The sequence below is a fragment of the Elaeis guineensis genome, chromosome 3, assembly GCF_000442705.2.
Source record: "Elaeis guineensis isolate ETL-2024a chromosome 3, EG11, whole genome shotgun sequence".
Classification (NCBI taxonomy): domain Eukaryota; kingdom Viridiplantae; phylum Streptophyta; class Magnoliopsida; order Arecales; family Arecaceae; genus Elaeis; species Elaeis guineensis.
The window spans coordinates 56,319,226-56,391,314 of NC_025995.2; positions in this window are offsets into that span (position 1 = coordinate 56,319,226).

Genomic DNA, 72,089 nt, shown 5'->3' on the forward strand with positions numbered 1-72,089 from the left:
AGTTCGATCTTAGAGGCAACAGTCCCTTCACCAAGGAACTCCTTTTCTAAGAAGTTGCCTTAAGGCTGACAAACACCTTTTGCTCATCAGCTAGGTAGAAATAATACCCTTTGGTCTCTTTTGGGTACCCTATGAAATTATACTTGTCAGACCTAGGTCTAAGCTTGTCCGTAATTAAACATTTAATATAAGTCGGACACCCCCAAATCCTAAGGTGCGAGAGTACTGGCTTACGTCCTATCCATAACTCATATGGCATTTTGGTTACAGACTTACTCGGTGTTGTGATCCAGGTGGTGTGCCCAAGGCCCAGGGGACCAAGGCTAAGGCCAAGGTCCATCATTCATGAGGGCTTCATGGAGGCTCTAGGGCTAGTTGGGCCCTAGGTTGAAAGGCTGTGGGCCTTTCGGGTTCTTGAGGTCTATGTTATGTGGGCCTCAAAAGACCAACTCTTTATGGGCCAGGTCTGGGCCCAGGCTAGGTGAGATTAGGTCGAGTCATGGGTGTACATGGGCTTGGGTTAACCTAATCTCCTATAGAGTTGGTCAAGGGAGTTTTGTGTTTGGGTCACTTGACCCTGTGTTTATATATTCATGTACTTGTATAGGTTTGATTAAGCCAAGAAAATACAGAACTCTTTCTCCCAAGTCTCTCTCTCTCTTCTCCCTCTCTCTCCAGCCATTCTCCATGCCCCAGGAGTAAGAAACCCTAGGGTTTCTTGCCGCCAGGTCCATAAAAGGAAAGAAAAGCAAGGAGGCACTAGCCCCTTCCCCCTTGCAGCTGCCGACTCTCTCTCTTCTCCCTCTCTTGCAGCCACCCAAACATCAGGTCCAGGATCTGAAATCTCTTGAGAAGAGGTTGGTACAAGTTTCTCTCAGATCTGGAGTTGATCTGAGGTCGTTTGAGGTGCGGGTGAGATCTCCATCAACAGATCTACAGGAAAGGCTACAGCAGGATAGATCTGCAAAGTCTGTCTCACTCTACCTTCTTCCCTATCTAAAATATTCCAATTCAAGATCTATGAATTGGAAGACCTCGATCCAGGCCTGATCTGGTTGGGTACTAGATCTTAGATTTTTTAGAGGTGATTTTAGAGGCATTCTTCATCTGGAGCAATCAGGCTGATTTCGTCAAGGGCCTTCAATCAAGTCCAGAAGTCTCCAGGTTTGTCCGTTGCTGGTTCTGCTGCACCCAAGGTCCGTGGGAGGAGCCAGAATCATACTCCAACAGTTGGTATCAGAGCCACAGTGGTGAGGAAGCAGTTCCAAGTGTGAGAAGTTGAAGATCCCAAGTGCTGAAAATTTTCAACAAGATACCATCAAGGTATATTCTACACTTCTTGATTTTATATTGCTTGTTTGGCTTGGATCCAGTCATAGGCAGCAATATGAAGGTCAAATTTGAGAAGTTTGATGGCAAGGAGAATTTTTTCGTGTGAAAAATCTGGGTGGAGGATCTTCTGGTGCAAGCAGATCTGATCAAGTTTTGGATGAGAAGCCTAAGGGAATGACAGATAGACAGTGGGCATCGTTGGAGAAGAAAGCATGCTCGGTGATCAGAGGATGTTTGGCGGATGCGGTGTTGTATTCGGTGCTAGAAGAAAAGATCCTGAAGCGCCTTTGGTCGAAGTTGCACACCATGTATATGGGGAAGAATATGTGCAACAAGCTGATGCTGAAGAAGAGATTGTACAGTCTTCAAATGCAGGAGGGATCTGATGTGATTGGCCACATTCAGAGGTTCGACCAGTTGTGCACGGAGTTAATGAATATCGGGGTGAAGCTGGATGAGGAGGACAAGTCCCTGTTGCTTTTGTGTTCGCTCCCAGGATCATATGACTCTTTGGTGACTACACTACTTTACGGCAAGGAGACTCTGGAATATGAGGACATGGTCTCGGTGCTGAGGTCTAATGAGCAGAGAAAAAAGTTGACAAGAGATCGGGCTCCCCAGGAGGGTTTGACAGTAGGGGAGAGGACAGGTAGAGGCAGAGGCAGAAGCAAGTCCAGGGGGCGGTCCAAGTCCAGGAAGGGAAAGAAAGAGGTGAAATGCTTCAAGTGCAACGAGTTCGGGCACTTCAAGCAAGAATGTCCACTATGGAAGAGCAAGAAGGGAGAAAGAAGTGGCTCAGAATTAGTGAGTGCAGTTGCTGGGCAGCAGGTGGAGGATGATCTATTTGTGGTATCAGATGGTCACAGGCATTACACAGAGGAGTGGACACTAGACTCTGCATGCTCATATCACTACACACCACACAGGTCTTGGTTTGCGACATACACCAAGACAGATGAGGGATCAGTGACTCTAGGCGACAATCATCCTTGCAAGGTGGCTGGGATAGGGACAGTCAGGGTGAGGATGTTTGATGGGATTGTGAGGACATTGACAAATGTAAAGCACATCCCGGAGCTGGAAAAGAATCTGGTGTCACTAGGCTATTGGAGCGCAGTGGATATAGCTTCAGCAGTAGGGCTAGAAGCAGAGTACTGAACATCTCCAATGAAGCTATGGTAGTGATGAGAGGCAGGAGGTTGGACAATAACCTCTATCGCATGGAGGGATCTGTGGTGACTGGAGAGTCTGATGTAGCAGCTACAGCACAGGACCAGCAGGGGGCTTATAGGATGTGGCACTACCGCCTAGGCCACATGGGAGACAAGGGGCTGAGGGAGTTGAGCAGGAGAGGACTCATCTCTAATTTGGAGGATGGTGCTACAGGGGAGATCTATGAGCCTTGCCAGATAGGAAAGCAGAAGAGAGTTCAGTTCAACATCAGTACAGCCCGCAGTGCAGCCCCTCTGGAGTTAGTACACACGGATGGGTGGGGACCAGCCCCAGTTTTAGCTAGGAATGGGGCCAGATACTTCATGACCCTGATTGATAATTTCTCAAAGAAACTCTGGATTTACTTCATGAGAGAAAAGTCAGAGGTCTTTACCAAGTTCAAGATCTGGAGAGCTAAGGTGGAGAAGGAGCAGGGGAGGAGCGTGAAGTGTCTGAGGTCAGACAATGGCGGAGAGTACACCAGCAGAGAGTTAAAGAACTACTGTGAGGAGTGTGGGATCAGGAGACACTTCTCAGTTAAGGAGACTCCACAGCAGAATGGGGTGGCCGAGAGGATGAACAGAATACTTTTGAAAAAGGCACGATGCATGAGGCTGTAGGTAGGGCTTTCAAAGGAGTTTTGGGTTGACACAGTTGACGCAGCGGGTTACTTGGTCAATCAGTCACCTCACACCAGGTTGGATGGCAGGCTTCCAGAGGAGGTGTGGTCTGGGAGGATAGTTGGGCTGGGCCATCTATGGGTATTTGGGTGCATGGCCTATGTGCACATTGGAGCTGGTGAGCGGAGCAAGCTAGACGTCAGATCACGCAAGGTGGTGTTTCTAGGCTATCCACGAGGAGTATAGGGATACAGGTTGTGGGATCCTTTGGAAAAGAAGGTCATCATTATTCGGGATGTGACTTTTGATGAGGAGTCAGTCCTACGAAGGTGAGCAGGCATGGAGGAGCAGCAGGAGCAGGAGGAGGTCCAGCAGGGCGCTGCTGGACAGCTAACCTCTTTGATTTTGCCTCTTGTAGGTACTACTGGAGGACATGACATTCAGGTGGAGCACCTACCTAAGGTGTCTCCACAGGTGGAGAGGACTTGGATGGATGATCGAGGCGAAGAGGTCCAGCAGGAGTGAGCTGGACCGAGGACTGATATCAGTGTTGCCCTACACAAGCCCAAGAGGACCATCAAGCAACCAGACCGATATGGCTTCGAGGAGATGCTGTCATATGCCCTGGTGACAGAGAATGAAGATCCATATATGTATCAGGAGGCTATTGAGAGCCAGGACAGAGAGCGGTGGGTCCAGCGATGTCCGAGGAGATGCAGTCTCTCCACCAGAACCAGACGTGGCGATTGGTGTAGTTGCCACAGGGGAAGAGGCCCATTGGCTGCAAATAGGTCTACAGTCGCAAGGAAGGGCCTTCAGAGCAGGGAGGTATCAGATTCAAGGTGAGGTTAGTGGCCAAGGGATACTCCCAGAAGGAAGGCATCGACTTCAGCGAGGTCTTTTCTCCCATCGTCAGACATACTTCCATTAGAGTGTTGTTGAGCATTATAGCAGCTCAGGATTTAGAGCTGGAGCAGATGGATGTCAAGATGGCATTCCTCCATGGGCATTTGGAGGAGAGGATTTACATGGAGCAGCCACCCAATTTCAGGGATCCAGGATCAGAGGGAAAGGTTTGTGTTATAGCCCAAAAAAAAAAAAAAAAAAACAGAGCAACCGGGAAGAAGACTCCCGGTAGAGTCTTCTTCTCCGGCGAATCCCGAGCAAATTAGGACTCCTAGGACCCCTCGGAGTCCTAGGGTGCTCTATAAGAAGACCCCCTCCCTCTTGAGACCGATCATTGGCCTCCTCCCTCTCTCTTTCTCTCCGTTCTTCTCGATCGAAGGCCGCGGACACCCTTTGATTTCTCGCCGTGATTGCCGCCGACGAGGTCTCCGGAGGCTGAGGTAAGTTTTCCTCTTCCTCCCCTCTTTCTTCTCCTTCCTCCCCGTGCATTTGTGCGCGGCTGCCGGCGACAAAAATCGCCGATTTCCGATCGGGAAAGGGACCTCTATTTTTGGGTCTCTTTTCCTTGAAGTTTCCGACGCCGGCGATCGGAATTGATCGCCGGCCACCCTCCTCCGTGACCGGGGGAGTGATTCCCGTCGGCCGCCGGCCTCCGCCGCGGCGGCCGTGGCCCGAATGGCCGGTCAAGGCCGAGGGGACGCCGGTCCCCTGTTCCGACGCGGGAAGAACCGAGAAGAAGAAGAAAAAGAAAAAGAAAAGAAAAGAAAAAGAAAAGAAAAAAAAAGAAAAAGAAAAGAAAAGAAAAAGAAAAGAAAAGAAGAAAAAGAAGAAAAAGGAAAGAAAAAGAAGAAAAAGAAAAAGAAGAAAAAAAAAAAAAAAGGAAAAGAAAAGAAAAGAAAATAATAATAATAATAATAATAAAATATATATATATATATATATATTTATATATATATATATATGAACAAATAAGTAATTAAGTAAGTAAATAAATAAATAAATAAATAAATAAAAAAGAGAAAAATTGAAATTGATGAGAGAGAGAGTTTCTCTCTCTTCTCTCTCTTCTTTTCAGTCTGAACTCTGACTTTCTCTCTCTGAAATTGGATTTTCTCTCTCTACTTTCTCTCTCTAGAATTTTCTCTCTCTAGGATATTTCTCTCTCTTGATGGATTCTTCTCTCTCTAAAGTTATTCCTCTAGGATTAGCATAGTAGGAGGTCTCATCTAATGATTTTGATCGAGTTTAGGAAAGAGTCGATTCTAAGTGAGGTTTTGAGTTGGGATTTGTTTAGATTTAATTTTGAATTAAAATTAATGTAAAAATATAATTTTGGATAATAGGCACGGAAGAATCTCCTAGAAGTTAGTCGATCCGTTCATTCAGTGCTCCGTGAAAGGTAAGTAATGAATCATCTTCTCGAGATATTCCATATTTATTCTGAAAATAAATAATTATTCTCTGAAATTATGCATGATTTATGGAATTATGTTTTGAAAGAAAAGTACTTTTGAAATGTTATGGTATATCGATTTATGCACATGTTTAGTGAAAGATTATGATATATATTGTGGTACTAAGTGTTTTGATATAGATCGGATTTATGCTCTCAGCCTAACTATGTTTCAGTGGGCCCCGCCAATGGGGATTATACATTGGTACTTTGTGGACCCTGCCAGTGGGGGTTGTGCGCTGGTATTTGTGGACCCTGCCAGTGGGGGTTGTGCGCTGGTATTTCTGGACCCTGCCAGTGGGGGTTGTGCGCTGGTATTATGTGGACCCCGCCAATGGGGGTTAAACGTTGGTCATAGTCAAAGCTGTTGAGTTTCGAGTGTTTTGAATCGAATCGGAAATATTATATGTGAATATTTGAAATTATTGGATTTGCATCAAATCAGCATGAAATATATTTTTATGTTTATTTGTAACATTATTCTTGAAAATTATATAATATCTGAAATATCTGGTTGAGATATTTGTTACTTACTGGGCTGTCTAGCTCATTACTTTTCTTTCTATTTTTCAGATTCAGACAATTAATTTCGAGCGTAGGAAGAAATATTGGGACAGAGCTTTTAGAGGCGAGATTTAGCATTGTCAACTTTATTGAACTTAGATCTATTGTTTTATTGTTAGCAAAAATTTTATTGGATGTAAGACATTTGATTTAATTACTTGAATTACAGTTGAATAATAATTATTTGAATTTATTCCGCTGTGATGCATTGATATCGTGATGAGATGCCTTGCATGCTTATGGAGAGAGTTCTTCATAAGTATGCGGCGGTTGTCATGACCCTCGATTCACAATCTCGGGTCGGGGGCGTGACAATTAATATGGTATCAGAGCATAAGTGGATAAATTATGACACATAGAATTTGACATAGTATGAGTGTAGGTGGGTAAATATTAGGAATATTGGGACGTTAAAGTATGAGCATCATAATAAACCCAGAGAAGAGTTTATGCGCTTACTCAACAGAATCCACAGGCTTCCAATACAATGATGACAGGTATGAAAAATTTCGAGGACGAAATTTCTTTTTAGGGGTGAAGAATGTTATAGCCCAAAAAAAAAAAAAAAAAAACAGAGCAACCGGGAAGAAGACTCCCGGTAGGAGTCTTCTTCTCCGGCGAATCCCGAGCAAATTAGGACTCCTAGGACCCCTCGGAGTCCTAGGGTGCTCTATAAGAAGACCCCCTCCCTCTTGAGACCGATCATTGGCCTCCTCCCTCTCTCTTTCTCTCCGTTCTTCTCGATCGAAGGCCGCGGACACCCTTTGATTTCTCGCCGTGATTGCCGCCGACGAGGTCTCCGGAGGCTGAGGTAAGTTTTCCTCTTCCTCCCCTCTTTCTTCTCCTTCCTCCCCGTGCATTTGTGCGCGGCTGCCGGCGACAAAAATCGCCGATTTCCGATCGGGAAAGGGACCTCTGTTTTTGGGTCTCTTTTCCTTGAAGTTTCCGGCGCCGGTGATCGGAATTGATCGCCGGCCACCCTCCTCCGTGACCGGGGGAGTGATTCCCGTCGGCCGCCGGCCTCCGCCGCGGCGGCCGTGGCCCGAATGGCCGGTCAAGGCCGAGGGGACGCCGGTCCCCTGTTCCGGCGGGGAAGAACCGAGAAGAAGAAGAAAAAGAAAAAGAAAAGAAAAGAAAAAGAAAAGAAAAAAAAAGAAAAAGAAAAGAAAAGAAAAAGAAAAGAAAAGAAGAAAAAGAAGAAAAAGGAAAGAAAAAGAAGAAAAAGAAAAAGAAGAAAAAAAAAAAAAAGGAAAAGAAAAGAAAAGAAAATAATAATAATAATAATAATAAAATATATATATATATATATATTTATATATATATATATATATATGAACAAATAAGTAATTAAGTAAGTAAATAAATAAATAAATAAATAAAAAAAAAGAGAAAAATTGAAATTGATGAGAGAGAGAGTTTCTCTCTCTTCTCTCTCTTCTTTTCAGTCTGAACTCTGACTTTCTCTCTCTGAAATTGGATTTTCTCTCTCTACTTTCTCTCTCTAGAATTTTCTCTCTCTAGGATATTTCTCTCTCTTGATGGATTCTTCTCTCTCTAAAGTTATTCCTCTAGGATTAGCATAGTAGGAGGTCTCATCTAATGATTTTGATCGAGTTTAGGAAAGAGTCGATTCTAAGTGAGGTTTTGAGTTGGGATTTGTTTAGATTTAATTTTGAATTAAAATTAATGTAAAAATATAATTTTGGATAATAGGCACGGAAGAATCTCCTAGAAGTTAGTCGATCCATTCATTCAGTGCTCCGTGAAAGGTAAGTAATGAATCATCTTCTCGAGATATTCCATATTTATTCTGAAAATAAATAATTATTCTCTGAAATTATGCATGATTTATGGAATTATGTTTTGAAAGAAAAGTGCTTTTGAAATGTTATGGTATATCGATTTATGCACATGTTTAGTGAAAGATTATGATATATATTGTGGTACTAAGTGTTTTGATATAGATCGGATTTATGCTCTCAGCCTAACTATGTTTCAGTGGGCCCCGCCAATGGGGATTATACGTTGGTACTTTGTGGACCCTGCCAGTGGGGGTTGTGCGCTGGTATTTGTGGACCCTGCCAGTGGGGGTTGTGCGCTGGTATTTCTGGACCCTGCCAGTGGGGGTTGTGCGCTGGTATTATGTGGACCCCGCCAATGGGGGTTAAACGTTGGTCATAGTCAAGGCTGTTGAGTTTCGAGTGTTTTGAATCGAATCGGAAATATTATATGTGAATATTTGAAATTATTGGATTTGCATCAAATCAGCATGAAATATATTTTTATGTTTATTTGTAACATTATTCTTGAAAATTATATAATATCTGAAATATCTGGTTGAGATATTTGTTACTTACTGGGCTGTCTAGCTCATTACTTTTCTTTCTATTTTTCAGATTCAGACAATTAATTTCGAGCGTAGGAAGAAATATTGGGACAGAGCTTTTAGAGGCGAGATTTAGCATTGTCAACTTTATTGAACTTAGATCTATTGTTTTATTGTTAGCAAAAATTTTATTGGATGTAAGACATTTGATTTAATTACTTGAATTACAGTTGAATAATAATTATTTGAATTTATTCCGCTGTGATGCATTGATATCGTGATGAGATGCCTTGCATGCTTATGGAGAGAGTTCTTCATAAGTATGCGGCGGTTGTCATGACCCTCGATTCACAATCTCGGGTCGGGGGCGTGACAGTTTGTTTGTTGCAGAAGTCACTGTACGGGCTGAAGTAGTCGTCGAGGTAGTGATACAAGCGGTTCGACTCCTATGTGCGCAGCATTGGACTTTTCAGGTGTGAGTTTGATCCCTGTGTTTATGTTCAGTCTCTTGAGGATGGTTCTAGGTTGTTCCTACTCTTGTATGTAGATGACATGCTTATAGCATGCAAGAGTAGGAAGGTTGTGCAGGATCTGAAGGCATCCTTATCTCGAGAGTTTGAGATGAGGGATTTGGGCCCTGCAAGGAAGATCCTAAGCATGGAGATTTTCAGAGACTGAGCCAAGAGGGTGCTGCATCTATCTCAGGGGGGCTACATACAGAAGGTCTTAGAGAGGTTTAGGATGAGGGAGCAAAGACGGCGGAGCTGCCACTTGCCGGTCACTTCAGACTCTCAAAGACCATGGCGCCACAGACTGAGGTGGAGGCTCAGGAGATGGAGAAGGTCCCTTATGCTTCAGGAGTTAGGAGCCTGATGTATGCGATGGTCTGTTGTAGGCTAGACATCGCTCATACAGTGAGTCAGGTTAGCAGGTTCATGAGCCTGGCAGGGAGCACTGGAGAGCTCTGAAGTGGATATTCAGATACCTGACGGGTTCAGTTGGAGTTGGCATCTGCTACAGACAATGAGGAGGTGCAGTGGGATACTCTGACATGTCCAGGGAGGCTCAGGGGCTGATTGGCGGTTATGTAGATGCAGACTTTGGTGGAGATGTGGATACCCGGAGGTCTACGACAGGCTTCTTTAGCCTGTATGGAGGTCCTATTTCTTGGAGATCGTGTCTGCAGTCTATCACGGCCCTATCCACTACAGAGGTGGAGTACATCGGGCTGACAGAAGTAGCTAAGGAGGCAATTTGGCTGAAGGGTTTGTTGATGGAGATGGGCCTTACTCAGGAGGCCATTAGAGTGCACTGTGATAGCCAGAGTGCACTTCTATTAGCACAGAACTCAGTCTATCATGCACGGATAAAGCACATCGACATTCGGTATCATCGGATTAGAGAGCTTGTGGAGGATGGTGAGGTGGAGCTGGTAAAGGTACACACCAAGGAGAATCCAGCTGATGCACTTACGAAGGAACTTCCACGGGACAGCTTTCAGAGATGTGTTGAGCTGATTCGGCTGATGGACAGAGTGGAGTTGGTTGAGGCCTTGGGACACCAAGGTGGAGATTGTTGTGATCCAGGTGGTGTGCCCAAGGCCCAGGGGACCAAGGCTAAAGCCAAGGTCGATCATTCATGAGGGCTTCAGGGAGGCTCTAGGGCTAGTTGGGCCCTAGGTTGAAAGGCTGTGGGCCTTTCGGGTTCTTGAGGTCTATGTTATGTGGGCCTCAAGGGACCAACTCTTTATGGGCCAGGTTTAGGCCCAGGATAGGTGAAATTAGGTCGAGTCATGGGTGACATGGGCTTGGGTTAACCTAATCTCCCTTAGAGTTGGTCAAGGGAGTTTTGGGTTTGGGTCACTTGACCCTGTGTTTATATATATACATGTACTTGTATAGGTTTGATTAAGCCAAGAAAATACAAAACTCTTTCTCCCAAGTCTCTCTCTCTCTTCTCCCTCTCTCTCCAGCCATTCTCCATGCCCCAGGAGTAAGAAACCCTAGGGTTTTTTGCCGCCAGGTCCATAAAAGGAAAGAAAAGCAAGGAGGCGCTAGCCCCTTCCCCCTTGTAGCTACCGACTCTCTCTCTTCTCCCTCTCTTGCAGCCACCCAAACATCAGATCTAGGACCTGAAATCTCTTGAGAAGAGGTTGGTACAAGTTTCTCTCAGATCTGGAGTTGATCTGAGGTCGTTTGAGGTGCGGGTGAAATCTCCATCAACAGATCTACAGGAAAGGCTGCAGCAGGACAGATCTGCAAGGTCTGTCTCCATCTACCTTCTTCCCTGTCTAGAATGCCCCGATTTGAGATCTATGAATTGAAATACCTCAGTCCAGGCCTAATCTGGTTGGGTACTAGATCTTGGATTTTTTAGAGGTGATTTCAGAGGCGTTCTTCATCTGGAACGAAAGGTTGACGAAGAAGACAGCAATCAGGCTGATTTCGTCAAGGTCCTTCAATCAAGTCCAGAAGTCTCCAGATTTGTTCGTTGCTAGTTCCGCTGCACCCAAGGTCTGTGGGAGGAGCCGAGATTGTGCTCCAATACTCAGAACCCTATTTAGAAGATAACAAGCTGATTCGAGCGCATATCCCCAGAGGGAGATCGACAGACCAGCAAATCCCATCATGGATCGGACCATATCTAACAAGGTCCGATTCCTCCTTTCAGACACACCATTATGCTGTGGTGTTCCAGGAGGAGTCCACTGAGAGAGAATCCATTCTCCCCAAGATATGTCAGAAAATCATTGGAAAGGTATTCACCTCCTCGATCAGATCGAAGAGTTTTAATACACTTTCCAGTTTGTTTTTCTACCTTATTTCGGAATAGTTTGAACATTTCAAATGACTCCGACTTATGCCTCATTAAGTAGACATACCCATACCTCGATAGGTCATTTGTGAAGGTTATGAAGTAGAAATATCCACCTCTTGCACTTGAGCTCATGGGTCCACATACATCAGAATGTACCAGACCAAGAGTTCACTAGCTCGCTCACCTTTTCCAATAAAAGGTGACTTGGTCATCTTCCCAAGAAGACATAACTCACAGGTTGGAAGTGATTCACAATCAGCAACTTCAAGAATTCCTTCTTGAGCCAACCTGTTTATCCTGTTCTTATTGATATGACCTAGCCTACAGTGCCAAAGGTAGACTTCTGACACATTATCTATTCTAGGATATTTACTGGAGGTTTGAACCACATTAACAGGTTGTGACAGTAAGTAAATTCTATTATCTAGTTGTCCAACAAACATTGTAACACCATTCAAAATGATATTGCAAACGTTTCATTTTATTAAAAATTGATAACCGTACATGGGCAAAAGGCCTACAGAAATAATATTTAATAAAAAGCTTGGACAATAGTGACATTCACTCAGAATTACATTACGAGAATTGATTACAAGATTCATGATTCCTAAAGCTAGAACTGGAACTTTGCTTCCATCTCCAATGTTCAGGAACCTCTCGCCATCATCAAATCTCCTACTAACCTGCAGACCCTGCATCGAATTGCAAATATGATAAGGGCTTCCGGTATCCAGTACCCAGGCAGTAGTATCACAAATGAAAAAGTTGCAAGATGTTATCATATAATTACCTTGCTTCTTCTTCGGTCTGTTTGGGTCCAGGGAGGCAATGTATAGAGGACAGTTCCTCTTCCAGTGCCTCTGCTTCTTGCAAAAGAAGCACTCCACCTGGCTCTGGTCGGGCTTACCCTTCTTGGTCTGACTCTGTGCTGACATCCCAGCATGCGGCTGCACCTTCTTGTTCTTCTTCTTCTTGTTCTTCTTCCCTTTCTTAAAGGGTCGACGACCAGAAGAAGACCCTCCCACAACATTCACCGACTCCTTATGGAGCTGGTGGTCCTTCTCAAAGTTCTGCAGCAACCCCAACAAGCCGTGGTAGTTCACTGCAGGCTTTATCATTCAAAAATGAGTAAGGAAGGGGAGGAAGGACTTGGGCAATGAATTAAGGATTGCATCCTTACCGAGCTGCTCATGCAGAGGAAAGCCCAATTTACTTAGGCGCTCAATCATTTCGATCATGTATAGTACATGATCGGTGACTGAGACCCCATCCCTCATTCGAGCATTGAAAATGGCACAACTAGTTTTGTACCTTTCAACGTCATCAGGCATGCCAAAGGAGTCGTTCAACATTTGAAGCATCTCCTATGGCTGGGCGTTCTCAAACCTGCGGCTGAACTCATCATTCATTGCCGCCAGCGTTATGCACCGAACAGTGGTGCGGTCATTGAGCCACTTCTGGTAAGTATCTCAGACCATCCCTCTAGCATTCGGGACTGGCTCCTCGGATGTCGGATCCGTTACTACATAAAGAATCCGCTCATGCTTAAGGATGATTTTTAATTTTCGATGCCAGCTATCGAAATTAGGTCCCATGAGCTTGTCATTATCTAATAATGACCGGAGTGATAGGGTAGTGGCCATAGCTGCATAAAGAAAAACCAGACCTCTATTAGTACATAAATTATTAATACTAAAGACTTGGACTTTAGTTTAAAGTTTCTCCCAATATTTTTACGAACTGGTAGCCTCAACCTCCAATTCGAAGAATTACTTTAATTCCTTAGTGGATACTAGAATCCACACAGACTACACACGAGCCCAACTTTGGTTGGTCAACCCATGTGCATCTATGGGTAGGTTCATAACCAGTTGTTTCTCTAAACAACTTCTAGTAATCAATTTTGCCCCAGAACCTAATCAGTAGGCTTTGGCCTCCACTGAAAAGATATGGTTAGGTCCAACCATTAACATGACTTGATTTGATGAATCGGACCAATAAATGATCAGGCCCAACTTTGGCCGGCCAACCTGACCACCATCAGAAAGACTCAAACCAAATTATCATACTATGAATGATAATTCCATTAGTCAATAAGCACCAGGCCTTTGGGCCTCCAATGATTATTAAACTAATGGACTCATTATCACTCACTTAATAGGAGGCTATGACTTAGTTATCACTATAACTTAATCATTTTAAAGACCTAATAATTTTGAGGATTTTATTAAAGAATAGAAGAGAAGAAATTAACCAGCCAATTTCAATCCTCCCACTGACTTCACCAAGTCAGATTAAAAGGATTTAATTAAAGCCGACATTAGGAGCACCTAAATCAGTCACATTGATTTACCTAATGACATGGGTGAGCCCTAATCACCAAGTGATCTAATCAAAATCTAACTCACCAGGTTGGCCAGGTAAGTGAGATCAGTGGTGGGGATATGCTATTAACTCGTCAGAGATCGAATCAATGCGAGTAGCTCCCACTTAAGAACCACTGGTCAAACTGCCGAACTTACCTTAGACACCAACTGGTTCATTAGTTCTAATTTTGATCAACTTAGTAAATAGGGTTCCACCACGTAGCCATGAATTAAGTCCATCTTGGTCTAGTTAAAGATATGGACCCATTCAACTACAACTATTGGAGTTGAGTCTAGAGTGTCCTTGACCTAATCTAATTCAACTTTTGATTAGATTTGATCAATTACTCTAATTTAGTCCATTTCTTTAAGCTAACCTTAGGTCTAACCCAATTATGGACCTAATCCATCTAACCCATTGACCCACATGTTTATGCAATTATCTTAGGTCTTAATTCACAATTCTAGACCAACTTGACAACACTTAATTCTTTTAATTAAGTATTTGGGCTGATGGGTCAGGATTTGGTATTTCGAAAATAATTTTTAAATTTGAAAGGTTTTATTTTCTGTTCATCAAATATGTTGACTCATTTCATAAATAGATCAGCACATTTCATAAATAGCAATCCTATTACTAATTACATAACAGAAAATAACTCAATCAAAATAAATCATGAATATTTCTTTAGATCTAATCTAACACATTCATGATAAATTTTACAATTGAACCTTTACAATTAAGTCCTTTCGCTACTTCATCTGCATGGGATATAATTGCAGCGGCACCTCTACCGCCATAGAAGACCCCATCGAATGGGAGGAGAGGGCTTTTAAACCCTACTTTTCTCCTATGACTGGACCGCCATGGCAACCAACCCAATTCGATTACTTGCTACTTGGATCATGTATATCTAAATATACCAATTTCAAAATTCAAATTTCAAATTTTAAATTTCAAATTTTAAATTTTTGAATTTCAAATTTCAAACAAATTTCAAATTTCAAAATTTTGAATTTCAAATTTTGAATTTCAAATTTTGAATTTTAAATTTTGAATTTTAAATTTGAAATTTCAATCAAATTTCAAATTTTAAATTTTGAATTTCAAATTTTTAAATTTCAAATTTTGAATTTCAAACTTTTGAATTTTGAATTTCGAACAACTTTCAAAATTCAAATTTTGAATTTTGAATTTCAAATTTCAAATTTAAACTTTTAGATTACAACTTAATCAACACATTTAAATTCATATATCATATCTTAGAACTGGCTCTGATACCATTTGAAGCGAAATTCAGTGTAGGGGTAAAATGGTAATTTTAAAATATTTTCAAAATTATGATTTTACAGTGAAAAATAATTAATCTAATTAATTAACATGTGTTTACCCTACACTAAGATCCAAATATGATATACAGCATGCATGTATTTAAATTTGAAATTCGAATTTGAACAATAAACACTTTACTGTAATGTGTTCAGAACACAATACCTTTGTGCGGGTAGTAAATCGCCACAATCTGATCACCATCGAGAGAGTCTGATCATCATAATTTAGCCACATAATATGTCTGGCCTCTGCGGATCATCCACACAAGGCTCCCGATCTGATCGACTCCTCACGGGTGCTAGCTCGTTATAGAGCCCTTTCGACAGCCGATGCTGATTGAACTCCTTCAATCGATGTCTGTCGATTCATCAAATACTCCAGATCATCAGCAGACATGCTTGAGAGGATGTTGAAGATCTCCTAAAATTTGGTGGGCTCACGACACTCGTAGCTCACCTTCTCACTTCCCGAACCCCAAGCTGAAACCCTAGGGAACTCACTGGAAACCCTGCACCCACTATTTTTTCTTTTCTTTCTTTTTTTCTTGGAAGGATATGGACTACCTACTTGTGCACAATGCTTCCTCACATCCCACTCTTTTTCTCCAAAAATTTCTACGCACGCCCCACCTTTCTCCTCCTTTTAAAACAACATCGAACATGTCTTATCCGTGTGAGAGGATAAAGATAAGTGGTTGCACATTTGAATTCAAATCAAATTTGAATTTAAATGCAAAACCAACTCATCCCTATCCACTTGGGTGTGAGAAGAGAAGGGGCGTGAGTTGATTTGTGCATGGAGAGTTTACACGAGAAGCACTTTCTCGTGTAAAATATGGGGCACACAAGATAAGAGCATGGCGCATGGATTAGTTGGTTGCTCATTCAAATTCAAACTTTCTTTTGAATTTGAATGGCCAACCAACTTATTTTTATCTAGATAATTGGCATACAAAGGTGGGCATGGGATGCCTTCCGTGTGGAGAAAATTCATGAGAAGTTGCTTCTCGTGAATTCAAATATGTGCAGAAGAAGTGAGGTGGCATAGGGAGAAAGGTCAAGGTGGTTTGAACCTAATTGAGCCAACCTAATCTAAATAGGTTAAGTACAATTAGACTAAATTAAATCCAACTTAATTAGGCTTAATTAGGCTCAATAAAATCCTAATCAAATCAGAAATTAACTAAGTCCAACTCCTGATCAAATCAGGGACCAAACCACTTCGACGATTAGGTCAACACTTAACCTAATCGGGTCAAACCCAACTGAATCCAATTCAATTGGACTTGATCCAAAAATAATTACTCAATCAAACTGAGTTAATTTGTGATCAAATCACTAATTAAACCTCTCATAAATATTGAGTCTAAATTCGATGGGCAATCGGGTATCAAAGTTCATCAATATGAAACCCTGATCGAAGAGTCCCAAACCAGTAGGATTCTTGACCCCGGTACCCAAAATGTGTGGACTTGTGATCAGAGAATCCTGATTCTCGATCACAGAGTTCCAGACATGTAGGACTCATAGTCCACTAATATTAGGACTCTTCATCAGCCATCAGATCAGATAGGAACCTCTAATGTGTGTGACCCCGCAGGTTCGAACCTAAGCCGGTAGCACAGAAACCAATTCCTGTACTAATCGAAGTGACCATCTAGCAATGATACCCGATGTTCGGATAGATTGAATAGTCACAATCGCAATAATCAGAACCTACATGAATATGGTTACTGTATAATTCATCCCTTTTGACCCCTGTGTTTAGGATGACTCAGGGTTAAACTGTCAACCCTCATTATTAGATCATCCGAGTCATGCTCAACTCAATCAGTCTTGTGACTCCTCACTATGACTACCCTGGCCAAGGTTTTGCTAAATTGAAACACAACTGTACACAGCTCCTGAACTGGAGTGGTCAATCCTATCTTGACACACGCACCGATAAGTCAAGTACTTGACTACACCTAGCAGCCTTCCATCACTGAATTAGAAATTCAGGTAGTCCAGTGCCTAAGTGTAGTGAGTTGCTTGCAAGTCACCGTGGCGGTCTCAGGTCGGAGGGATAGTTATACCCATATCCCATCGGAGCAAATCTTGACAGCAGAAATAGCTCCGGAGTTGGTCATGTTCAGTGCAGATGTACCCTTACATCTCATCTGTATGCCATACCAGTATCTCCACACTCCTTAATTAAGAGGACAACCAACCTATATGGCATACAACGACTTATGCTCGATAAATGTTGTTGTCCTTAGTAACCACATATCATTTGGTCGCGAACAGGTTAAAGGACTAAACGACAAATCCTCCTTTGTCGAGTCTAAATAGTCTCTTAGACTTCACCACAACACAGGAGTTCATTAGAAGATGACAATTTGTGATGAAAAATATCAAAATAACTTTTATTTATTTATGATTTATGTACTAATACAACAAAGAGCACAACCATCAACAGGCTGACGATTGGCTTTGGGACACTATTCCCAACAGGCCAGTCATCCTGTCTTCCCCGAAAAGGGGAATCCGAGGGTGAAGAGCTCTCAGTCTGATCATGATTCCATCCCCAGAGGATCCCTACCTCCATTCTATCAAAAGACCCTCGAGACTCGCAGTCGAGAGGACCTCCTGGATCAAAGGCTCTAGGAGATGACCAGCGGATCGAAGAGCTCCGCCACGCTCCCCCTGCGTATGGTGAGGACATCTGTACTGACCCTCCTTTCTCTCAAATGATCAGGCAAGAATCGATCCCGCTAAACTTCAAGCTCTCCCAATTCGAAAGCTACGACGGGACCTCGGATCCGGTTGACCACCTGGAGGCCTTCCGAACAATGATGCTACTCCATGGCACGCTAGACGCCATCCTGTACCGAGCTTTCCCATCTACCTTGAAGGGAGCAGCAAGGAACTGGTACTCGACGCTGAAGTCGGGTACTATCTTCTCCTTTGATCAGATGAGCCACCAGTTTGCGGCTCATTTTGTTAGCAGCCGACGTCCTCGGAGAGGTTCGGAGTCCCTTATCAACATCAAGCAGAAGAAGGGAGAATCCATCTGAACCTATGTCAACCAATTTAACGCCGCCATGTTGGAGGTCTAAAACTTGGACCAATCGGTTGTAATGGCCGCCCTAAAGAGTGATCCTCAAAAGAATGATCTTCTGTTCTCCCTGAAAAAGAAGTACCCCAGGGACTTCGCTGATTTGCTGGCTCGGGCCAAAGGATATGCCCGAGCAGAGGAAGCCTTCAAGTTGAAGGATGAGAAGGCCGTGAAGGAGCGACAGGCGGGCGGCTCCAGCAAGCCCACAGCTGAAAAAGGGCTAAGTGAAGCTCGACCACGTTCTCAAACTCCTCCCGGACACAGGCATACCCGAACTCGTAAGCAGAGGAGCCCGGACCGTAGAGTTCGACGGAGCTCTCCTCCAGGAAGATTTCATAGCTACACCCCTCTCAATGCTCCAAAAGCCCAAGTGCTGATGGAGGTTTGGGAGCAGCTGTCGAGGTCAGAAAGGATGTGCTCGCACCCCGAAAAGTGCAACCCAAACTAATTCTACCTCTATCATCGTGACCACGGCCATGACACGGAGGAGTGTATTAAGTTTCGAGATGAAATCGAGGAGCTCATCAGGTGGGGTCGGCTCAACAGATTCATCCGATGCCGGCCTGAAGGTAGGGAGGATCGACTGAGGGCCCTGCCACAATTGGAGCCACCAAGGAGGGAAGAACAGCCTGAAGATCGGCCTCCAATCGGGATCATCAATACCATCTCTGGAGGGCCCCGAAGGGGAGCGGCCAGTGGATCGGTCAGACCGCTCAAACGGCAAAGAACTGAAGGATTTATAACCTTTACTGAAGAAGATGCCCGGGAGATCCAATTCTCCCATAACGATGCGGTTGTTGTTTCTTTAAATATTGTTGATTATGATGTATGTCGCATTCTTGTTGATAGTGGAAGCTCGATCGATATTTTATTTTACGATGCATTCTAAAAACTGTCCATCCCTGATGGTCGGTTGGGGTCGATTGGCTCCCCATTGGTAGGGTTCACTGGCGATGCTATGCCAGTGGAGGGAGTAATAACTTTGACTGTAGTTGTAGGTCGGTATCCGAAGCAATCTAGAGCACTAGTGGATTTCCTGGTAGTGAGGGCACCGTCCGCCTACAACGCAATACTCGACCGACCTGGCCTCAACACCCTCCGAGCTGTAGTATCGACCTACCATTTGAAATTGAAATTTCCTACTAGCCAGGGGGTCGGAGAAGTCAGAGGTGATCAAGCCCTGGCAAGACATTGCTATAATATAGCCCTACAAAGAAGTGGTCAGCCTGACCCCTGTCCGGTTGATGGATTGGATACCCGTGATGACCTGACTGAAGAACGAGGTGAGCCAATAAAAGATCTTGTCTCAATTCCTTTGAATGATGGGAATGAAGAGCACATGGTGAAGATCGGCTCCAACTTAGGGAAAGAGGTGCGGACTCAGCTTATTAATTTTCTACAAAAGAATGCGGATGTTTTCGCTTGGGCTTCGGCGGACATGCCAGGGATCGATGCTGAAGTTATGGAGCACCGTCTGGCTGTTGATTCCAGACACTGGCCGACGAAGGAAAAAGTTTGAAGTCATGCACCAGAAAGACAAATGGCAATAGCCGAGGAAGTTGATAAACTCCTGAAAGTTGGATTTATCAGAGAGGTCAACTATCCGAGCTGGGTTTCCAATGTGGTCCTGGTTAAGAAGGTGAACGATAAATAGACGATGTGTATAGACTTCAAAAAGCTAAATAAAGCCTATCTGAAGGACAGTTATCCTCTACCCAAAATCGATCAATTAGTGGATGCAACCTCGGGCTACGAGCTTTTCACTTTCATGGATGCATTCTCCGGCTACAATCAAATTAGGATGGCACCAGAGGACGAAGAAAAAACTGCTTTTATTACTAATCATGGCCTTTATTGTTATAGGGTCATGCCTTTTGGCCTCAAAAATGCAGGGATGACCTATCAGCGGCTGGTAAACAAGATATTCAAAGTGCAGATCGGCCACAACATGGAGGTCTATGTGGACGATATGCTCGTAAAAAGCAAATCTTCGATGAACCACATCGCCGACCTTGAGGAGACCTTTAGCGCCCTCCAAAAATATAAGATGAAGCTGAACCCAGCCAAGTGCGCTTTTGGAGTAGCCTCAGGAAAATTCCTGGGCTTTGTGGTATCAGGGCACGGGATCGAAGCAAATCCGAAAAAGATTCATGCCATCCAGGAAATGACCGCCCTAAAGTCAATAAAGGAAGTTCAGCGCCTTACTGGGAGAGTAGCAGCTCTAAATCGCTTCATCTCAAGATCGGCCGAGCGGTGCCTACCTTTTTTTCAGACCCTCAAGCAGCCGAAGAACTTCTGTTGGACCGCTAGATGTTAGCAAACATTCGAAGAACTGAAGAACTACCTCAGCTCATCTCCACTATTGGCAAAGCCCAAGCCTGGAGAGGAGTTGTTCCTATACCTGCGGTCTCCCCTATGGCTCTCGCAGCAGTTCTGATTAAGGAAGAAGCAAAAATTCAACGGTCGATCTACTACATAAGCCGAGTATTGAGAGATACTGAAACCAGGTATACTAAGTTAGAGAAACTAACTTACGCCTTGTTGATTGCAGCTCGAAGGCTCTGACCTTACTTTCAAGGACACACCATAATACTACTCACCGACCAATCGATCAAGGCGGTTCTACATCGAGCAGATGTCTCTGGGAGGATAGCAAAATGGGTAGTCGAGCTCACGGAGTTCAACATCGACTATCAACCTCGATCGGCGATAAAAACCCAGATATTAGCAGACTTCGTGGTGGAATGCACTATCTCGAAAAAGGCCGAACTTGGACGAGATGAAGCTGACAACCCAGGGCTCCAGCCAAACTCCCCTGAAGAAAGAGCAGATCTCCCTGATGGTTTTTGGGCTCTCTACGTGGACGGTTCCTCCAACATGTCAGGCACAGGCACGAGCCTGATCTTGATCAATCCAGATGGAATTATCGCGGAGTATGCACTGCGCTTCGAGTTCCCTACGACAAATAACAGAGCAGAATATGAAGCTCTGATTGCAGGACTGAGGATCACCAAAGAATTAAAAGTAGATCGGCTTCAAGCCTACAGTGACTCTCAATTAGTAGTGGGACAGGTCAGCAAAAATTATGAAGCTCGAGAGAATAGTATGGCCAACTATCTCGAAAAGGTAAAGGAGATCATCCCTACCTTCAGTAGCTTCAATATCAGGTAGATCCCAAGAGCAAAAAATACCAGGGCCGACCTTCTCTCCAAGTTGGCTACACTGGCTCTAGCTGAACTGCCTAAGGAAGTCTTTTTCGAAGTTCTGAAGTACCCAAGTATAGAAGAATCACAGCTTGTGATGGAGATCAGCCATGAACCTAGTTGGATCAACCCACTGGTTGCATACCTCAAGGATGGGGTTCTTCCTCCTGATGCAAAAGAAGCTCAGAAGCTTAGAAACCAGGCCTCCCGATATATCCTTTACGAAGGCAAGCTATACAAGAGGTCGTACTCTTTGCCCCTCCTGAAATATCTCTGACTTTCTGAAGCCGACTTCGTCTTGAGGGAGGTACATGAGGGAGTCTGTGGAAGTCATCTGGGGGCCAGATCTTTATCCCACAAGCTGCTCTGATAAGGCTATTACTGGCCTACCATGTACCACGACTCCGTCGAATATGTCAGAAGATGTAATCGGTGTCAGAGATATGCAAATATACAAAGGCAACCTGCCTCCGAACTTACACCATTGAGTACCCTATGGCCGTTTGCGCAATGGGGGATGGATATCCTCGGACCTTTTCACATGGCATCCGGGCTGCGGAAGTTCCTCCTGGTGGCAATAGACTATTTCACCAAGTGGGTCGAAGCTGAACCTTTGGCAAAAATCATAGAAGCTAAAGTGCAGGACTTCATCTGGAAGTCAATTGTTTGTAGGTTCGGCTTACCCAAAACCCTCATTACTAATAATGGGTGGCAATTTGCTGGAGCAAGGTTTGCTGAATTTTGTGAGGACCTAAATATCTCCCATAACTTCACTTCGGTAGCCCATCCGCAGGCAAACGGTGAGGCCGAGGTGACTAACAGGATTCTGTTGCAAGGCATCAAGGCGAGACTTAAAAAAGCAAAGGAAATTTAGGCAGATGAGATTTATCATGTATTATGGGCATACCGAACTACTCAGAGATTACTCACAGAGGAGACCCCCTTTGCCTTAGCCTTCGGGATAGAAGCTGTGATCCCGATTGAACTCAATCTTCCGTCGGTGCGCGTCGTGGCATTCGACGAGCAGCGCAACCCACAGGATCTCAAGGCCAACCTCGACTTGTTAGAAGAAAAGTGGGAGACAGCTCAAGTTTGGATGGCAGCTTACAAGCAGAAAGTAGCCCGCTACTACAATTTTTTGGATCAAAAGCAAAGCCTTCAGAGTGGGGGACCTGGTACTTCGGCGAGCCACTGTCTCACAACCTCAGAATTAAGGAAAACTTGTCCCGAATTGGAAAGGCCCGTATCAAGTCAAGGAGGTAGTCCGGCTCGAAACATACTATCTAAAAGAGCTCGGAAGAGCAGAGCTTCCACGACCATGGAATTCGAAAAATCTGCGAATGTATTACCAATAGTTTTACCTTAAATAAAAATTTCATATTTGCATATTTATCCTTTTAGCATGAGCTTATAACGACAGGAAGTAACTCCCTCATACAATCGAAATTAAGCATGTTAGGAACAGGAGAAAAACCTCATCCTAACATGAGCAAAGTCAAAGGCCTGGTTACTTAAAGACCGGATGGGGGGAGAGGTCCTTGCAACGGCCCTTATGTGCTCCCATAGCCTTGTTTGGAACAGGAGGAGAACCTCATCCTAACATGAGCAAAGTTGAAGGTCCGGTTACTTAAAGACCGGATGGGGGGAGAGGCCCTTGCAACGGCCCTTATGTGCCCCCACAGCCTTGTTAGGAACAGGAGGAGAACCTCATCCTAACATGACCAAAGTCGAAGGCCCAGTTACTTAAAGATCAGATAGGGGAGAGGCCCTTGCAACGGCCCTTATGTGCCCACACAGCCTTGTTAGGAACAGGAGGAGAATCTCGTCCTAATATGAGCAAAGTCGAAGGCCCGATTACTTAAAGACCGGATGGAGGGAGAGGCCCTTGAAATGACCCTTATGTGTCCCCACAGTCTTGATAGGAATAGGAGGAGAATCTCATCCTAACATGAGCAAAGTCGAAGGCCCGATTACTTAAAGATTGGATGGGGGGAGAGGCCCTTGCAATGGCCCTTATGTGCCCCCACTGCCTTGTTAGAAATAGGAGGAGAATCTTGTCCTAACATGAGCAAAGTCCAAGGCCTGGTTACCTAAAGACCGGATGGGGGGAGTGGCCCTTGCAACGGCCTTTATGTGCTCTCACAGTCTTGTTAGGAATAGGAGGAGGACCTCATCCTAGCATGAGTTGAAATTGACTATTTCGGGGATATGAGAAAAACCTCGCCCTAACACAAATAAAGACCCGATTGATCAGGACCGGATGAGGAGAAAAGCCTCCTCAGCGGCTCCTCTACATCCCCACAACCCCGCTAAGAGCAGAGGGAAAACCCTCGCCTAAAGGGAATGCCCTCACCCAAATAAAAAGAAAAAGGGAGATAAGAAGGGAAGGCGACGGACTACACCAGTGATAAGTGAAAAACAAACTACGTCAAAGGCATGAGGGACCTCGTCTCAACGAAGAAGGAGATTCCTATCAAAAACACTCAGTCGCTAAGAGAAAACTCAACACAGGCCGAGGAAAAATAGACAAAAGAAGTTCGGTAAATGATGACTTAATACCAGAATGGACAAGGTAATGGAAAATTTTCTTTTCATTTCATTAGTGAAGTGTACATTACAAAGCCTTGAAGGCCAAAAAAGAGAAACGACAGGAAAAGAAAAAGAATACATGGAAGGATGAAAGATAAAAAAAAAAAGGGCTCTAAGGAAGCCCAGCTTCTTCCAACTTCAAGCTCTCGGTTTCGGTCCTTATTAGGGATTGCTTTAAGTTTTCGACTTCTTCCTCTAGTTCCATCTTTCTCAGCAGCATATCCCGGTACATCTGGTGGAACCGTCGGCTCTCACCCTCTGACTCTCGGAGCCTCTTCCTCAGGACCTCGGACTCTGTCTCGGCATCTTTGACCGCCTGCTGCTCATGGACCAGCTGAATCTTCAGCCGCTGTAGTTCAGCCTCCTCCCACCCAAGGGCCACAGACAGTTCTGCCATGGTCCCCCTCAAGGAGCGGAGCTCGTCGGAGCCTTATGCAGAGGCAAGCTGAACTCTCTCAGACAACGCCTCCGAAGGTGGGCAACTTCGTCGGTCGCCGTTTGGAGCTTTATTCGATAGTCCTCTACTTGCCCGCTCCAACCGACTTGGTAGACATTGTAGTTCGCCTCGATGTCCTGCAGCTGCTTTTGAAGGTCGGAGAACTCCTTCGACCAGTCTCGATTGTGGTTGGCTTGGATTGTGAGCCAAGATGAGCTCCTTTCTAACTGGCCAATCTTCTCTTGTGCGGCCGCCAGCTCGACTTCAAGGGAGCTGATCTTGGAAGCCTGAGTCCAAGATCGATCGTTGGTGCATTTTCGGAGTTCCTCAAACTCCATCACGAAGTCAGCCTTCCTCCGGGTATAGTCCATGAGGCCCTTTCTGTGGAGGTCCTGAAAGCGAACAGCCTCCACAGTGACTTTCGAATGGCTCTTCCTCAATCGATGAAGTTCATCTTCCAGCTTCTTGGATTTCTTCATCAACTGACGAACTTTCCTTCTGAGGTCTCAGATCATCGACTTCAGAGGAATCCCCTGTGGCAGGGGAAGAGCTTCGGTAGGGCACTATCGTTGGGAGACACAAGCGCCATGACTCAAATTAGTACAAGAAGACAAAAGAGAAGGAAAAGAATACAAAAGAAAAAAAAGGGGGCTCTCTATAAAGAAGAATCCGATTTCATTGATTCAATAATTTTTAAGTACAAGAGAACGAAGAAAAGTCACCACAAAGGAAAAATACAAAACTAGAGGTTTCGGACCTCTGGGGTAGAAGTGAAGGGGCTCCACGTCCCCGGAAGATCGGCAGCGGCGGTCGCAGCGGTCGATGAGGTCCCGATTGGAGAAAGATCGATAGCGGCTTTGGATGGTCTGGCTTCATCGTCGGACGCCTCATCCAGGAAGCCGAGGTCCAGTTCGAGAAACCTTCCGGCCATCTTCTCTTGGTAGAGTTTGAAACCCTTGATGAAGGCATCCTGGCCGAACTGGACCTGTAGATCCTCCATCTCGGAGGAGGCCTTGAACTCCTCCACTGCTCAGGCCTCTGCCTCCGAGACCAGGGACGGGATCCATGCTTTTAGCTTGAAAACCTACGCCTTCAGTTCGGAGACCTCGGCCTCAGCCTTCTCTCTCTCCTCCACCAAGGCAGTCCTCAGATCGGATGAGGTTTGCCCCTCCTTTTCCAGTGCCTCCTGGAGACTTATGACCTCGATGATCTTCTCCTCGAGGTGGGTGGCCAGACGACCTTCCTCCACCCGAGCTACCTCCCTCTTGGCGATCTTCACCACCTCGACGTTAGCGACAAGCTGGTGCCCAATCTGCAAGAGAGGTCGGGAAGTCAATATAAAGGCTAAGGAGTAAATTGAGTAAAGAAGCAAGAAGGAGGAAAAAGTGAATTAACCTACTTCGAGGAAAGATCCCAGAGAGTTCCAAACCCACAGCTCGAGATCAGCGAGGACGATCCTCTGGACGACCTCGGACAGAATGCACCCTTCGACCAGCCTCTTTATTAAATCCCTGTTGTTGAAGGGATTTTCTCCCAGATCTTCCTCGGAGCCGCTGGCCCCCTCGACGGCAGCCTTGCGGCTGCGGCTCTTCCAGGCTAGGGTCTTCTTTCTCCTCCTCCCTTCGACCCCGGGTGTCCCCTCGGGACAAGCCTCTGGAGCGGGATCCTCGATCGGGGGGCTCCTTGAAAGGGCTCGGGGGACTTCGGGTTCGACGTCGGAAGGGACATCGACGGCAACGGCCACTTGAGCAGGCACGGCCGAGCTTGTCCCTTCTGTCCTGGCTTTCTTCACCGACCTCGAAGTCGAGGCGCCCTTTCTCTTGTGGGTCTTGAGACCCTGGGCTAACCTCCGAGCCACGCCTGCATCCATATCTGCAATAAAAGAAGATCAACATGGCTCAGAGATAGAATAAGAGAAAGGGAAAGCAACAAAAAATAAAAAAGGTACCAGCAGGGTTAAGAGGACTCAGGCTGACATTGAACAAGAGTTGTTCCTTCAGAAGTTCAGAGAGGAGGGGGGCTTGATAGGCCTCGAGCTTTTTGGAGGCTTCAAGGTCGTCCCTTTCCAGGCTAGAAGTCCGGCGGACGGAATCCCTTAGAGAGCCCCAAGGGGATAATCCTAGCTCCAAGGTCGGGCATCGAACATAGAAAAACCTCTCCTTCCAATTGTGGATAGAAGAGGGGGTGCCTTTCAGCAACTCCTTTCTACTGAACTGAGGGGAGAAGTACCACCAGTCCTTTATCGAGGGATGACGCTTGAAGGTATAGAAATTTCTAAACAAAGAGAGAGTCGGCCAAACTTCAGCTAAACTACAAAGAGAAAGAAATCCTATCAAAAACCTAAAGGAGTTTGATGCATTTGAGACTAGAGAAATGTTCAGAAAATGAAAGAGAGCGACAACAAAAGGCGGCAGTGGAAGCTGAAGTCTGGCACGGAAGGCCTCCTGGTACAGACAAGCAGCCGAGAGGAGGGGCGCTAGCCTAGTCAATTGGCCCGGGAAGCTCCAGCTCATACTCCGGAGGAATTCCATACTGAATCCTTATCAGTGAGAGCTCATTCGGAGTCAAAGAGCTGGAGATGGTGTCCGGCGCAAAGACCAAATGAGGTTCGGTCCTAACTACGGGTTCGTCTACGGTACAAGGACTTTGGGGAACTGGGGCTGACGAACTCCTAGAACCGCTAGAAGAGGAGATATCGGAAGACATTTTGGATCAAATGGAAGTCACAAAAACTCCAAAAAAAATTGAGAAAAATAACAAACAAGCTCTCGAGGAAGCTAAATGAACAGAATACGAAGAAGAAAGAATAAAAAAATGGCAAGAAGTTTCGGAACTAATCTAGGTTGGCTCGAGGAGTGTAGGAAGACGGCAAGGACGATGGAAGTCGACCCGGAGGATGCCTAAAGCCGAGAAGGATGCTAAAGGAAGCTGGAGCTCTCGAGGAAGAGGAGGGGACCGAGGGATTCTCTCAGATAAAGTGAAACCCCTAAAGGAGGAGGACGTGTTTAAATAGACCCCGGGGTCTGGTGCAATAATGATTGCAGATCTTCTCTGGCCGAATTACGCTCTCCGCGTGTCCCACTCACCATGGCAGGCGGCTGAAAATGGATGACACCTAACAAAATTATTATTGCACCGTACCTAGAGCCACGCCCCAGTGAGAATTCTGAAAAAATCTTTTCGGATCGCTTTGATTTGAAAAGACTCTGACACCAGCATGCCAAACGCCAAAATATTTGGCAACCACCGAGTGCGGAATTTGAGGGGGGCAACTTCGGCTGTGAGAATTTCTCTGTACTTCCTTCATTCAAAATCCAAACTCGAAAGTAGGGAGACTGATGTTGGGTATAAAATATCCCCAGCCGAAGTTTATAAAAGACCACCCCTTCCAGGACTTTTCCAGCTTCCGACCTTAGGTGATGTCTTTCTGAACCCCCTCGACCGTCTGAGCTTCCATAATACCATCCGAACTTCTTCGATAATGAGCTTCTCTATTCATCCACCGGGCCGCTCCAAAGGCTCTTTGGGCTTCACTATCAGCCGACCTTCTACAGTGATCAACTATTCTCCGAATCCCTTCCAGACTTCTTCCAGCCACGGACAACCCTACTTCGAACTTCTTCCGAACTTCGTCAATATCCAGAGCTTCTCTGACAACAAGATTTCTACAGTAACCAGACTCCATCCAAGTTTCTACGATGATTGAGCACCTTGCGGATTCCATCCGAGCTCCTGCGAGAGTCAAATTTCTACAGCAAGCAGTCTACTATGAATTCCTGCTGCAGGCAGTCTACTTCGGATATCTACTCCGGTTCCCAGATGAGCTTCTACAATGGGACAGGCTCCACCGGTCAGGTCACTACTCCAAGCTTCCACGACAACCGATCTTTGACTGAGCTTCTATAATAAGCAGCCTCCTTTCAGCCTTCTGCAAGAATCGGACTCCATCCGAACTTCATAGCGGATGGATTCTGGACGAGCTTCTACGACAGACCGGCTCCAGCAGCTGGATTTCTACAATGGTCGATCACCTCTGGTGTCTGCCGAACCTCCCCAGTCGTCAACCTTCAATAGCGTCAGTCGGACTTCAACAATGCCATCCAGACTTCCACAGGATCCCTAGACTCCTCCAACGGATGAACCTCCCCAACATCATCCGAAGTCCACCACCGACCGACCCTCTGCCAGATTCTTCATGAAACCGAACTTCTCTGGCGGATAATCTTCAAACGAGCTTCCACATTAGGCAAATCCCAGACGGACTTCTCTAGCAATCGGACTCCTACTGGACTTCACCAACAGAAAGTCTCCATCTGAGCTTCTATAGTAGATGACTCCCACCTGTAGCATCAGTGTCCGAGGCATCCGACAATGGTAGACTCATCAGTAACCTTGAAAATATTCGAGCTTCTCCTAGATCGATGGCATATAGAGCCATTTCGCTCCATCAGACATCCCAGTCGAGCTCCAGCCGACAGATCCCAACTCTCTGGAAAGTCATGACAATGGCCACTACCCTACTCCACTCTCTGCAATGGATTCCACGTGGCTCCACCACTTTCTGGCAAGTCACGATAATGGATACCACTCCACTCTTCAGGCTCCATTACTCTCTAGCAAGTCGTGACAACGAACACCACTCCACTCTCCGTAACAAACTCCACGTGGCTTTGAACGGTCCCTGACACCACTACTCTCTGTAACAAACTCCGTGCAGCTCTGAATGACCCACTACCAGGCGGTTACAGACATCGCTGTTAATCAGTTACGCTCTCCGTCTATAAAAAGGGACCCCCAGATACGTTCTTCTCTAAGCTTTAAACTCTATCTTGAAACTCTGCTAAAATTTTCACTCAAGCACTCCATTTCTGTTGAAGCAGAGTACTGACTTGAGCGTTGGAGGGTCTTGCCAGAGTACCCCCAACTTTGATTTAGACTTTCCTTGCAGGTCCCGACGGTGGCCGCGGTCATCCCAGCTCCAACTTCTCCAGTTTCGACGAAATTCTGCACCAACAGATATCTTGAGGAAGATATCTATATGGAGCAGTCTTTGAATTTCATATCTAGTGATGGTAATCACAGAATCTACAAGCTATAAAGATTCATATACGGATTAAAATAAGCTTCTTAGAGTTAGAACTATTATTTTGATGGTGCGATCAAATCGTTTGATTTCATCAAAAATGAAGAGGAACCATATGTATACAAAAAGATCAATGGGAGTGCAATAACATTCCTCGTATTGTATATGGATGATATTCTTCTCATTTGGAATGATATTCCCATGCTGACCATGGTTAAAAGATGGTTGTCCAAGAAATTCTCCATAAAAGACCTAGGGGAAGCATCCTATGTTCTTAGAATAAAGATTTATAGAGATAGTCTAAAAGGATGCTAAGCCTGTCACAAAAGTTGTATATAAAAAAGATGCTAAAGAGGTTCAGCACAGAAAACTCTAAAAGAGGACTTTTGCCTCTTAGGTATGATATTAATCTTTTCAAGACGATGTATCCAACTACATCTGATGAAGTTCAGTGCATGAGTAGGATTCCTTATATCTCGATCATAGGGAGCCTCATGTATACCATACTGTATACTTGACCTGATATTACTCTTGCTGTGAGTACCATGAGCAGATATCAGTCAAATCCAGATGAAGAGCACTGGGTAGCTGTGAAGAACATCCTTAAGTACTTCAAAAGGACTAAGGATTTGTTCTTGATCTTTAGAGGAGGTTTTGAGTTGTGGGTCGAGGGATATACTGATTCAGACTTTATATCTGATCCTGATAATAGAAAGCCTATATCAGGATATATGTTCATTTGCAATGATGGCGCAGTCAGCTGAAAGAGTTCCAAGCAACCCATCATAGCAGATTCGACTACAGAGGCTGAGTATGTCGCTGTTTCGGATGTTGTAAAGGAAGGCTTCTAGTTCAAGAAGTTCATCATGAAATTTTGGGTTATGACATCGGATGCCATACCACTTTACTACGATAACAATAGAGCCATAGCACTTGCTAAGGAGTCAAGATCTCATCAAAAAATAAAGTACATCGAGCGGCGGTATCATATCATATATGACTACCTCGAAAAGAAACATATCGAGTGCAAAGAGTATACTCCATGGACAACGTGGTAGACCTGCTGACAAAATAATTGAGCCAGCCAAAAATAGAAGTCCATCTTGAGAAGATGGGACTTAGATTAGTGGCCAATTGGCTTTAGTCCAAGTGAGAGATTGTTAGATGTATGTCCTAGAAGTCAATATGGCTGATATATTGTAATAAATCTAGAATATAATTTTATACTTTATACATTGATTTGATTAATGAAAAGGATAAGTTTATTTTTTATTCAAGTGTGATCTATCTTTGAATCGTCCATGATATTAATTTTCGATACATATTCTCAAGATATTAAAATTAGAGACATGTATTTAATTCTTAAATGCTCTCGATCATAGGATCATCATGAGGACGGTGATCAATCTGAATAGACTGATGTATAGATCACTTTCTTTGAGATAGATGAGTCTCTGGTCATAGTGTAGAGACACTGGATGATGAGTGCAGATAGTTGTTAGAGAATAACTAGTACTGAGCATGACCATACAAGAAATTACTTAGATTTTTATTCGATCGTCAGTAATTGACTCGATGCTGTAGTTGTGTGAATGATCCTTTAATCTGAGATGGTACGACTACTCGTAGTGAGACTGTTGGAGTTTGACTGACACATTAACATGGATCTCAATGAGCTCTTGTAGTGGATGTTGGTGATAGTTAGTCCACTATAGGAGTAGGGTGCACATCAAGATGGGATCTATCGATCTTGATAGAGAGTAGTCCTATAAGATTTGAAAAGCTAAGTCTGAGTGTTTATAGCCACAACAGTATGATTGATTACAAAAAATTTCCATAGAGTCATAATTGGACTTGAGCTAATCGAATCTATCATATAACTGATGTTGAGGTTTGACGATTTATCCATGACCTACCATCAAGTCGGGACTCACGATAGAGGGACTAAATCACACATTAACTACACCTTGAGGTTTATTTCGATTCTACTGAGTTACCACTACATACTGCTAGATGTCACTGGTGGATTGTGAGAGCTTACTAGGATTGTTCTGGATCGACAATCCTTGATGAGTTAGAGTGGAATTATTCTAACCCATTGAAAAGAATTTCAATGATACTTTGATAGAGATCATTGTATATCTCACTATCAGATAGAATTGAATCTACAGAATCACACAACAAAGGGATTAGGCTTAGAATAAGCAATTGAGCTTATAAAGTGTCAATTGGGTTTAGAGAAATTCGATTAGATTCAAGATAACCTTGCTAGCACATGGTTGGACCCAATTTTCTCTTTATATTTGAATTTTTTATTTGATAAGATTAATTCAAACTTAATTACCTACTAATAACCTAAATAAATTAGATTTATTGGACTCTAATTGTTAGGTGTCTAAGGTTTTGGATCAAATAAATTAAGGGTGCAAAGTCCTTAATTTATTTCCTTGATAATTAAGATGGGGCGCCACCTTGATTTGATCAAGTTGGGCATGTCCCACCTTTAGAGGGCATGTGGATCCCAATTGGGGCATCCCTTGGATGTATTTTGGGGTGTGATTTAGTGGATCCAAGAGCTCCAAGAGTTGGCACCTAAAAGGATTCCTAAAGGAAGTTGAATAACTTAAGTTATTAGGAAACCTAATGCAAGTGGGATTTTTATTATGAGATTGAATAGGATTCAACCTTTATATCTATTTAAAAGGGCCTCCCCTAATGTCCCTAGGCATCAAAACCAGCCACCCCCACACCCCATAGAAAGTCCCCACGCCCTCTCTTCCTCTCTTCCTCTCTTCTTCTTGGACGTCCACATGCCAATCCTTTTTGGGATGTCCCAATTGCTTCCACACCCAAGGCTGTTGTGCATCTCTCCTTTGCTGGTTTCTAGCCTGTGGTAGCAACACAAATCAAGGGAGAAAAGCAAGAGAAGAAGAGAAGAAGAAGATTAAGGAAAGAGATCAAAGAGTTGATCACGACCTAGATTTCGTTCAGATTCGCAGGCTGAATTTTCTTAGAGAAGAAAATTCAATCTTAAGAGAACCATTCTAAGCTAATTTCGAGTGGATACCCATAGAGGCCAGATGCTTGCATGACTAAGAGGGAGCTTCTTCTCTTTCAGATTCAGATTTGAAGAAAGAAATTATGAAACAGGTTTGTGATTCGATCATATATTAAATTTCAGCATATGTTCAACTTCAGCATATGAAGTAGATCCTTATGGTTTATGCTTTTATGTATGCATCACATAGATTAAAAGTATTTTAATCTACTATTCTACTGTAGTGTCTAGAAAATAAAATTTTAAAATACACATGCATGCCCCTACATATGAATTTCAATAATTACTAATTAATTTTTCATTAATAATAGAGTCCCAGTCCAATGGGACTCTCCTCCAAAGTCTCAGTCTCAGAGGGACTCCTCATCTGAGTCATAAGTTTGACCCATGCCATCAAGGTTAATTAGTGTGACTGATTTAGGTATCTTTTGACTAGCTTGTATCTAATCCTCTACATGACTTGGTGAAGTCAGTGGGATGATTTATAGCTTACAGGTCAACTTCTTCTCTTATTCTCGGCCAATGAAATCAAATCTTCTAAATTTTTAGGTTCATAAAATGATACAATTATGGAGATAACTTGTTCATAGCCTCCCATTAAGGTGTATAATAATGAGTCCAATATTTCAAATAGGTGATAGGGTCACGATGTTGTCGTTAGGATACCATGATTATCAATTTAATTTTAACTTTTAAAAATTAAAAATAAGTACAAAGTAGTAAGTCAGATTGAATCCATAGAGAAGGCAGTACTTTGATTTTATAAAAAAAAATAAAATTTTTTAAAAAATAATTTAAGTCAAAAAACAGAAACTAAAAAGTATAAAAAATAAATCAAATACTAAGATCTACTATTTAGATCCTAGCTTCTACTTATAATAAAAATAAATAATAAAAATTTAAAGAATATAAAAATAAATTAGTACTAAGATCTACTAACTAGATCTTAGCATCTACTTACAATAAAAATTTAAATTATAAGAAAATAAATTTTATATTAATTAAAAGTAAAATTTAATTATAAAAAATTTAAAAAATAATAAAATAAAATAAAATAAAATTATAGCAAGGATCTGAAGTTGATTGGTGCCGCCTTATCGAAAAGATGGTTAACGACCTCTCCTTCTTCCTTCATACTCCGTAGAGCAAATTGAATTCTCTCTTTCTTCTTCTTGGATTCCTAAATCTCTCCAAATTTTTTTCTATTTTTTTTATTTTTTTCTATTAATTTTCTCTACTTTTTCTCTTATTTTTGGATTCCTTATTTATAGATAAATTTTTTATCTTTTTCTAATAGCGAAAGGAGTCCTAAAACCCCTCAAAATTGTATTAAACATGTGTCCATTAATTTTGGCTGTTAGATCTTGTTTGGACCATCTAGATCAGCCCAAAAATCATAGTTCATTTCCTTATCACAATCAGGATCGATATTAGCCATTGGATGTTTCATCAGATTGAATTCAGGCCATCGATCAATGCATCAATTTTCTTATTCACAGTTGGGAAGAATGACAGCCGTTGGATCGATCATCAGATTGATTTTCGATCGTTAGATGGAGCAAAAAATTCAATTCTCAATCGATAATGAACACGGACCGTTGGATCTCGCTCAAGATCGATTTGGGCCATAAGATCGCACACTAAAAGTGGGCCACCATCGCTTGATACGGTAATGTGCATCCTCAACTATCCGATCGTGTATCTGGAGTGATTTCAACCATCCGATCATGCAAAAATGAGCCGCCTGCCTGTAAACCAGGTCGTGCACTGTGAACTATTTTTGTGGACTGCACCCCTGATTCTGTGGATGGAGTGGCCGGTCCACCGTGCACCGAAGGCTAAAAAAATAGATTTTTGGGATATTTTGACTTGATTTTGCTCAGATTTTATGCCTAAAAAAAAAAAAATATATGAATTAAATTGCTCATTAATTCTTCATTATTTTGTTACTTAAATTACTTAATTTGCTTGACATCTATTTTTCATAAATTATTCTAATTTTTATTTTTTAAAATTATTTATTTTTATAAAAAAATTAATTTATTTATGAAATTAAATTTTTTAGAAGATGTTAGCAGTATTAATTATCAAAAATATCTAAAATAAATATAAAAATATATGACTTATTACACCCCCCAACTTGAACTTCGCTTTTCTTCGAGTAAAGAAAAGATTTAGAGTTAAGTATCGTTTAACTTAGAGTTTTAAATTTTATCTGATAATTTTCAAAAAGGGCCATTGATGTTTAGTAGAGCGTGAGTGAAGTATATTATTGGGGTATTAATACTAATCAATATAAAAGTTAAACTAAGAAAATCAAATTTTTTCTGAACTTTTTCTAAATTACCCCTACTTTTATCTCCAAATCATTAATCTTCTTTATATAAACAAGTATATTATTACTTTCATCCTTTATTTATTGATTTTTTTTTTTTAACATTGTAGTGCCATTGAGTGTCTTAACCCCTTAAACTTTCTGTTTGATCCATGTAGCGAGTTTTCAATCAATTACTCCTGAATCAGATAGCTTTAAGGCACTAGGTAGAGAATACCCTCGGACTTATTTGCTTGAATCAAACAGGCTATGAATTAAAACTAGCTTTATAACAAAGCTTCTTTACCCTTCATACTTTTTGATACGAAACTCAATGCTTGCTTAGGCAAAGAGGCTCGGTTACTCAGCATGAAGTACTTGAAAATTTTTTTTTTTAATATGAAGAAATGTATAGTTACCCTATACAAGTTCATAGGAAGTAAACTCTTTTTTGATGCTGGTAAAAAAATTTAGAAATACTCAAAAAAAATTATTTAAATTCTAAACTTAACTCTTTATTGGATTTTTTTAATACTTGATCCCTCAATATCTTACAAACTTTCTAGTCTATGCATCAATTTTTTTTAAAAAATACTTGGTTTAACTAGATTCTTAAGTATAATCAGATGCCTAAATGCTAAATACTAACTTACTTGAGGACTTAAATTTTTTTTTATTATTATCTCCCTCCCAACTTAATCGACATTATCCTCAATGGAGTAAGAAAAATAAAGAGAAAGACAAGGAGAGATATCACCTGATTCAGAAATTATTTTAAAATTAGTTCTCTCTCCAACTTAGCCAATATTGTTTTTAAATCTCTACAAGAAACACTAAGCAAGACTTGATTAACCTAAACAAAATACAAAAGATATCAAAAAGTAGATGCTGGATTGCCTCCTAGAAAGTGTTAAGTTTACCATTTTCAGCTAGACCAATGCAGATTCTACCTTACTTACCTTATGTCGAATATTGGATTGATAAATTCTAATGGATAAGGTGGGTGAGATGAATCAAACAGGGCATTCATCTCCTAGACTTGAATTCTTCAATGGGCTCATCCAAAAAATTATTTTTTATTAATTTTAAAGAGAAATCAAATTCAACTATTTCATTTATTAATTCAACTACCAAATAATTTTTCTCCTTCTGAGTATACTTTGAGGCATTAAAAATATTAATTTTTACCTTTTGATCTCTAAAAAAAATATCAACGGCTCCTGTTTTACAATTGATATTGACAGTGGCAGTGGCTAGGAATGGATGCCCTAAAATTATGGAATTTTGATTCAGCTTCTAAGATGGTTCCATATCAAGTACAAGGAAGTGTATTGAAAAATAATATTGATTCACTCTAACTAAGACATCCTCAATCAGACCATGTAGCATCTTTACAGATTAATCGATTAATTGCAGAATAATCGACATGGGTTTAAATTCTCCTATCCCAAATTTTTTATAGACCAATGTTGGAAGTAGGTTGACACTAGCTCCTAAGTCTAACAAGTCTCAATCAAAGGTGATGCCTCCTATAACACATGAAATCAAAGGACCATTAGGATCTTTCATTTTTTGAGCCAATGGATTCAAGAGGACTACACTGACATCCTCAAACAGCATAATTCTCTCTATTATTCTCGTCTCACACTTTTGTATGCAGAGTTCCTTAAGAAATTTTGCATAAGCTGGAACATGCTGAATCGCATCGAGGAGGAGATTAATGTGAACTTGCTTAAACATCTTTATTAGTTTCTCATTGCATGCTCCTTGGTTTTTACAAGAAGAATTGGCTTCTAGGGCTGAAGGAAATGGAACTCTTGGTTTATATGTCTCAGGTAAATCATCTATGCTCTTCTTTTCTTTGGCTTTTTCACTCAAATTGAAATCAGCATCAGTACCAGTTTCGAGCTCAGGTTCTTCTATTGGGTTAGTCTCAGTACTAACCTTTTTTTTCAAGTTTTCATTTTGGCTAGTATCAATACTAGCCTCTCTCACCTGGTCTTGATATGGGTCCTAAAGAATCCCACCACTTCTAAGTTTAGTAATTGTATTGGCATTCTTAAATTAAGGATTCTTAGGGGAGACATTAAATTGGTGACTAGATCTAGGTGGTTGGTGGGTAGATGAGTTGTTCCTGGTATTTGGTATCAGTTGGCTTGACAATTGATCTGGTTCTCTCTTCATGGTAGACTTAGTTAACTATCCTATTTATGCTTCTAGCCTAACGATAGATTACTATTGGATCATAATCAATTATTGGAGTTGATTAAATCTATCATTGATTAGATTGGTCTATTGAGGAGGTGGGTATGATGGCTGATTATGATATAGTAGCTGGGTAGACTGACTAGACTGATCTCTATTATAGGCATAATTCTGGTATTAGGGCCTATTCTGAAAGTTTTGCTCAGAAAGAATTTGGATCTAAGCCTGAGTCTATTGAGGTCTCCAAGAAAAATTAGGGTAGTTCTCCAATCTTGGTTATATGTGTTTAAAAATAGGCCATTGACAGGCTTGGAGTAATCTTAGGCAGCTTGAACTTATTCTTAGATAAAAGATGAAAACTGTGCAGCCGTGGTACATTCACTCACATGATGGGTTGGGCTAGTATATATAAAATAAATCTCCTGATAATTGGGAGGTGGTGTATATTGCACAGGAGATTGTTGACCTAGGGTTAGGAACTAATCTAACTTTTGAATAAGAAAGTCGATTTTATTTAATTTTTGAGCTATTAGGTTCAAGTCAACCTTAAAACTAGAGTTTGTTTGTTTGATCTCAAAAATTTCTGTCCACTTTTGATGAGGGATCGATCTTTCATAGGAAGATAATGAAGAATGGTTGATTGAGTTTTCACTCAAGATTTCAAACAAAGTATAGGCTTCATCCTCACTCTTACTCATGAATGCACCTCCAGAAGATGCATCTACTATATGTCTATACTGGTCACCTAAACCTAGATAGAAAGCTTGAATAATTTGCCACTTAGATAGACCATGGTGTGGGTATTTTCTAAGAAGTTCCTTAAGTCTCTCTCATGACTCGTGAATTTATTTCTCTGGAAGCTGAGCAAATCCAGTGATGGCTCATCTCATGGTGTTAGTTCGACCTATGGCATAGAATTTCTTAAAAAACTCATGCTGTATTTTAGTCCAAGTCCGGATCGATCTCCCTATTGTGCCAAGCCAGTACTTGACTTTATTCTTAAGTGAAAAGGAGAATAGGATCAGTCTAAGTGCATCATCAGTAAAATTTTGAATCTTCACCATGGAATAGATTTTTAAAAATTCATCTAGATGCTTGTAAGGATCTTCATTGGTATTCCTATAGAAAAATGGAAGCATCTGGATTGTGGTCGACTTGATCTCATAATGGCTTGTAGGGATATCAAGTAAGTGGATATAAGTTGATAGGTTATAGGTGGAAGGAATAAAATATTCTTTCATCTGCCTAGGTGGTTCTCTAGGGTTTCCAGCCATTTGATTTTTAGGTTTAACGTGAATCAGTCGTTCAATTTTAGGATTAAGTTCAACCAGATCAGGATAAAGAGATCTCCAACCGTGCATATACTAGTGCAAACCCTAATGTGTGTGGTTTAGAATTTTTCTTTTCTTTTTTTAAGAAGAGGGAGAAAGGAAAGAGAAAGGAAAGAAAGAGAGAGATTCTAAAGGCAAGAACCTTAAGAAAATCCTAGACCTAAAGATGATAGATGAGAAGAATTAGTTATGGTTAAGTGTTAATTGCAATCAAGTTAGTAAGCAATTAAACCTAGACGCCTACGGATTTTTTAGACCTAATAGTTTGGTGTAGAGTGGCAGGGCCTAAATGCAAGTTGGATCTGTTCTTACTTCTTTTAACTAGCCAGGTAAAAGGTGGGGTCATGGGGGTCCTTCCATTGCTTGTCTTAGACATCAATTGGATTAGCCAGATAAGCTAACGGAACCAATTAAATAACCACAAGTCCACTAAGTCTTAGCCTTTGTAATCTCTAGCATTAGACATCAGTTTCAGGGGTGAGTCCAAACTTACTTCACTTGACTTCACTACAATACTCAAACTAAACTCAATTGATCCAAAAGACCAATATCTACTTAATTTTAATTAGGTTTGGGTTAATGCGGGATGCTGGTTGGTTGTTTTTGGGCTAAAAAAAGGTGATGAAATCTTCACCTTATCTTGTAAATGAGTGTTGCCCCTAAGTTGATTGGAGATAAGTATGCACAACCAATTTTCAAACAAGGAGTTCTATGCAACTAAAGTATATGCATGAAATTAATCAAACTTGAAAACTTACCTTATCTCCAGCAATCATCAAAAGTAAATCTAAGATGATGAATGCTTCTAAATAATTAAGTTTCTACTCATGTCATATGATTTTTATTAGGTTTATTTAGATAAATTTTATATTAATTTAAAAAAATAGTAATTAATACAAAAAAAAAGAAACTAGTTTAAGGTTAGGATTGATCTCACTAAATTGAAGTATTTAATTCTTCTTTTTTTCTCCTATTTTTGTGCAAAAAGATAAAAAAAATTAAAAAAATTTGTAAGTTATATTCATAAGAAAATTAAAGAAATCAAATATCAAAATTGGTGCCTTCCCCGACAACGGTGCCAAAAATTGATAGCATCATGATGTTGTCATTAGGACATCATGATTATCAATTTAATTCTAATTTTTAAAAATTAAAAATATATAAAAATAGTAAGTCATCTAAGAAATCAAATATTAAAATTGGTGCCTTCTCCAACAACAGTATCAAAAATTGATAGGATCACGATGTCATCATTAGGACATCATGATTATCAATTTAATTTTAATTTTTAAAAATTAAAAATATATAGAAAATAGTGAGTCAGATCGAATCCACAGAGAAGATAGTACTTTGAATTGAAATCTTTGATTTTATAAAAAGAAAATAAAATTTTGAAAAAAAATAATTTAAGTCAAAAAATAAAAATTAAAAGTATGAAAAATAAATCAGGTACTAAGTTCTACTATTTAGATCCTACTTTTTATTTGTAATAAAAGTAAATAATAAGAATTTATAGAATATAAAAATAAATTGGTACTGATATTCACATCTTCTCTCTTTCTTTTTTTCGTTTGATCAACATGAAGAACATTATCATTAAGTGACAAAAATAAAAAACCCCATCGCATCACATTTGCGATTGGCTTATAAGGCATTATTTTTTCACCAATGTCATCTCATGCCCTTCCTCCTCATCTCACGCCCCCTTGAAAAATTAGGAAAAGTGGCAATCATCGAGAAATAAATTGAAGAGATGCTTCTCACAGAAGAACTCTTTAGAGAAATAATTTTTGGTGTTTTCCAAAGTGTTGCGAGGCTTTATTAGGAGCACCCACTCTATCTAACAGATAGAATTCCATCTGATGGCCATCCAATGGCCAAAATATGAGGCACCCAACAAGATTTGGCATGGAGATTAAGAGACCATAACCACTTGGACTCTAAGTCCAAGTGGTGCCAAGGATAAGGGGAGAGACGACATGGGTTCAAGTTCATCCATTTATTCTAATGACAAAAAAGTGTTTAAGATGTAGGAGTCTTCTACACCCCTTAGTCATCTGTATTCCATGCAATAAAAATATTCTCCGTGAAAAAAATATGGATAAACATAAGGAAGAGGTGCCCCACACAAAGGGGTGCCATTTCAAATGTGCGCTAGAGAAAAACACCCACGTGCCAAAGAGAGAGACTCTCTGGCACGTGGGAAGCCTGATGGTTGGTGCCATATCCCTTGGCACGATCAGTCAAGGGTCAACCCAAATCAGACCTAATCCAAATATGAGTCTAATTGATTTAATTAGCCCAATCAAGAACCAAAATTGGATCTAATTCAAATTTAGGAGCTAGGGTTTGCAATACATGCTAGCATATTTATCCTACAAACATGATCTAATCCAATTAGATTTTTGATCAATTCTCTTTATGTGTGGTCTATTGGATTCTATATCTAGCAAGCAGTAGATCTGAGTGTAAGTTGACCTAATTTGATTAGAACTCTTTCTAATTGATTTAGGTCAAACCGTGCTAACTCGATTTCAACAATTAGAACCCTTTCTAATTGGCAATCGAATTAAACTCTTTAATTTAATTAAACCTACAAGACAAGATTGATGTCTGGCAACGTATCATATCTATTCAATAGATATAAAATTTTGATAGAAATACTAAAAATATCCTTCACTGGCAAGTTACAGTGCAATTGAATCCTGCGATCATACTGCATCCCGAATATGACTATGGACATGAAATCATGTCAAATTCAATTTCATATTCATATTTTTTTCAGTCTTATAATGATGATTTGATTAATAAAATATTAAAAAAAATTTCTAATTTTTATTCTGTGTGGATCAAAGTCTTCTTGAATCATCATTTGATTAGGGTAAGTAGGATGTGATCTCCTCTTATCAGGAGTGATCGATTCCATATTGATCTACTCACAACCTCCATACTCAATCCACCATATTTAGAATACCCCGTATATGACTAAGTCATGAATGAGTATGAACCAAACTATGGATTCATGTATACAAAGTTCTTATGGTAGTCTTAGGTCGAAGGATTGCTTACACAACTTCCATTAAGAGAAATATCTTCTGACAGATAAGTAAGACTCTATAAGATATTCTCAAGATGGAATAATTTAGTGAATTCATTCTCTAATGAGCACTCACATCCTTATATTAGGATCTCAAACAAGTTATTGTGAGATCAATCTCGTTTGAGCAAACAAAGGATGTGCCAATCTTATTGGAAACATAGATCCACAAATCAATGATCCATTGATTGAGAATATTTTAGATTAGAATTTTTAAGATTTTAGGTCTCACTGGTATGATATTATCATAATCCTAAAATTGTTGTCCTAATTTATGGGGTTCACTATAATCTTAATATATAAGATGCAGCATATGATGAAATATAAATGCTTTTTATTTATCCATAAAATGTCAAGTACATGAGTCAGAAAAATTTAAAAAAAAATTATCAAAATATAAATTTTGATTAGCTTATAGGGCACGTTATTCTTTCAACTATATACTGAACGTTAGCCAAGCCTTTTACGCCAAAGTTTCCTCCTCGAAACTCTCTCCCTTTCAGTTGATCTTTAAAAATCAACCACTCCTAACCTATTTCTGGATGTCACCAGAACTTTCACTGAAGTATCACTTTATCCTTTCTTGATTACCAATTTATTAAGTCTTAATTACATGAGGAAAATTTTGTATCATATTATGTTCTTTTCAAAATTCTCAACAATCGATATCATAACCCAACCCATCCAAAAAAACCATCGTTATTTGATATAAACATATGATATAAAATATAAAATAATCATACTGGCAAACATAAAACAAATATCAAATCTTACAGTACAAAATAGATAAATATATATCAGTGTTGTGTCCAAGAACCCTTATCTTTATTTGTGATTGACTCAATATAATAATCGATGAACTTTTCAATCTACGAACTCAAAAATAATATGTTTTGCTTAGCACCTTCTTGTGCAAACAGTCGCACCTCTACATGCTCAAGGTCAAACATAAAAATTATATGTGAAAAATTAGAGATAAAGACCTAAATATCATAAGTCTAGGACCCTTCTTAGAGTCAGCCAATTGATCTGGGTTATCTAGGTATCTGGACCCTCCACTGGTCCATAAGATTCTAGAGAGAGGAGTCCATAAAGAGAAACAATCTAGCCAGAGAAACTAGAGAGAGAAGTGAAGAGAGAGAGGATATATAGAGATGAGAGGGAGGAGAGGGATACACTCTCTCTTGTTTTCCTTTCCTTTCTTGTCCTTTTCTTTTCCTTTTTCTTTTTTTTTCTTCTTTTCTTTCTCTCATTTTCTTTTTCTTCTTCTTCATTGAAATAAGGGAAACGGCAAACATGAGGTTGGCCACTTCATGACCAGGACCCTTATCGATGGTGACCCTCAACAGCTCCGACAGGATGGCTCCGACCTTCGATGACTCAAGCAAGGCCATTTTTGACATCAACGGCTGGTCCAGTGGAAGGAAAGTCGAAGAAAAATAGGAGAGGTTTGGTGTCCATGAAATTTGACAGCCGATGGCTTAATCCAACCATCAAAAGCTTCCTAGAGTTTGGGAAGAAAAGAATAAGAAGGGCAGGGGGTTGATATCTCAATTCTAGCAACAAATCGATGGTAACTTCATGAGAAATGCTTGATGGAAAGAATCCTTTAAACCCTTAATTTTTGTCAACGATTGATCAGGGATTGGGTCATTGAGCTCAAGGAAGAGGGTTGTGGCTTATTTATAATTGAGATCTAAATGTTCGATAAGCTCTAGATCTCTCGATCCTTGCTAAACTTGGGGAGAGGAGGCCAACTCCCATCAGTAGTCCTCTTCTTTCGATTCTTGCTTTTTTTTGTGCTTTATGATTCCTGCTAGGATAAAAAGTTAGGGTCTTTACATTCTTCTCCTCTTAAAATAATTTCTTCTTCAAAATTAGCAAACTGTAAAGTCAATAACCTTAAGGATATAAAATTCTTATCTTGTCCTTAAACTCCTAAATAACCTTCTTGATTTAGAAAAGAAATTAATTTCATTTATCATAATGTAGTCGTCAAACCATCACACTTTTGCTACGCACTCTAATTTAATCCATCAAATATCTCAGATTTACTATATAATTTCTAAAGCAACAAGATCATAAATTTATCAATCTCTCAAATTATAATTAAGATATAAATTATCCATCAAACTCCAACCCTATGAATTACCTCTATCACAATCCATGGTTATCATATTCCTAAGTTTCAATACTTTTTTATGTCATGCTCTCATAATAAAATCCAATCCATCAATAGAACCATATATATTTTTTATTTACGTGTGAGTTTCACATATGATCCTCTTACAGGTTCAATGCTCGAAAAATATTCCTCTCTTATATGATGCAATTCTTTCTTAGGCCACATTCAAACATCTTTCTTCTAATAAACCCAAAATTATAATGATCAATCAATAAACATTAAAATTAGAAAAGTCACTATGATCTTCACCCATATCGAGTTTAGCATTCCAAAATCATCTAAATAATAATTGAACAATTATAACATATCAATATATCCCACTCATTTCTAAGGTCAACACCTCTCATACTTATAAATCCTACTTATTGAAATCCAAGATATCAGTTCTATTGTGCACATCGTGTTCAACTTGTGCATAAATTTTATCACAATACTTATTGATCCATAATCCAAAGTTTGAATCCTTTATGCTACTTCTAACATATATCCCTAGCGATCATAACTTAAGTTCTGATATCATCCAATCACATTCTTTGTAATCACAATCCCTAGAGATCATAAACTTAAGCTCTGATATTTTTCTATCACATCCTTAGTAATTATAATCTTATGCTCAAATGCTTCTTAAATTACAGTCCTTAGAGATCATAACCTTTTATGCTCTGATATCATTCTGTCATGCCCCGATCCAACACCCGAGTTGGATATGCGATGCTTGCACACTCCCTAGGGCAAGCCCTAAAGAATATGCAAGATCTGTAAAATTCCTTACAATCTCAACATCCCATGAACACTATCTATCTCAATTCATAATAAATAATTTTACATTAATAAATATCAATCTTTTATATTTTATAAAATTCGATCATCTAACTATTACTGATGGTGCTCTATCTAATCGATCCTTTCACGATTCCAACCATAGCCAAATGCATGTATCCTATAACTTTGAAAAAAATCTTCTATAATACTTAGGAGTCGATCCCAAGCACTCATGAGTGATCTCCAACTATCAAGGAGCTGACTGGAAGATTTGCAGGAGCTACTTCCTGATTACAAGAGCTGATTGAAACTTAATAGGAGCCATCTATGAACCAACTCCTCTATGTTGTACAAGAACACATTAGTCGAGAGTCGCCTCTAGCACTCCAAGGGCCACCTCATGTCGCAAAGAATACTTCAAAATGAGTAGCTAGGAGCCATCTTTTAGTCTCTGAGAGCCAATTCCACAGGTTCAAAGTAAGCAATATATTTTGACAAGAGCCACCTCTTGGGAACCAGAAGCTGCTTCCCTGACTCTGACAACAATTGTAATGGCTAGTTTTCCAAATGAACTAAATGGAACAGTGGGTAATTAATGCTTCACATAAGAAGACCAACAGACAGAAATGATTACTGGAGGTTCTTATCTATAAGAAGATGCTTCCGTAGTATTAACGAAAGGGAGCAACAACAAGAAACAAAGACATTGATATAAGCTATACCATGAAAACTCATTGAAGACTGTTGGCACTGAGCATTGAATGCAATAGTTCTATTTCATCCACTGTGTGAGCACAAAAACTATTGTAACCAACCTTGAAGTGGTTTAAAAAAGTGTTCTTCAAAGATTTGAATGGTTCTTTTAAGAGTTTTCAAAAGAACTTAGTACTTGAGTTTGCCACTATGGGTGGGATCGCAGATATTATGGTTTGCCATCGCATGTGGGATCATAGATATTTTGGTTTGCCACCGTGGATGGGGTTGTGGCTAGTATGATTTACCACCACGAGCGGATTTGTAGATATTTTGATTTGCCACCATGGATGGAATCGTGGCTAGTATGGTTTGCCATATGGACGGGATCCCAGATATTTTGATTTGCCACCACGAGCGGGATCGCGAATATTATAGACTTGGGTGTGACTGTGGTTAGTCTATGATCCTAAAGACAACTATTGATTAATTTGGATCCTATTAATGAGATTTGGATGATAAGACATGAAACCATAATTAAGTAAAAATGAGTTTTACTTGATTATATATGTATAGTATATGACTTTTGAAAAAGATGGATATTCGATGGTATATGATATATATTTTTATATATATCAATATTGAGTTATACTGGATACTTGACATGAGATTTCATGGCATATATTTTCTTTTGATGCTGTTCATATATTATTTTTAGTCATATTATTATATTGGTGTGTGTGGGTGGGGATTCTTACTAGACTATAAGGCTCACCACCCCTCTTTCTCCTCTTTCTTTTTTTAGAGTTATAGGATACATGCATTTGTTATGATTGGAATCATGATTGAAAAGATCAATTAGATAGAGCACCATTAGTAACAGTTAGATGATCATGTTTTATAAATTGTATAAAGTTGATATTTGTTAATGTGAAATTATTTATTATGAATTGAGATAGTGTTCATAGAATTTTGAGATTGTAAGAAATTTTATAGATCTTGTATATTCTTTAGGGCTAGCCCTAGAGAGTGTGCGGCCATTATATATCCGATCTGGATGTTGAGTTTGGGGTGTGACAAGATCAACCCTATGTTAGAAACTGGGGTTGATTTGTGCAGCAGAAATTAAAAATTTTATGATCATATACATAGTAGAAAATTATATTTTCAGATCAATATGATGCAAGATCTTATCTCAAATCAATCCAGATCTCCTATAGTTATTAAAATTAAGATTATTAGTTGAAAGAAAGATCGGTCTTCACCTTTGCATGGGTAGCTCTTTTCCACAATCTGATAATCATAGATGTCTTCTCAATTCCTTTGAAGCTGTACACACATCCAGCCTCTACAGGTATCCATATGAGGTCATGTCTGATCAGAGTGTCCAATCTCATTAGGGTGCTTAGCTCTCCTTCAGGGATCCTCTTTGATAGTGGATTTCTTTTCCCTCTTTGCTAAAAATCCTTCTTAAGAATTTCAACCTTTCCTCTTTATGGATCATGCTCCATACATAAATGGATCAAGTGAAGGAAGTTCAATTTTCGAGATACGCATGTAGAAATCAGATTATAGTGAAAACTAAATTGATCTAAATTTAAAATCTTTTTAAATCAAGCATGTATACATAATATAGATCAAATCTACACATAGCTAGGAGTGCTCACATGCTGAAATTAAGATTCTAAAATTTAAAATCAGATTAAAGATAATACATATAAATCAAAAATCCAATCTCCTTACCTTTGCATGGGTTGATGAATACTACAGCTGATGATCGTGGTATATTTTGAGGTTCTTCGATCAACTGCATACACATCCGACTTTTATGGGTATCCACACAAGGCCCTCAAATCCAATTGGAGGCCTGCGATTTCATCGGGGTGCTAGCTCCCTTACAGAAGATGCCTCTTGATGGTTAATGAAGACTTTTCTTTATTTCTTAAGACTCTCTTAGAGAACAAGGAGAAGTAGAGGAGGAAGAGGAAGAAGAAGGAATAGAAGAACCTTTTTCTCTATTTTTTGTCTTCTTCTCACAAAACCCACACCTAAGAGGATCAAATCCTCTTTGTTTCTCACGCCTAGGAGAGGAACCCTTACCTCATAACTCACGCACACGGAAAAGAGGAGACAATTCTCCTCACCATATCATGCCTAAGAAGCCAATAGCATATAACTCCTCACCCCTAGGGAATATATGTGTGTAACTATTTCCCGTGCCCCAAAAAATCAATGCCTAAAATTAGATCTAATCTCATCTCTTAGGCACCAAAGTGATTAGGGCTTGGCTTTGAATACAAACTCTATTGGATAGAGATTGGGGTGGCATCCAACTCTTGGGTATTTTGATAGAGGGTGTAGAGTAAATGTTCCTTGCAGGCGATAAGGAACATGAATTTGATGTGATCAACTATTTTTTGAGGAAAATATGTGCTTACAAAGGTCAGTGGGAGTATTGTCACAATCCTCGTATTGTATATGGATGACATCCTCCTGATTAGGAAAGTTGTTCCTATGCTAATATCAATTTAAAATTTAGCTATCTAAATAAATTCTCCATAAAGGACCTTGAGAAGCATCCAATAAAAATTCATGAGATAGATCTAGGTCTATGAGATAGATCCAAGGGGATGTTAAATCTTTCACAGAAAATATGCATAGAGGGGGTGCTGAAAGGGTTCAGCATGGATGACTCTTAGAAGGGTTTCTATCCTTTAGGTATGAGACTGATCTCTCCAAGAAGATTTATTCTGACACATTTAAGAAGATTCAGCACATGAGCTAGATCTCTTATGCTTCAGCTAAAGGGAGCCTCATGTATATCTTGCTATACATACAACCCGATATAGACCTTACTGTAAGTGTCACCAACAAATATCTGTTGAATCCAGACTGAAAGCATTGGATAACTGTGAAAATATTTTAAGTATTTGAGAAGCACTTAGGATATGTTCATGATCTTAGGAAGGAGAAGAAAAATTGAGGATATAAGGATTTGCAATTCAGACTTTATGTCTGATGTTGATGGTAGAGAGTCTACATCAGTATGTGTTTCCTTAAGCAATGGGATTCGATAAATTGAAAGAGTTTCAAACAATCGATCATTGTAGATTTTAGAAGCTAAGTATGTCATTGCTTATGAGGTAGCTAATAAAGTATTCTGGTTTGTTGCAGAATTAGGTTTAATATTTTGAGATGACACAACACTGTACTATGACGACATATGGACCATAGCTCAAGCTAAGGAGCCAAAGTTGTTGGTGAATATAGATGATTTCATGCATGTATTTTGAAAGTTTTTTGAATAAATTACAGTGGAAGATAACTAGATTAATCAAATTAATCTAACATACATATGATCTAATCATCAAATCAACCTACTCTAAGATTTATGACATGATATGTTGCATATAAAATCTAAAATAATCACATAATAAAATCTGCATGCATTGATATAAGCAGTAGATCATATCTACTTCTAATCAAAGTTCAGAACTCGATACCTGAACATGGGTCGATAATCGCCGTTGCTGATGAATATGGTAGAGAGGATCCTCACTGGTTGCTCGCAGCTGCACATGCATTCAACCTCTACAGGAAGTCTACTCGAAGTCCCGATCTGATTGGTCTTCTCGAGAGTGCTAGCTCACACAAACTTTTTTGGCTGATCTGGATCCTTTCTTCAAATCTCTAGAATCTTTCTAGAGGTTGAAGATGGATTTTTGAAGGAGATGAAGAGGTAGAAGAAAGATAGAGAAGAAACTATTTTCTCTCTTATTTTTCTCTCTTCCCAACCCTGAGGTAGAAACCCTAGATGACTAAATTTTGCACACACCCCAAGAGAGAGGACTCTTCTCCTCTTTTTCATGCCAAGAACTATGCCCCAAAGTCTCTCAATATGGAGAACTTCTTCTCTGGTCTCTTACACATACAAAAGTGAGAAATAGACCCCTTTTTGTTGGCATGTAATAGGGTTGGGTGAAGTCTTAAGAATCTTGGACTCTTCAAGATATGTCGCACCTTCTCCCAATACCATACCAAAATATGCCCAAAAAAATATGGGATGCTCTTTTCTATTTTTTTTTATGATAAATCAATTCTCCAACTAATTTTTATAAAAAATCTCCTCAAAATGTTGCACACATAAGGAGAAAAAAATAAGTTGGCATGTGGAGTGATTTGGATAAAAATAGATTCTCTTGATAAGGAATGTTTTGAAATCTAATTTTAAAATCTTTCTTTTATCAAAATTAAATCAGATTTGGATGTAAAAAAAAAAGAGAAAGAACTCTTTGGCATAAAAAAATCTCATGCAAAAATTATTTTAGCATAGAGAAAGATGGCGTCAAAGTGGGAGGTGCATGGGGAAGAAGAGTCCAATCTTATATGGACTCTTGGTTTCCGTATTTGAATCCAAACCAAATCACATCTGATTTATCCCAAATAAAATATATAAAATCTAATCTAATTAGGTTCATAAATTTTTAATTAAATTTTAATCAAATTAAAAATTGATTGAACCAAAGTCCTTATCAAATCAAAGACATTTCTCCCTCAGTGATTAGGTCATCTCATAACCTAATCGGGTCAAACCTAATTGAACCTAATTCAATTAGATTTTATTTAATCCTCTTTGCTTAATAAAATTAAGCTAATCAATAATCTATTTGCTCATTAATCCTCTATTAATTTATTAATACTTGATGAATAAATTTATTACAACTTTTGTACAAGATTAATCATCAATTAAATTGATAATTAAGTCCTTGAACAATTTTCAATCGTTGATTAGCTATATGATCAGTCAGAAACTTCTTTTGAGTAAGACCCCATAGGTTTGAACCTAAGCCGGTAGCATAGAAATAATTTTTTGAACCATCGATGTAACCATCTAGCAATGATGACGCGATGTTCGAATAGGTCGAATGATGGTGAAGCAATGTTCAAGAACCTATTGGTGTATGGTTACCGTATAATTCACCTCTTTGACCCTAATGCTTGAGGATGACCTAGAATTTAACTGTCAATCCTAGATAAGTCATCCACATTATATTTCAATCTTTCAAATCCATCATATGGATTACTCGGGCTCAGATTTTGCTAAATTGAAATACATTGATACATTAACTCCTACTAATTCAGAGGGATCAATCCCATCTTGACTCACGCACCAACTTGACAAGTGCTTAACTGCACTCAGAAATCTTCGATCACTGAATTATAAACTTAGATAGTCTAGCACCAAAGTATAGTGAGTTGCTTGCAAGTCACCGTGGTGATTTCAGGTTGGAGGGACACTTATACCCATACCCTTCGCGATCTACCCTTGAAAGCAGAGTGCTTTGCAGTTGATCACTTTCTGTAATGATATACTCCTATATCTCACCTACATGCCATACCAGTATCTTCATACTATTTAGTTACGAGGATAATTAACGCATATGACACACAATGACCTACACTTGATATCGCTATCATCTTAGTAATAGCATATTGTTTGGTCGCAAATCAGTTTAAAGACTACATGATAAATCATCTTTTATCGATCAAAGTAGTCTTAAGGACTTCATCACAACATAAGAGTTCGTTAGAAGATGTAATCTTGTGATGAAAAAGATCAAATAACTTTTATTATTGATCAATTTATATATATTTATTATTAGTACAATCGTCAAACGATTAGCTTTAGGATACATTTCCCAACAACTCCCATTTGGACTAAAATTAATTAGTATAGTATTATATACCCATCTTCAATTTATCATATCAGAACTCCTAGATATCGAAGCTTTAATAAATGGGTTGGTCAGATTCTCCTTTTCATCGATCTTATAAAGATTGACGTCACCTTAACAAATTTTTTGAATAAGGTGGTAGTGATGCAAAATGCTTGGAAAGCTAATGGGACTTCGGCTCCTTGGCATGAGCTATGGCTTCGATGCTGTACAATACAGCAGGACCATCATCGGAGGGTGCCACTTCTAGCTTGTCAGTGAACCTGTACAATCACCTAGCTTCATTGCAAGCATCAGATGTTGCAATGCATTCTGCCTCACAATTTGAATTTGGCTATAATTTTTAGCTTAGAACTTTTTCGACAGATTGCTCCATTACTTAATGATAGAATTTATTCTGACACGTTCTTGCTATTATTATATCCAACTAAAAATTGGAATCAAATTTCATAAATTTTAAGTCAAATTCTCCATAACCGAGTCACCAGTCCTTAGTATTTCTCAAATACCTAAGGATGTCCTTCCAGTGATTCTAACTCGGATCTTGCAGATATCCACTTTCTATTCTAGTGAGTATACCATATCCGATCTCATACATGGTGTACATGATAGAATAAATTCTACTCATAAACACCCTATATTTGTTAGACTTAGAAAACTTTAGCAGTCTCTTAGATCTATCTCTATAGATCTTCATCTCTAGGATGAAGGATGCATTTTTCAAGTCTTTTATGGAGAATAATGATAATAGTAAAATCTTTATTTCCTGTAATGTAAAGAATGTCATTCTCGATTAAGAGAATTTTATTTACATACAAAATAAGAAATATACTCACAGAACTATTAACCCATTTGTATTTATAGGATTCTTCATCGTTCTCAACGAAGCCATGCATTTTGATCACTTATCTAAATGCATGTTCCAATCTCTGAAATATTTAGCATTGCCATATGAGAAAATATCTTGTTATGGTCAATATCATAATGTTGACAATATCTTTAGGCAACTAGACGAGCATTATAAATCTCCACCTTCTCGTCTGCACTTTTTGATCCTATTGGAGATTCACTTATACGTTATAAATTTTACCCTTTCGAGTGGATCAACGAGTGGCCATATACTGTTGACCTTCATAGACTCCATTTCAGATGCTATGGCTCCAAGCCATTAATTAAAGTCAGACCTCTACATGGCATCCATATAGGTGATCAAATCCTTATTATTTTTATCGAGTTCAACAGGATCATGTTCCGAAACTAGAAATCGAAGTATCTATCCGACGGACATGGTACTCTATCGGATCTCCTTAATGGTGCTACTACAACGAGTTTCAGATTTGATCTAATTAAATTCGATTCTATGGGTTTATTAGATTGTGTCAGTTCTTTTACCTATCGAACTTCATAAGTACTACATCAAAGGCATCAGCTCCTTCACTAAGGTACTCCTTTTTTCAAAAAAAATACCGAACAACTTTGTTCTTTAGTAAGATAGAAGTTATATCCTCTAGATTCTTTGGGATACCCTACAGAATAATATATATAAGATCGGGATCCAAGTTAATCGATCTACAAATGCTCGACATAAAAATGAATACTTCCAAACTCTAAGGTAAGAAAGTATCGGTTTATGCCTAATCCATATCTCATATGGAGTCTTTGTGATTGATTAGTTCGAAATCCAATTCACAACATACCAAATAGTCTTAAAAGAATAATCATAAAAAGAGATCGGTAGACTTGTAAACCCCATCATCGATCGAACTATGGCTAACAAAGTTGATTTCAATAAGAGAGAATCTTATTCTCTTTTAGATATGTCAAAAAACTCATCAGAAAAATATTCTCCTCCTTGGTCTGGCCAAAGAGTTTCAATGTTCTTCCAAGTTTATTTCTCTATATTTTTATGAAATTATTTAAATATTTCAAATAATCCAAATTTATGACAACTATGTTCGCAGATTCAATACATCAGTATGTATTAATCTCAGAACATCATTGGCTCATTGATCTTTTCCAACAAAATGTGTTATGGTCATCTTATTAAGAAGATAGGTTTGATAGATTGATAATGATTTACAATTATTAACTTTAAGAATTATCTCTTGTTGATTCTATTCTTGTTTATATGACCAAGCCTAAATTACCAAAGGTAGGCTTCCATGATATTATCTACTCTAAGGAGTTTATTTGATTATTGTGTACTATACACTAACAGGCTATGACTATTCATAAATGTCATTTCTCAGTTGTCCACATGATTTTAACATCATTCATAATGATATCATAAAATCATTAGACAATAGTGATAATCACTAAAATGACATTGTTAGAATTGAAAATAGGCTCGACAATTTCTAAAACTAAGATTGGAACATAACTTCCATCTCTAATGTTCAGAAACCTCTTGCTACTTTCAAACTTTCTACTAACATGAAGTTATTGCAATAATTTGTGTTAGGTTTCGATGACGCAATGGAATATAAATTTCAAAAATTTTTACATGCATTCAACTATTGAAAATAAAGTTTAACAATTAAACAAGAGTACCGAAACACAAAACCCTTGGAACCCCTTGATGATTACAATCAAATGATCAAAAGCATGCATAACAAGAGAAGATTAGAAGTCATATACCATCATGAAGACCATGAACTGATAATTTTGAGACCTCCACAAGACTCCAAAGCAGAAGCCCTCTAATGGTGATTCACATAGGATTGATCAGGATCCTTCTCAACTCGACATGGTGCTGTAGCCTTCTTCGCAAGCTCGCTGCCGACCATCCTTCGCAAGAACTGATTGCACCACAGCTTGTATACCTTCATGACCTCTACTAGAACCTCTTAAAGAATATTTTTCTAAAAGATCACACCATACAAAAATTAAATCAAATGTTAAATACTTGAACAAACTGATTTTAGGACAAGCATCTCATGCTTTTCTTTTTCTCTTATCCCTTTCTTTTCATTTTTCCTCTCTCTTTCTTCCTAGTCTTTTTCTAGAATTTTTCTATCAATTTCCTCTTATTTTCATACCCAACCACCACCCAAAATGGCATGTAGAAACTAGGTGTAGCGCCACCTTTAAATAGAAAAGGATGGGCGACACCATGGGACGCCAACTCTTGGCATCCCTTAATTCCTACATGCACCATTTAATTTTTTTTCCATGGAATTCAAAAGGATGGCATGAAAGATAAAGAGGTTAACCAGCAAAAGAACTCTTCCTCTACTTAAAAAAAATATAACTGCATCATATGGTGCATGGGAAAGGAATTAGCATGAGGTACCAGGAGTCCTTAACAATTAAGACTCTTCCATAAACTCAATGCATATATGAAAGGCTATCCAATTTATTTGATGATCAAACTCCTTACTAGAGAAGGACTCTTCCTTCTCCTCTGCACCCCATAATCCCAAGAGATATCCCATGTCATGCGGATTTAAGAAACATGTGGAGAATATGGAAGGAATTAAGAGTTTTAAGAGAATTGGACTCTTCCATTTCTCATAACATAAATGTGTGGCGTTCCAATTTATTTTAGCATGGAGTTCCTTTTTGGAGAAGGACTCCTCCTCCTCTTCCACATCCACATGTCCCAAAGCCCCATCTAATTGCGCACAAAATTAAGGGACGTGTGGAAGTTGGTAAGAATTTTAAGCTAAGTAAGGAGAAGGACTCCTCTCCTTTACTCCCAAAATAAATATGATGCCACATAATAATTTGGCATGGTGAATGGCATGGAGGTGGTGGATTCACATGAAACTCTTCCATAAAATCTAGATAAACTAACTAATAAATAGATGATTCAAATCCAATCACATTAGGTCAAGGCAACAAGCAAAGGGTTAGCACAAACACATTTGCACTAAACCCAATTGGACACTTGGGTTAATTCATGTGCTAGCAATTCAATTAACCCATTGGATTTACTATAAACCCAAATAAATTAGACCAAGACCAAATTTTTATTGTGTGTAACCCATTGGGTTCTAAATCTAGCCAGCAGTAGATCAAGACTCTCGACGTAACCCTAATTCGATTAGATTAAGTCAGCTCAAGAGTTTCAATCAACTAGAACTCTTCCTAATTGATCTTTGAAATAAACTCTTTTAATTTTGATGAGTCTACACGTCAAGATTGATGTCTAGCAATGTGTCATGACTATTCGAAAGATTTAAAATTTGATAAAAATACTAAAATTATTCTTCCATAGTGAGTTACCATACAATTTAATCTTTCGATCACACAATATCCTGGAAAGGTCATGGGTATGAAAATATGTCAAACCCAAATATCTATCTATATGTGTCTCGATCTGATGATGATGACTCAGTTGATGAATCAGTAGAAACCTTTTCTACTGTTCATCCCTGCTCTAGCCAGAGACTCTCAGAGTCATCATCCTCTGAGGTCACATAGGATGTTCTCTCCTCCTACAAGGAGTGATCGATTCTTTATTGACTACTTACAACCTTCATGCACACTTCACCATACCCATAATATTCCACACACATCTCAAAGTGGTATGCTAGGGAATAAACCAAAGTAAGGGTCCATATACACAAGGTACCAAGGTGATCTCAGGTCAAAGGATCATATGCACCACTCCCACTAAAGAACCATCTGTTGACATGCTGTAAGGCTCCATCGGATATTTTTTTGGTGGGTCAGTTCAGTAAACTCATTCTTTAATGAGCACCTACATCTTTGTATTAGTGTCACCACACAAGTGGTTGTAAGGATCAACCACCCTCTCCATCGAGCATACATAGGATGTACCAGTCTTATCGATATCATCAATCCCTGACTCGATGATCCAACGACTAAAAATATTTTAGATTAGGGCTATCAAAATTTTAGGTCTCACAGGTATAATCTCATCATGGCCCTAAAATTATTGTCCTAATCTATAGGGTTTAAAATAATTATAAAAAAAATGATGCAGCAAATGATAAAACATAATACCTCATAAATAAAAAATAACTAATGTCATGCAAATGAATAGGAAAAAAATAAAGAAAAGTCTCTTCATATTCCTACGTGATTGGCTTGTAGGGCACTATTCTTTCAATCTCTCACTTGCACTAAGCCAATTGCCCCTGTATCTGATGCCTATGCAATCTGGATGGCGATTACACTGCTGCAGTGTAAGGCTTAGTGAACTGGTCCATTGTAATATTCTTAATATTTACTCATTTTATGATTAAATCATGAATGAGGTGAAAGTGCCTAGGATATGCGTTGGTTTCTAGTGAGACCAGACCCAACTCAGTGATGAACCCTCTCATCTAACGACTTTTCTTAGCAATCTTTACGAACAACATTTAACCGAAATAAATACAGTTAGCTATTTGAAACTTTTCCAATTCACTGTTCCTCTAGTACTTCTCAAGTACTTTGAGAATGCTTCTCACAGTTTTCAAAAGATCCTATTATGAATCTACCTGAAATCAATGATTATGCACAAGACATAAATCATATCAAGCTTGGTACATTGAATATATAGGTAAGTAAACTCTTTTACACCCATTCATGTTAAACCCCTTCAACATAAATTCCATGTACCTAGATTGGAACAAGCCTAACATCCACTTTTATCTATCCTGATAGATGCCAAGAAAAATTGGATGCTTAACCCAAGTCTTTTCTATAAAAATATTTATGATAAGCATATCATTGATCGAGTTAAATATCGAGACTACCTTCCCAATATGCTATATGTCACCCACATACATAATCAAGAAGTTAGTGGGAGTCCCACTTATCCTTTTGCACATACACTGGTTCATCTATATTTGATAAAGTCAAATATTTCGACTATTTTATCAAAAATAGAATTATCTACTCCTCAATACCTACTTAAATTTCTAAATGCATTTGCCTCCCACTAGAGACAACTTCTCTGGATGAAATGTGGCAATAGCAAAAATTCAAATTGACATCCCTGTTAGCAACCTGTTGGGTCATACCCATAGATGCTTCAACCATAGTCCATAGTTGGTTGATGTATAGAGAGTCCATTTCGGATATCATGGTTTCAAGCCAACTGTCAGAGTCTTTACTCATGACGATCTCCGAATAGGTCAAGGAAACATCATTCTCAATGATGTATGGTGTATCGTTATTCTCAATGATAAACCATATTTGAGTAGAACATTATACACTCGAATTGACCTCTAGTGAGGAGGTGTGTTTTATGGTTCTGCCTCATCAATGAGCACATTTGGTTGAGGATCCATTTGTGGACATTCCACAGGTTATGATAGGATAGTTCATAGGTCTTGAACTTCTCAAGTTCAATTATCCTCCCACTGTCCCCTTCTTAAAAAATTTTTTTTTTCTAAAAGATGGCATATCTACTGTTAAAACACTTTTGTCAAGTAGTGTGGTAGAAGTATTATCACATACTACTCTTAGGATAACCTATAAACTAATATATATATATATATATATATATATATATATATATATATAAATCTATTTTAGCACAAAACTTGTGTACATCAACACTTTTCACATAAGTTGGGCAACCTATCTTTTTCTCTTTCCATATTTCATATGGAGTGCTCGTTATAGATTTTGATGATATCTAATATATATAGTAATTTTTAGAATATTTTTCTGAATGAGACAATAAGATTTGTGAAGCATTTTAGAGAACACATTATATCACATATGAAGTGTCAATCTCTGGGTCGAGATATTATTAGTCTTTGAACATCCATATGTTTAGGACCTAATACCTTGCTTGCCCTGACATATGTGACCATCAAATATTTATTTTTTATTCTCATCAATCATGAAGAACAACATCATTAAGTGATAGAAACATGAGATCATAGTCCTAAAATTTATCGGAATGAGAGTAACTTTTACTCTTTACATTAATCTCAAAACTATGCTACATTAGCAAAAGATTTGAAATAATATTTCTGATAAATTCAGATACATAACAACGATCTACTAGTTTTAAAATATTACTATAAGGTTACATAGATTCCTACAGCCTCAGCATGAATGGACTATCCATTAGTACCAAAAAGCAAGTAGTCACCTTACTTCAGCTTTATAGTTCCAATAATATTTTATATAAGTAGAACCTATATAAGGTATCACATATCCAATATTTTAAAGCTGAAATACTCAATGATAATTAATTTGTATCTCATACAAACTATTAACAGATGTAACTTTTGCATCCTGCTCCTACTTCACACTTGCAAGACAACTCTTGCAACTTAATTTTAATATTCATTATTGCTGTAATACTAAATTAGATACCCTAGTGAAGACTTTCTTCACTTTCTTTTTCTCAACAATTTCATGATGTTCAGTCTATTTAAAAATTTACTATGCAGTGATAGTAAAGATGCATATGTATATATAAGAACATTCAAGGACTACTCATGATGACATGCACAAGTTGGACGAGATTTTTATCTAATTGTGTCTCCTACTATTTTAACAAATTTTATTGCCCTCAAGTATGAAATTGAGAAATCTTATCATAATGTTTCTTAATAGGATTGAGATCTCAATTTCTCATAAAAAGTTTTGTGGATAGCACAATAAGCTCTTATGAGTTCAAAGGTAAGTAACTTTTTACTAATTGCATCTCATGCAACTCTCAACATAACTTTTGCCTCTAAAATACTTATAGCCTTATAGACAGCACAACAAACTATAATATTTTAGTTAAGTTGTACCCTTCAATCTTATATGATCATACCTAAATAATACTATCCTTGTGGATAGCACAACAAGGCAGCACTACCAGAATATGCCATAAGTATCACTAAGTCAACATCATACCAATCACTATAGCAAGCCTTGTGGATAGCACAATAAACTCATTACAGTTTTTGACATACTCTATTGACCTAGTATGAGCTAAGTACAATTAGCTTCATTATGCACCAAGACAGTATCAAATCAGTCTCCGATAGCAAGCTTTATGGATAGCATAACAAGTCTACTATAGTTCTTGAGAAGATACAGGCTTAGCATGAAGGAAGGTATGGGTAGTGTTCTTAACATTTCATCATTATGACTTAATATTATTTGAATGAGGAACTTAGGTCTCAAGCACATCCTAAACATATACATACATCATATGCTACGTAAATTCTAATTTCTAACTCCTAGTAAGTAAGAGCATATAGAGAAAGATAAATAGTTATGGACTTTCAAAAAATCATCTGAGCCACAGGATGATCTATGGGTCTAACTTAGGTGCATCGTAGATTGAACCATCTCATGGTCAATCTTAATGCGTTTCAGCTCTCCAAAAATCTGGTATCTAGTCTTCATCACCATGAAGACTACCATGAATGCTTGATCTTTATTTGAAAATAGAAAGAAATAATTTCTATCTATTCTCCAATAATTTTTTTTTTATTATTTTACATCAATGTATAAAAATCTCAATCAATAGTTAAAAATATAGAAAGAAAAGATTCAGCTGATAATACAATACATCAAGGACACCCAACCCCTATTGCAACTCTTACAGATGCATTAATATAATCAACTAGCATGAAAGCATTCATGTATACATCCAACACATGGATGGACCATAGTTCATAACCACTCAACATATATTTTATAACAATTATAAAATATAATAACAAACTACTCATATTATTTCAATTGCAATATCATTCAAATACATGTTAATGGAGATGTTTAAATATATGGGTATAGGACCCATCTTAGGGTTTTCGATTTGGGTTCAATACTTGATCCAATTTTAACTTTAAGTCAATCATTTATCATTCGTTTGAGTTGAGATGATCAATTCTTAGGTTAATCCTAATCCAATTAGGTTAGCATAGATTCGGTCAACCATGACTCAAACCCTTATCAAATTAGGTAAATGATAATTTGATCAACCTAATTTTAAACATTAATTTAAATCAAATTAGAACCATGAATTTGATTTAATCTATAATTATTAACTCTAATCATATTAGAATAATAAATTATAGTTAAATCAATTCATCGACAAAAATCTTAATCCATGTCTGATGCTTCCTTTCCATGACCAAATTTTTTCTGACACCACACATTCCTTGGGCAACAATCAAAATGGACGACCCACAATGGTGAGTGCCTAATAACATGATGGTTAGCCCTTGGATCTTAGGTAAATACATCAAATGCATAAACCTTAAGTCCTAGCAATCAACATCCATATGTAGCTTTCCAGAGCTCTGCACATCACATGCACTGGTTTTTAATTCTATCAAAAATTAGATTATGGGATTTAATCTAAACTTGTCACACAAGTCTAAAAACTATAGAATTTCATATCCAAAGTTTGAATATGGATTGACAATACTTTATCATTAACAAAAATACATCATAAATATCAACTAAATATCAATCAAAAAATTTGATTTTGATATAATTTGAACTGGATCTAATCCATATCATAAAAAATAATATGATATTTGATTGAACCATTCAAGGGTGGCTCTGATACCACTGTTGGGTTCTGATGACACAGCAGAATATGAATTTTAGAAATTTTTACATGCATTCAATTATTGAAAATAAATTTTTAACACAAAACTCTTGGAACCCCTTGATGATTACAATCAAACGATCAAAAACATGCATAACAAGAGAAGATCAGAAGTCATATACCGTCATGAAGACCATGAACTAATAATTTTATGACCTCCATGAGACTCCAAAGCAGAAGCCCTCCAACGGTGATAAACACAGGATTGATCAGGGCCCTTTCCAACTCGACATGGTGATTAGCCTTCTTCGCGAGCTCGCTGCCGACCGTCCTTTGCAAGAACTGATTGCACCACAGCTTGTATGCCTTCATGACCTCTATTAGGACCTCTTAAGGAATCCCTTCCCAAAAGATCACACCACACAAAAATTAAATCAAATATTCAATACTTAAACAAACTTATTTTACGACAAGCATCTCATGCTTTCCTTTTTCTCTCAACCCTTTCTTTCCATTTTTCCTCTCCCTTTTTCCCTTATCTTTTTCTAGATTTTTTCTATCAATTTTCTCTCATTTCCATGCCCAACCACCATCCAAAATGGTACATAGAAACCAGGTGTAGCACCCCCTTTAAGTAGAAAAGGATGGGCGACACCATGGGACGCTAACTCTTGGCATCCTTTAATTCCTACATGCACCATTTAATTTTTTTTTGGGGAATTCAAAGGCATGATGTGGAAACTAAAGAGATTAACCAGTAGAAGGACTCTTCCTCTACTTTGAAAAAATATAACACCATCATATGGCACATGGGAAAGAAATTAGCATGAGATACCAAGAGTCCTTAACAATTAAGACTCTTCCATAAACTCAACGCATATATGAAAGGCTATCCAATTTATTTGGTGATCAAACTCCTTGCCAGAGAAGGACTCTTCCTTCTCCTCTACACCCCATAATCCCAAGAGACATCTCATGTCATGAGGATTTAAGGAACGCGTGGAGAGTATGGAAGGAATTAAGAGTTTTAAGAGAATTGGACTCTTCCACTTCTCATCGCATAAATGTATGGCATCCTAATTTATTTTGGCATGGAGTTCCTTCTTGGAGAAGGAATCCTCCTCCTCTTCCACATCCACATGTCCCAAAGCCCCATCTGATAGTGCATAAAATTAAGGGACGTGTGGAAGTTGGTAAGAATTTTATGATAAGTAAAGGAGAAGGACTCCTCTCCTTAACTCCCAAAATAAATGTGACGCCATATAAGTATTTGGCATGGTAAATGGCATGGAGGTGGTGGATTCACATGGAACTCTTCCATAAAATCGAAATAAACCAACTAATAAGTTGATGGTTCAAACCCAATCACATTAGGTCAAGGCATCAAGCAAAGGGTTAGCACAAACACATTTGCATTGAACCCAATTGAAAATATGGGTTAATTCATATGCTAGCAATTCAATTAACCCATTAGATTTACTATAAATCTAAATAAATTAGACCAAGACCAAATTCCTATTGTGTATGACCCATTGGGTTCCAAATCTAGCCAGCAATGGATCAAGACTCTCGATGTAACCCTAATCCGATTGGATTAGGTCAGCTCAAAAGTTCCAATCAACTAGGACTCTTCCTAATTGATTCTTGAATGAAACTCTTTTAATTCTGATGAGTCTACTAGTCAAGATTAACGTCTAGCAACATGTCATGACTACTTAGAAGATTTAAAATTTGATAAAAATATCAAAATTACCCTTTCATGGTAAGTTATCGTGCAATTCAATCATTCGATCACACAATATTTTGGAAAGGCCAAGGGTATGAAAATATGTCAAACCTAAATATCTATCCATATGTATCTCGATCTGATGATGATGACTCAATTGATGAACTAGTAGACATCTTTTCTACTGTTCATCCCTGCTCTAGCCAGAAACTCTTAGAGTCATCATCTTATGAGATCACATAGGATGTTCTCTCCTCCTACAAAGAGTGACCGATTCCTTATTGACTACTCACAACCTCCATGCATACTTCACCATACCTAGAATATCCACACACATCTCAAAGTGGTGTGCTAGGGAATAAACCAAAGTAAGGGTCCATGTATACAAGGTACCATGGTGATATCAGATCAAAAGATCACATGCACCCCTCCCATTGAAGAACCATTTGCTGACATACTATAAGGCTCCATCAGATATTATTTTGATAGGTCAATTCAGTGAACTCATTCTCTAATGAGCACCTACATCTTGTACTAATGTCACCACATAAGTGGTTGTGAGATCAACCACGCTCTCCATCGAGCATACATAGGATGCACCAATTTTATCAGTATCATCGATCTCCGACTCGATGATCCAATGACTAGGAATATTTTAGATTGGAACTATCAAGATTTTAGATCTCATTGGCATGATCTCATCATGGCCTTAAAATCATTGTCCTAATCTATGGGGTTTATCATAATCATAAAAAAAATGATGCAGCAAATGATAAAACATAATATCCCATAAATAAATAATAACTAATATCATGCAAATGAGTAGGAAGAAAATAAAGAAAAGTCCCTTCATATCCTTAAGTGATTGGCTTGTAGGGCACTATTCTTTCAATTTGCATGAACTTTCGATATCTAATATCCAGATAGTAGCATCATAGATAGAGAAATTATAAGGTATATTATTATATAAGTACCTTATCCAGCAACTCTTTGCTGATTTCTCTTTCTTAGCCTGTTCGGATCAAGGGACTCTGTCAAACTAGGTTAATCTTAGACTCTTTTATTAGTTTGGACTCATTAGCCCAAGCACGACCCTTTTACACCTTCTTTTCCTTTTCTTTCTCAAAGATTATTGCCCATTGAAGACACATCTTTAAAGGTACAAAAGAACTCCTTCAATATTTGAAAGATTTTCTCTTACTGATCATCATCAAATTTATAACTAAATTCGTGTTCTTTACTACTCTCAAAAAATACCATACGATGATATGATCATTTGGCCGTTTCTGATAAGTGCCTTTGATCGCATCATGTGTGTTGGATGTGAGAACTCAAGTGCTAGATCCATAAATATTTAGGATCCATTCATGCTCTAGAACTATTTACAACTTCTGATACCATCTATCGAAGTTGGGTTCTATAAATAAGTCACTATCAAACAGTGAATGGAGCAACGGATATCTTGCCATAACTGAAAGAAAAACATAAGACCTCAATGTTTATAAATTGATAAATCCTAAAGACTTGGACTTTAGTCTAAAGATTCTCCTACTATTTTATACAAATTGGTAGCCTCTACCTCCAATTCGAGGAATTACTTTAATCCCTTAATAGGTACTAGAATCCACACAAACTGCATACTGGCCCGAAAATGGCTCGATCAACCCATATGCACCTATGGGTAGGTTCTCAACCAATAATTTTTTCAAACAATTTTTAGTAGTTAATTCAGCCCTAGATTTCATTTCAATAGGAGATGGACCTCCATTGAAAATTTTGGTTAGGTCAAATCATTAACATGAACCTACTCAATGATTCTAACTAATGAATGATCAGGCTTGAAGATGGCTCGATTAACCCAACCATCATCAGATAGTATAATAAAGTCATCATATGATGAATGATAATTCCATCATTCAGAGAGAACACCAGATGAATGGCACCTGCAATGTCAATCAGAAATATTGGACCTATTATCATTCACCTTAATGGGAGGCTATGATCCAATTATCCCCATAACTAGCTTATTTTATGAATTTAATAATTTAGAAGATTTAATTAATTTAGAGAAGAGAGAAGAAGAGATCAATCAGTAGACCATAATCCTCCCACTAACTTCACTAAGTCACTTAATAGGATTAGGATCATGCTGATCGTACTAACATCTAGATCGTCACACTGATCAACCTTAATGGTATGGGTCAACTCGAATCACTTAACGATCTAATTAAGACGTAATCCATCAAATTAGCCAGATAAGTGAGATCGATGAGAGGGTCTGCTAAGCTTGCTTTAAATACAATTGAAATGGTCAAGTAAGCCGTTCCTAATTAAAAACCATCAATCAAAATGCCAAACTTACCTTAGACACCAATTGGTTAACTAGTTTTGATTTGACCAGCCTAATAATTTGGGTTCAACCATTGAGCCACAATCAAGGTCCATTTGGTCTAATCAAAGATATGGACTTGACCATTTACAACTATTGTATTGGTTCTAGAAAAATTTTGATTTAATCTAATTCAATATTTGATTAAATTTAATCAATTTCTCTACATAGTCCATTAATTCTTTGATTCTAATCTTAGGTCTAACCCAATTAAGAAGATCTAATTTGAGCTAACCTATGCCCCCATATTTTATGCAATATCATTAAATCTTAAATCACAATTCTAGATCTAATCGATTCTTCACTTAATTTTTAATTAAGTTCAGCATCAACATGGGTTTAGATTTAGGTTTGAAATAATTTTAATTTTTTATTTTTATAAATAATTTACAATAAATATTATGTAAAGATTTTTTATTCTAAAACTGGGTCGACTCAATCAATATTGAGTCATCTACACAAGGGGACTGGGTCAACTCAGTTCAAAATTGGGTCGGCTTAGTAATTATGCGAGCACGATTCAAAGAGTTTCAGATTTAAAAAATCTTGTATAATTTTAAAATTAAATCAATCATAAACATCTTTTAGATCATATCTAAAATTTTTATAATTTAAGATTTTATTTTTTTATGATTAAAATAATTTTAATCATATAGATTAAATATTTTATTTTTCATATAACTTTATATCACATACAACAAATTTAGGATTTCAAGATCTAGGATTTTGCAGAAAGTAAGTTCTTCTTTTCACATTCTTCTTCATGGAATCTAATCATAAGGGCCTTTAAACCCTTCCTGCTCCTATGACCGGACGGTCTGGTGATCAATCCAATCAAGGTACTTGCTAATCAGATCATTTAATCATATATCATATATGTTTGAATTTAGATCTAATCTAAATTATGTCAGATCTGATCATAATCTTAGATCATATCTAAATCAGATTATAAACATCACATACAATATAAAAAATCAAATTTTATTAACAATCAGCACAAACTAGGACAACTTTTTTCACTGTAAGGGGTAAACCGTACAGCAGGATAATCTTATATCAGTTTATACGATCCACCATTAATTAAATTTAGATCTAAATATTACATATTAGATCTAAATAAAATTAAATTTTAAATTTAATATGCACATAAATCATGTCATAACAAACCTAGGCTCTGATAACATTGTTGCTGAACGTAGGCGATTTCATGCATGTATTTTGAAATTTTTTTGAATAAATTATAGCAAAAAATAATTAGATTAATCAAATTAATCTAACATATATATGATCTAATCATCAAATCAACCTATTCTAGGATCTATAAAATGATATGTTGCATATAAAATCTGAAATAATCACATGATAAAATCTACATGCATGGACGTAAGTGGTAGATCATATCTATTTCTAATTTGAGTTTAAAACTCGATACCTGATCATAGGTCGACAATCATCGCTATTGATGAACATGGTAGAGAGAATTTTTGTTGGTTGCTCATAACTGCACATGCATCTGACCTCTACAAAAAGTCCACTCAAAGTCCTGATCTGATCGATCTTCTCGAAAGTGCTAGCTTGCATGAAGACCTTCTTCTTGGCTGATTTGGATCCTTTCTTCAAATCTCTAGAACATTTTCAGAAGTTAAAGATGGACTTCTGAAGAAGATGAAGAGGTGAAAGAAAAATAGAGAAGAAACTATTTTCTCTCTTATTTTTCTCTCTTCCCAAACCTTGAGGTAAAAATCCTAAAAGACTATGTTTTGTGCACACCCCAAGAGAGAGGACTCTTCTCCTCTTTTTCCTATCAAGATCGATGCCCCAAAGCTCCTCAACATGGAAAACTCCTTCTTTGGTCTCTTACATGCACAAAAGTGAGAAATAGACCCATTTTTATTGGCATGTAATAGGGTTGGGTGAAGAGTCCTAAGAATCTTGGACTCTTCAAGATATGTTGCACCTTCTCCCAATTCCATACCAAAATATGCCCAAAAAAAATATGGGATGCTCCTTCTCATATTTTTTTATGGTAAAGTAATTCTCTAACTGATTTCTCATAAAAGATCTTCTCAAAATATCACACACGTAAGGAGAAAAAAATAAGTTGGCATGTGGACTGATTTGGATAAGAATAGATTCTCTTAATAAGAAATATTTTAAAATCTAATTTCAAAACCTTTCTTTTATCAAAATCAAATTAGATTTGAACATAAGAAAGGAAAGAGAAAGAAATCTTTGGCATGAAAAAGTCTCATACAAAAACTATTTCAGCATGAAGAAAGATGGCATCAAAGTAGGAGGTGCATTGGGAGGAAGAGTCCAATCCTATATGGATTCTTTATTTCTTTATTTGAATCCAAACCAAATCAGATCTAGTTTAGTCAAAATAAAATATAAAATCTAATCTAATTAGGTTCATAAATTTTAGTCAAATTTTAATCAAATTAAAAATTGATTGAATCAAAGTCCTGATCAAATCAGGGACATTTCTCCCTTAGCGATTTGATCATCTCATAACCTAATCGGGTCAAACCTAATTGAATCTAATTTAATTAGATTTTATTTAATTCTCTTTGCTCAATCAAATTAAGCTAATCAGTAATCTAATTGTTAATTAATCCTCTATTAATTTACTAACACTTGATGAATAAATTTATTGCAACTTTTGTATAAGGTTAATCATCAATCGAATTGACGATTAAGCCCTTGAATGATTCTCAATCGTTGATCAGCCATATGATCAGTCAAAAATTTTTTTGAGTGTGACCCATAGGTTCAAATCTAAGTTGGTAGTAAAGAAATAAATTTTTAAACCAATCGATATAACCATAGCAATGGTGACCCGACATTCAGAAAGATCGAATGATGGTGAAGCAATATTCAAGAATCTATTGGTGTATGGTTACTGTATAATTCATCCCTTTGACCCTAATGCTTGAAGACGACTTAAAATTTAACTGTCAATCCTAAATAAGTCATCCATATTGTATTTCAATCTCTTAAATCCATCACATGGATTATCCGAGCTCAGATTTTGCTAATTGAAATATATTGATATATTAACTCCTACTAATTCAGAGAGGTCATCCCATCTTGACTCACACACCAACTTGACAAGTACTTGACTGTACCTAAAAATCTTTTCTCATGAAATTATAAACTTAGATAGTCTGGCATCAAAGTACAATGAGTTGCTTGCAAGTCACCGTGGTGATCTCAAGTTGGAAAGATACTTATACCCATAACCTTCGTGAGCTACCCTTGACGACAGAGTGCTCCGTAGTTAATCATGTTTAGTGATGATGTACTCCTACATCTCACCTACATGCCATACCAGTATCTCCACACCATTTGGTTATGAGGACAACTAATGCATATGGCACACAACAATCTACACTTGATATCACTATCATCCTGGTAATAGCGTATCATTTGATCGCGAATCAGTTTAAGGACTACGTGATAAATTCTCCTTTATCGATCAAAATAGTCCTAAAGACTTTATCACAATATAGGAGTTTATTAGAAGATGTAACCTTGTGACGAAAAAAGCCAAATAACTTTTATTATTGATCAATTCATATATATTTATAATTAGCACAATCATCAAACGATTGACTTTAGGATACATTTCCCAACAAAGGTCTCATAAGAATTCTTAGCATATAAGAGTGATGACTCATGACTATTCTGAAAAGTAAGACTTCGACAATTATAGTAGATCATACAGAAACATGACGAGATGACTAACTAAATGATTTAGCCAACCAAGACTAAAACACATCTTAAGAAGATGGGGCTTAGATTTATGGCAGATTGACTTTAGTGCAGTGGGAGATTGTTAGATGTATACCCGAGAAACTAATCAAGCTGATATATTAATTTTTTTTAGGACATATTTTTATACTTAATCAAATTAATTATGACAGTTAATTTCATTCATATAGTATCCATGAATTGTCCAGAGAATTAATAAAATGATGACACATATTCTCAAGTGTTGAGATTTGAGGCATGTGTCATTTATGGTTAATCCTCAAATTGCTCCTGATCGAAAGATCACCACGAAGATGATGATTGATTCAGTAAGATTGATGCACGGATTACTTCTTTTAGGATAGATGAGTCTCAAGTCTATAGTATGGGGATACTGGAGTGAGAGTGTAGGTAATTGTTAAAGAACAACGGTACCAAACATGTGTTGGGTGGATGTCTGGCCAGGACACCACCTCCCAAGATCCTTTCAGTACCACGCAATGCAGTAGGAAGAAAGAAGAAACAAAACAAAAGAAAAAACAATCAAAATACATGGATTAGCCACAAAAGGGCTCGCCTCCACGGTGCATGCAAACTTCACTATGAAAAAGAAATTTTACAAGAGGAGACCTCACCCTCAACCCTTGTACACCCAATTCTCTCTCACCTGAAGTTTCCCTCACAAAAGCTCTCTTTCTCTTGGAAGACCCTCTGAACCCCTGAAGTGCCTGACGACCACTGTCCAGGACCTCCTGCTCCTTGTCTCTCAGCGCTTCCGCCTCTCTCTTCTCTCGGGTTCTCGTACGGTGCAAAAAACCAACCACACATCCTCTCTGTTACCGATCAGCCCTATTTAAAGGGCTTAAAACTTGATTAGAGATGGATTAGGAGTCCTAAACAAAGCCAGATAACCTCTGGACCGTCAGATCAAGACCGGGAGCCACCCATGCCCTCAGATCGTGCTCCGGTCTATGGAATAGTATCGTAGACTGCGAGAAACACATGGGAAATGCCCACGCGGTCCACAGGCCCAGCCGTGGACCACCCGATCCATGGTGGACCGGGGCAAAGGGCCAGCAGGCCGCTGGGTCTGGGCCGGCCCGCTCCCGCACGTGGGCCTGCGCCTGCCTGGGCCGCCCGCCCGCGTGGGTCGCGCATCCCACACGGGCCTGGGTCGCGCATCCCGCACGCTGCCACCGACCGTCGGCGGTCCTCCACCACCTCGAATCTCGTGCCAACTTCAAAAGCTCGTATCTCCTCCATCCGAGCTCCATTTCAGGTGATCTTGGTCTCGTTGGATTCCATTTTTTGCCACGAATTTCACTGTGGGCTCAATGTAGGCTAAATCTTGAGGCATCAAATCCTAACAATCTCCACCTCAACTTGATATTTGGCCTCCTCCAAACTCTGAGAGCTTCTAGATCTCCTCACCTCCATTCCCTGGGGCAATCGCTTGGTGATCATGGATGGGAAAACATGAGAGTCGAGCCAGGCTGCTCGATCCCATCTCTGTCGTATGTTGTACTTCTCCTGACCTGAGATCTGCTCGGGGCATCATCTTGTGGCAATTGGAATCTCACCTTGCGACGTCACCTCTCGTTTTCCCGAGTCTCCTGTCTCGTGCCCGATCCGCCTCCTGGAGCTCCACCTCGCTCTGGGCTCTGCCTGGCTCCCGAAGCTTCACCTCGCACTGGGCTCCCTGCCAGATAATAATATCCTCTGCTCCCCTTCTTTCCCTCCAGCACAATCCTATCGCCGCGTAACACCCTCAGGATTCCTCCACCAGCTACCATCCTGTAGCCTCTCGAATCCAGTCTGCTAAGTGAGATAAGATTCCATCTGAAATCGGATATGTATCGGACCTCCCCCAATCTCCTCACTGCACCGTCATGTGTCCTCCAGCTGACCGTCCCAATGCCTCTGATCACACAACTCGATCCATCCGACAGATATACAGTGCCCTTACTATTCTCCAGGGAGTCAAACTACTCCTCTCTGCAACATACATGATAGGGGCATGCAGAATCTAATATCCACTACTGGGAAGAAGTAGTACCTCGTCAGATATCTCCAGGACATCTCCATCTGAATTGCTGCCGGCCGTTGCTACAGCAGCCACCGTCTGATTTTTAAGTTGAGGGCAATCTCTGGCTAGATGCCCCAACTCATCATACCGGTAACAACTGGTTTTGCTCAAGTCCCTCCTGGACTTAGACTGCCCGTGTTGTGATCTCCTGTCGCTCTGTCTACCACCTTCTGCTCCTCCAGAAGCCACCAAAGCTGAGCTACCGCCACCTGAGCTTGAAGCTGGGTTCTCCCTCCTGAGAACCTCATTTTGGAGTATCGCCGCGGTGACCTCGTCCATCTTGATAGTGCTCTTCCCCACTAGAAGAGCAGTCACCAAGGACTCGTATGAAGGGGAAAGCGACGCCAGCAAAACCAGTGCCTTGGTCTTCTCCTCAACGTTCTCGCCAATGCTGAGGAGGTCGGTGAGGCTCAAATACTCCTGCACGCTCTGTCCCTCGGTCATTCGCAGTTGGTAAAACTGCCTCCAGAGGAAAAGAGTGTTGGTGAGAGATTTTGCCATGTACAACTCCTCGAGCTTCGACCACAGCACCATCGGGGAAGTCTCACTCAGCACATGGATCACCACCTCATCTGTCAGGTACATATGGATGGTACTCACCGCCTGCATTTGTTGCCATTTCCAATCCCGCATCTCCATGGTGGTCGGCTTCTCATCGCATAAGAGAGCATCGATCAACTCCTGTTGGATGAGCACGTCTTTCACCCTTGCCTGCCATAAGGAGAAATTACTCTTACCATCAAACTTATTGATCTCCATCTTGATTGTTCCTGTCTTTTCCATCTTCAGTCTTGCTCACCACCACTGCAATCTTTATCTTTGTACCGCCTTGCTCTGATACCACTTGTTAGGTGGATGTCTGGCCAGGACACCACCTCCCAAGATTCTTTCAGTACCACGCGATGCAGCAGGAAGAAAGAAGAAACAAAACAAAAGAAAAAATAATCAAAATACGTGGATCAGCCACAAAAGGGCTCGCCTCCACGGGGCATGCAAACTTCACTATGAAAAAAAAAATTTACAAGAGGAGACCTCACCCTCAACTCTTGTACACCCAATTCTCTCTCACCTGAAGTTCCTCTTACAAAAGCTCTCTCTCTCTTGGAAGACCCCGTGAACCCCTGAAGTGCCTGGCGATCGCTGTCCAGGAGCTCCTGCTCCTTGTCTCTCAGCGCTTCCGCCTCTCTCTTCTCTCGGGTTCTTGTACGGTGCAAAAAACCAACCACGCATCCTCTCTGTCACCGATTAGTCCTATTTAAAGTGCTTAAAACTTGATTAGAGATAGATTAGGAGTCCTAAACAAAGTCAGATAACCCCTGGACCGTCGGATCAAGATCGGGAGCCACCCACACCCTCAGATCGCTCTTCGATCCACAGAATAGTGCCGTGGACCGCGAGAAACGTGTGAGAAATGCCCACGCGGTCCACAGGCCCAGCCATGGACCGCCCGATCCATGGTGGACCAGGGCAAAGGGCCAGCAGGCCGCTGGGTCTGGGCTGGCCCGCTCCCTCGCGCGGGCCTACGCGCGCCCACCTGGACCGCCCGCCCGCATGGGTCGCGCATCCCGCGTGGGCCTGGGTCGCGCATCCCGCGCGCTGCCGCTGGCCGCCGATGGTCCTCCGTCGCCTCGAATCTCATGCCGACTTCAAAAGCTCGTATCTCCTCTATCCGAGCTTCGTTTTGGGTGATCTTGGTCTCATTGGACTCCATTTTTCATCGCGAACCTCACTGTGGGCTCAATGTGGGCTGAATCTTGAGGCATCAAATCCTAACAACATGACCAATATGTTGACCCTTAGATTGATTTTGATGATAACAAAAGAATTGTTAAATTGCTAATGTTGTTTTTGAGGATGTGTAGTTTGAAATTTCAAGTGCTCATAGTTTTCAAGTATTTCCAGACAACTAAATGAAGAACCACCATTCAAAAACTTAGTAAAAAAATT